Source organism: Scomber japonicus, chromosome 7 (genome assembly GCF_027409825.1).
Source record: "Scomber japonicus isolate fScoJap1 chromosome 7, fScoJap1.pri, whole genome shotgun sequence".
Classification (NCBI taxonomy): domain Eukaryota; kingdom Metazoa; phylum Chordata; class Actinopteri; order Scombriformes; family Scombridae; genus Scomber; species Scomber japonicus.
In genome coordinates, this window is record NC_070584.1 from 12,490,653 (window position 1) to 12,562,741 (window position 72,089).

Sequence of the window (72,089 nt, forward strand, 5' to 3'; positions counted from 1 at the left end):
GTCCTGCAGTGACCCAATGATGGCTTGTTCAGGGTTTCACACAGGAATTGTGTGTATGTGTATGTGCAGCCTGAAAAAAGATATCAAAGGTTCTCTTCACAGCCTCACAGCTGCATAAATATCCATCAGGTAACGTTTCAAACAGAACGCCATTCTTCTCTTTCAACTGTGCAGGGAACAAACAAAAATAGACAAAAGACAACAAGGTCCCTGCTGACCATGCGAACTGCCTCGAGTCTCACAGAGGAGGAGACTTTGAGGCCAAGCTCTGATGTTTTTGCCCTGACTTGAAGAAAATGCATCTTTAGTGCTTTTCGCTTCATTACTCAGCTGTGCAGATGGGGCTTTCATCAGTGCAAAAAGGTTGCTTGCTGTTTGTGTGTAAAATGATGAGGCATTGACTTAAACAAGAGCGGAAAAAATGGAGGGTAATTACTATAAATTAAAACCAGTTTTTTACCTTACAATTTACACCTGCCATGACTGTCATGCCTGTTGTTTTATGCAGCCTGTAGTTCACTTTAAATCTCACTCACACACATTGTAAGGGGAAAAAAGTGCTGACATAAAGCAGCTAAAAGTACCACACATGCTGTCCAGAGAGGCTAACACAGTACATTTCTCCTCATCCCTGAGTGTTTTGTTTATTAGCAAAGCGTCAAGTCACAAAAAACAGAAACCTTTACAATGTAATCTGTCTCTGCCATCTGTGGGACTGTGATTTTGTGGTGTACGGAGAAAACACAAAAGATTTTTAAATGAATCAAGATTTTTTTTTAATTTCTTCCAAAAAAAACCAACCATACTTATCTTTAAGTGGTTTTGAACTAAGATGTACGCAATATATGTAGAACATATACACACATACACACGCACACACAAACACAGATAAGAACCTATAAAGTCTATAAACTTTCATTATGACAAGAGGACATGTATCGCTTACTTGCAGTGTGACATCCTGGAATATTTTCCGTTATACTTGTGTCTGTATGTGTGTGTGTGTGTGTGTTTTAAGTGAAGAGAGGATACAGCTGAGTGTATCTTATCTTAGATCTCACAACACGTGTGAAACCCCAACTTTGCGGAACTCCTCTCGATCCTGGAGCCACAGGGTTTCAGTTTGTGGTGGCAGCTGAGCCTCTGAGCCTCTCTTCTCTCCGTCTGTCTGTCTACCTCTCTCTCTCTCTCTCTCTCTCTCTCTCTCTCTCTCTGTCTCTCTGTTCTTTTCTGGTTCTAAAGACAGACACATCCACAGACAGCGAGCTTGCAGAAAGCAGCAGATAAGTGTGGAGGCTGAGACTGACAGTCAGATGCAGTCAGAAATAGGCAGTGACTTCTCAGAAGACACTCTTGATAGTTGCAGTATGACTGGATGTCATGAGAATTTTATCAGTGTGCTGTTGCACTTCTTGCTCATGTTGTATATCCAGTAAAATGTAAAGCTGTAAACATTCAAAATGAACAACAGAAAGTGCAGTCTGTTAGGTCCACCTGCAGTATGCATTATGTGTGATAACATTCTCACTTGTGGCTTGTTTTGTTTGAGTCTCAGCTAACTGACAGATGGAGGGATAACGTTCTCATCAAAGCAACATACTGGTGTTTCTAAGTTTGGCTCTTTGGTTGTTGTTTTTTTACATTTAGTTTTCAGTTTTCAAATTGTATAAATCAAGAGAAACTAAAAACAGCATACACATTGAAAGGATATAGCTAACCATATTGTGTATTTTTTTAATTGTCAGCAAATCTCATGAAAAGACCAAAACCAACAATGAAGTGTTGCCTTTGATAGCTGAAGCGTGGTGAAGCTTCTTCCTCTGTGTCATAAAGGTCAACTGTTGTCCAAAAACATCTCTAACTGTGAAACATACACTATCCTGTTGCTGTAAATACTGACTATGTGCATTAACCCACACATGAAAACAGTTAACAGTCTTCTTATGCATCGCTGGTTTTGGCCTTTTTCATTGGATTAGTTGTCAATTAAAAAACTAGAATAACATCAGACATATTCTTTTAAAAGAAATAAGGAAGGCATCCAAACTTCAAAAAAAGCTTTTGTGTTTCAAAATGAAACTAGAATGAGGATGCTCTATTTGAATAATAAAAAGGTTTTAGTGGTCTGATTCTCACTACAGTCCTATTCTGTCTTTTAGCTTCACATTTCAAATCATATCCATTTTGAAATTCAACAAAGCTATTCATTTTTTAAATAGTCAAGGTGGCTTTGGATAGAAGTAACCACAAAATTAAACCAGGGTGAATAACACAGATGATGAACCCCTTTCTTCTGATTTCAGGGAAATGCAATTTGTTTGGCTATTGACAAGCTAGTCAATGAATTGAGCTCACATCAGTATTCATGTTTCATTAGGCTCCTCTTATCGAAATACTGTATGATGTCTGTGTGTTCTCCACAGAGAGGAGGCGTGTTTGTTTATGTTCAGAAGGTCACTGAGTAGAAAACTTTCATTACCACAATTATATCTGCAGAAAGAATAGAGGCATGAGAAAGGCCAAAGGACACATTCCTAGTCCTTGGCTATTATCGGAATGAAGGTGTAAACAACAATAGGCATCTGGCATCTACAGCTGACAGCCCGATGAGTTGGTACAGTGGGGCACATCGCTTTTTAATGTGGAATTACTGGAAAATGATGTGTTAAATATCAGAGAATGAAGAAAATCACCAAACACAGAGGTTAGGGTTAGGGTTACAGGGTTACAGGATTAGAGTTAGGGTTACAACAATAGATAAATTAGTTACACATTGAAATGGGTCTGAACCAAAAAGGTTTTATTTGATTTTTGCTTATATAATTAGGAGATGTGTAATATTTCTACCTGTAAATAAGAGTTAGCTCAATTTCATCTACTTAAAGCTGTGAATTGCAGGAGGTGTCTGTCATCATGCTATGTATCATGCATCCTCTCTCAATGTGTATGCTGTGTTATTGGCGCCCTGCCTGAGTCAAAGCATCAACATACAGTGGGTTTGCCTTTTCATGTTCAATCCCCTTTCAGACATTTCTTGATGCGCCGAGTCAAGCTCTTTTCTCAGCCTCGCTGGTTACAAGAAGCACAAACTACAAGTGCTGCTTCAAAACACCTTTTGCTGTAAGTACATGTGTCAGGAAGCAGGCTTCACATGAGGCACCGCTCTCTCTCGCCTTCTCCAATCTGTCACTCCACTTCCATATTCTGTCTCATCTTGAGCCTGGCTGCACTCACAGATGTGGAGAACATTTCTGTTGGCTCTGTCACTGAATCCCGCCCACCCCTGTTCAACCTCCTTCCACCCACACACACACAAACCCTCGGTCCCGGGTCTTTTCAGTAACATTTTGCAGTTTAACCATAAGTCTTCAATGTTGTTAGTTGAAAACTGCAGATGAACTTCAGTATTCTATGCAGCTGTATTATATAGGAAGAATGAAGCAAAAATATAATCAAAAGCCCATGCTAACAGTGTATTATGTTCACCATCTTAGTTAGGCTAATCCTAACCCTGCTCACATCAGCTAGGGAATACTGTGTGAGTGAAATTCCATGGCAATCCATTCAATAGTTGTTAGTTATTTCACACAGGGCTCTTAAAGTCCTCATGAAATGATACTCTTGCTTGCTTGATTTGATGTATTTCTTGTTGAAACAGGATGTTGGGTTGGCACTTGGGGTGCAGTGAGGGATCATTTGCAAGTGTAAACCAATAAGATATCAGTTTGGGAGAGAAACACAATTTCATTTTAAGGGATAAGTGGACAAGAGAGGATGTTCAAAGATTCACAAAGGTTTTACTGGTTGAAAATGTTATGTTTATGCCAATTACTTCAGGATGATTTTATATTAGATATTCTATTTTGCAGGAAATAGAAGTCATTCAGGTTTGTTTCATGGGGCAATGCAGCGATCACAAAAATCATTTGCTTCATTTTTTAGGAATCATTATCGTCATGGCAGTCCATTCAATAGTTATTTTGGATACTTCAGGTATTTTTTGGAGATCTGGACCAAAGTGAACTGATTGACCCAAAGATCAAAAGCTATGCTGTTACTATGGCGGCTATGTGATCAAAGCATCTCAACTTTTGACTGAGCTCTTTGACTTTCCAATTGAAAATGGTAATAAGTCCCTTCACAGAGATCTGGCTTAGGGGCCCCCTGACCCCTTGGACCCCTGAGCTTGTGCTTGTTGGAAATCCACCCACAAGCCAATGTTAGTCTGTATTGGTCCAGTCCAACCATCAATTACATTAGCTTTTGATGTAGGGTAAGACAATATTTTATCAATGCAATTCTGAGCTTCTCTGCCTTTTCATATGCTACTCATATCAAGTTACCTCATGAAATAGATTCTTGCATGAAATATTAGATTGAATAGCAGCTTTCATTCAATGTTATTGAATGTGTTAGTAATGAATACTCACTGAGACAACTTGGTGTACTCATTTTGTTTTTTTATTTATTTATTACCTAAAAAAAAGAAAATGTTCTATCACAAGTCACACTGAAATGTATTGCTTAAGAAAAAAAATATATTCATATATTTTTTTCATTTTTTAAATTTTTTTTCCCCTTTTTTTTCTTTTTCGGAAACATGTTTGTTTCCATTATATTCCACCAAAAACAAGTTTTTTTCGGACACAAGCAACAGCTGCTAATATGTCCCAACAACCGTCTCCCCCACTTTTAAAAAAATGCACAAAGAAATACATAATTCACAGTTACCATTTTGGTTTCATAAATTAATACAGTCACACATGTGCTACACCGGTCTAGAGCTAGAACATTGTAAATTGTATTCTTGAATCCTGTTATTTTCAATAGTTGGCTACAAGAAAGAACAGGCAACTTAAATGACGTGATCAGAATTCCACCAACATACTGTTTTTTTCCTCTCTGTAATGCTTTGTCATCTTTTTTGTTTTGTTTCATCTTTTTGAGTTTCACACAGAAGTGAGGCACACACAGAGTATAGTTCATACATATACAAAAAAATTAAATAAAATTTGGGAGGGGCTGGGGATCAATTGTCCTTTTAATAATGTTGTATCCAAGGAAACAGGAAGTGCATGTAGTCTAGAGTCCTCAGAGGACCGTTCTTATTCTGAATCAGGGCTGTTTCATGCCACGTAAGTACTGTGGTGTAAACTTCCTCAGTTAACATAAGTTACACAGATTTGTAGCTTTTTGCAGCTTGTTGGTGGGAGGACTGAGTCAAGAGGGATGTGAGTTTCAGACAACGGAGACCAACAAGCATGGCAACACAATGAAGTAATGGGACAAAGACAATATTTGAGGAACAACACCAACTTTTGAATAGTATTTGATTCACTCAAACAAAGCTTTACCCCTAAAATCTACGACTCTCATGGCTGCAAATACTACAGTCGTGTGTATCAATCAATGAAAACAACTTGTTCAGCTTAAATCTGACATTGACACTGCAAGGGCAACATTTTAAGGCACAGAAGCCTTGACATAATAGAGACTCCACCAGCTAAAAGCACTAAACAACAGATGCCCAGTGTCCTCAGTGACAAAAATGGTGCCTTGATGACAACAAGTCCGACAACGATACACAGAAAGTTTAAAAAACAAAAAAAACATTCCCGCCCCCATTGTCCCCAAGTGTCTCATTTTTTTAGTGAAAGGTAAGGCCACTTAAAAAAAAGATGAGGTTCACCAAAAAGGTAATCTCTCACTGCAATCTCTGGGAGTGCAATTGTGGTAGGGTGGTCGATAGATCAGACAGACAGACAGATAAAGAGACAGTCTTCTCTCGAGTACGTTTGACGGACAGTTACTATAAATCCACTGGTCTGTTGGTTCCCTGCGAGTATGTCCACACGAGCCTCGGTTGGCATTCAGGCTGGGGGAGGAGATGGAGGAGGAGGAGGGGGGAGGTGGCTAAACAGTTTGTAGGCTGTCTGGGTCCTTGAGAGTCATGGAGGGTAAAATCAGCGATCGGGGAGTAGAGAGTCAGTTGCTCTTTGCTCATCAATGCCATCATCATCATCATCATCATCATCATTATCTTCATTGTCACACAACAGGAATGTTCAGTGCTAAGCAAGATGTGAGTCCACACTTAACTTCATCTGTTTTGGTTTTGCGTCGTAATACTTTAGCAGGACACTGTTGTTCTAACATTGAAAAATAAAAATTACAAAACCTAACCAACAAAAGCAGCATTGTTTATTTTCTTCACAAATGCATGCATGTTGTTAACCTTCATTCCCACAGCACCAGTTTCTTTTTTTTCTTCCATCAATAGAAAAAAGATCAGTGTAATTCACACTTCTGCATGCAAAGAAAAGTCACTTTTTCCCTCCCGCTTGTTTTTTTTTTTTAATGTTTAAAGTCCCCACATGTAGCAGCAAACTGTGAAAGGCCTAACCTGATATGTCAATGGATGTCCTGGTGGAGGCACTAGATAATGATGCTGGATACAGATCTCACTTCTCCCTCTCTTTGCCAATAAAAAAATAGAGTCATTACTATGAGGACTTGTGGTAAAAGGTACACATGAAATGGGCTTATAACTGGGAACCAACTTATAATTTGATAATTGATCTGGTTATGGTATAAAGAGTTGTGAACCATGCATTCACTGCAGCTGTTTTGAGCAACTATGGGGTTAGCTGGGAGAAGACAACTCAGACAGAAACATGGGATATTCTAAATCAATTTGTACTAAAAATCAAACATACACACACCCTCATAAACCTGTGCCAATTGTTACATTTATGTACACAATCTAATACAAACCTTCGACAAGTCCATTCAGGTCTGTAAAACAGGTGGGCTGGATGAAAATTATCTTTTCATTTCATCTGTTGTGGCTAGACGACTATAATTCATGAATGAGCTAATGAATGATTGAATGGATGTACGTGTTTGTTGGTAGTCAATGACTTGACTGAAGCCACAGAGGGCTGCTGTTTTTTGAAAACTGCAGATAGGAAGAGAAATAAAAATAGATTTTTTTTCCATATACATTTTAAAGATTTTAAAATCCTCTAAAGCACTTTCTGTTAATATTAATTCATTTTGTTTACTCATTAATAATTCCTATCGATACCCTATGTCACTGAGGTTGATATCAATACTTCCATATTCATTTTTTATTCTGTTTCAGGCCCCACCTCCTTCTTGCACACTTTGACCAGCTGTTATAAATCAAGAAAATGTGCAAATCAACAACTACTTTGAACTGTTATATGAAAACCTGAATGCTTTGTGAACAATGCTACATATTTTTTGTTTATAAAATATAATAATATGTTTCAAAATGAAAAAAAACAAAAAAAGTTTAACCACCCCGTAACAGGTAAAAACTGGACTCTGGTTGGTGAGTTTTGAGATCAATAAGAATGCCCGTTGGAATAATCCATAGTTCGGCAGTTCTGCCATTTTTGTGATTAGGAAACACTGAGGCCTCTGGTGCTCCTGTCTTGTTAATTAGTCCAGTGTGGATCTCTTCATTGCTGTCCAGAGTGCGTTTTAAAAAAAACAAATCTTAAAAAGACAAAGCTGAAAATACCACCACCACCCACTGAATTCTGCTATGCTCAAGTTCAGGTATGGTCTCTGTAATTATACCGTAAAAGTCTTGTACACAGTTAAGTCCAGTTGTTGCCTGTCCAAATCCAAGCATCAAAGAAAGTTCTGTTGCTATTGTTGCTGTTTTCCACAAGGTCAACTGTGAAGGACAGAATGGGATTAATGTCTGCAGGGAGCCTTTTTTTTTTCTCTCCACGTGATAGATGCTCGTCACAAGGACAACTTTGATTTCCTCTTTGCACAAGACATCTTTTGCACAGTTCTGAGTCCCCTCCTGCCAATCCACTCCCTTAAAACATCTCTAAGTAAATCCCAAGCAATGCTTTGCACATCTTTGAATCTATCCTCTGGGATCAGGTGGTTCAGGCCATGACGAACTCTGACTTCAAGTCGGCTTTGACGTCGGGCTTCCACACTGAATCGTCAAAGTCCAGGTCCAGGGAGCCCTCACTGGACATGCTGCTGTTACTGTTGCTGCGTCCAGCCTTGCGGTTGGGCAGCCACTGATAGGGAGCACGCTGGTCCCGCCTGGCCTTCCTGCGCAGGCGCTTCTGCTGCATCAACAGCTGCAGGCGTTCCACCTTGCAGCGGGTTGCACGGTTCTCGGTCTGCCGCAAACGGTCACCTGAACGGGAGAAAAGACGGATCAGGTGGGTGTTAACAGAATTTACACTAACTAAAGGATTGAAAAAGACATCAATATACGTGTGTGTTTGTCTGTGTGAGTGTGTGTATGTGTATGTTTTTGTGCATGTGTCAGTGTGTGTGTCTAGTAGGCAGAAGATAAACCCCCACAGCCTTGATGATTATGCTAGGACATGCTAGGATCATTCCCTTGGCGTGCACACACACACACACACACACACACACACACACACACAAACACAGGCCATGTGCACGGTGTAACATTGGAATTTGGTGCTTAACCTCCCCCACTGAGCTTCATTAGCCCCCTCAGTGCTATTTCATCCCCTTATCACTGAGTGGGGAGACCTTCTTAGACCCGAATCTCCTTGAGAACCAACAGCAAGGCCAAAAGCATACACAACACAAGACAGAGACGGCACTCTCTGATAGCTGTGTATGATATCTGCGCACATAATTGCAGATGACATGCCTCAGTGACTAGATGTGCTACTAAGTGCATTCCTAGCTGTTGATGTGCCTATAGGAGAATCCAGTCTCGAGGGAGAGGCCTTGCATGGCGCTGTGAATGCTTTCCTACAGTGGCCAAGTCAAGCCTAATTCCATTTATGCGTATATTCAGGGACTTGGAAGGAAGGAAAAGCAACCGCAATCTGTTAGCCAGCTCCATTAGTATCTGTCTGGGAATTAAATAATTAAATAATGGGCTAGAATGTCAATAAACCGAAGTAGCAGTGGCCATCTCTGCCTCTGCTGCACACACCAGAACACACGCACTGGAGCGCATCACGTATTCACACAAAAAAATACATACACAATATGTAGACCCATGCACATGTAGACACACACTGCTGCACAAAAAGCACATGCTCAGGAGTGCACACGCATGCACGCACACACACACACACACACACACACACACACACACCAACAGCAGCAACAGCCGCAGTAGCTTTTAACGTGGATCGATGGCAAATTAAAAAGACCTATTGATTAAACCTTAGCTCTAGTGCAGCCATCCATCTCGGGCCCAGGACAACGCTATTGGCTTTCAATAGAAAATGCAAGCGAATGGAAATTGTAAGCAGAGAGAGAGACAGGGAGAGATTGGGTTTTTTCTTCAATTTTTTTCTCTTTATTATGGCTGTAGCTTCCTACTCTCAGCTCACTGACCCAACAACCCCCCCCACCCCCATCCCCCTCCTCCCCCCCCCCTCTCTCTCTCTTTCCCCCACAGACCCACACAAGTGTAGGCCCCCTCCTTGTCTTGCCCCGTGTCTCCCCAGAGACAGCTAAGGTGGGGCAGTGTGAAGAAGGGGAAGAGGGAGGCGAGGGGAGGGGGGCATTGTGGGTTAAGGAATTCCTCCCCCAGGGGCAAGGGGGATAGAGAAAAAGGACGGAGGAAGAGGGTGGAGGGTAAAGGATCAGCCGTAGGTGGCAGTTTTCCGAATCGATTGTGCCCTCCTCTGCTCTTCCCCCCCATCGGAATGAATTCCGGACTCTGTGTGGGCTTAATTTACCTCTTTCCCTCATTTGCTTATCGGATCGAGCAGTGCAGAGCCTTTTCTCCAGCTATAAATATTCACCACTGTCTGGCAGTGCATACTAAAGAACTACACTGCCGTCACACAGCCTCAATGCTGCTTTTTGAGAACACAGAGGATGTCAATAGTGGCACTGAGTTAACAGAATAGAAATACTTCTTTACATTACACATAGCCATAGATTGAGGTTTTTCTACTACTCTGAAATGTTCTGTCCCAACGCAAATGTATGTGTGCTCATCCAGATGCGGGGCAGCATGTCATTTCTAGAGAACAGGGGGTGTACTAAGAAGGGGGGGGGGTTCTCCTACATTAGAGCCATTGTTCCACTGCCTCAGCTCCATGTGACATCCATATACGCTGCTGCGAGGCTTTGTTCCCCCTCCGGTCCTCCCTCTTCCCCTTACTCCCCTGCTCTGACTAGCCAAAAGCGAAACCGCCCCTCGGCTGTGTCGAAATATGGCCGTACACAATGAAACGGCACAAAGCCAACACATGCCTACATACAAAATCTGTTTGTCTGGTACAGTTTGCCTTTGGGGTGTAAAGCCTTTCTTCTACCAGAGTAGTCCACTCAAGAATGATTCTATTTTCCAAGGAGGTATATTTACTAAGATAACTCAGAAATAAATATAAGAACACACGCACACGCACACACACACACGCACACGCACACGCACACATACACATACACACAGTATAAAGGGCAGTTTGGCAGTGCAGTAGGAGGTCTTGTCCTTTGGCTTGGCAAGTGCTTTGGGAATGTGCTTGGAGCTACACCAAACTTGGTGTGCGTGTGTGTGTATGTGTGTGTGTGTACGTGCGTGTGTATGTGTATGTGTATGTGTGGCCATTCATCAGCGTCACTACCGGAGCCCTGGGCGGCTGGGCCGGACACAGCTGGCCACAGGGATCTCCAGACTATGTTTATGACAGTAGGGCTATTATTAGGGCTGGCTAAGAAGGGCAGACTATACACAACACTCACACACACACACACACACACACACACGCACACACACACACACACACACACACACACACACTCACACACACTCACTCTCACACACACACACAGATACACGCAGGCTGGCCCGAAGCCTGGCTGCAGAGACTAGGGTTTGACGTGAGCACAATAACCTTGGAGGACCCAGAAAGAGGTGGGTAAGAGATATAGGGAATGAATGTGAGAGAGAGAGAAAGAGAGAGAGAGCGAGAGCAAGAGAGAGAAAAAGAAACTATCCTCATATACAGCCCTGTGTGACACAAAAAAAAAGACAGATGAGGAAGCAACAGCGGATCTTTCTTTAGAAATGTGGAGTGGAAGATATCAAACAGAAGACAGGTCAAGGACACAGAAAGGAAGGAAACGCCAGTCTCATTTTCCTCCTCTCTCCTTTTACCACTCCCTGCCTGCCAGTCACACCAAAACTCAACATGGAGCAGCACATTTTTCCATCTCCAAACTCTCCTCTGTGTAGACTTTGACACAGACCCTGTAAATACAACAAGCTCTGCAGAGAGAGCCAGAGAAAAATAGACAGAGAGAAAGAGAGAGAGAGAGACAGAAAGAGAGAGAAAGAAGGGGTGATCTATGAATAATCGATGCGTCAGTCAGTTTTCCTTGCCTTTGAGCCCAGCCCAGCAACACAGCAAGGACTGAGATAGGGAGCACACACACACACACACACACACACACACACACACACACACAGGAGGGTGGGAGGAGTGGGTGGAAGAGGAGGAGAGGCAAAGGATGGATGTAGAGAAAAAAGGGAGGAGGGCTGCAGTGTGGAGGACACAGGAGGAGATTAAAGGAGCTTCTCCTTTTATTGATTGTATAAAGATTGGCCTTCATTTGCAGTTGTCTTAGTCCTGTTGTTTGTTTGTTTGCCTTGATAAGTCTTGTGATCTTGCAGAGAGAACATTGTGTTTGCTCAGCATCCAGGGAACCAGGCAAAGAGGGAGGGGTTGGACGGAGAGAGAAAAACAGAAAGAGAGCGGGAGTGAGAGAAATAGAGGAGAAAAGAAAAGAAAATCACTTTGCAGCAAAGTCAGTCCTGAAATGTTTGGTCTGTTTGGAGCCTTTGTTGTGGCCTGAGTGAAATAAATGACACAATCATTTTCAAATGTTTGATATGTGACAGTAAAGTGGTGTAATGACAAAAATCTCAATTTTGTGTTCATATCAGTTCCACGTAATATTGTGACATTTTCGTAAGTCACCACAAAGTAACCACTGAACACCAAACGTGTTGCAGTAAAGAAACCAAGAGTGCATCTGACCCCTCAAAGTTAACCATTTGGAGACCTGTAGCTCAAGGTTTTTGCTGTCCAGTTTGACACCAGAAAATAAAAAAAACAGTACACCAACCAATGAGACCATCACTGAAGCAACCAATCAAATCAGAGCTAATGTGAGCATTTTGACAGCCAGTAAAAGGGCACTGACAGCCCTGCAGGGACACAAGCTCTTCAATGACTTTTAGACTTAATTTACATTCTCTCTCTCCCTCTTACTCTCCTTGTCGACAATGAAAGGGCACCTGATGTGCTTGGCTGGCTGTAGCTAGATAGCTCGGTGCTGTGCTGCGTCGCCGGGGCGTTCATTGAGTTACCGGTACACGTGTGTCAAAGCAAACCTGTGTGTGTGTGTGTGTGTGTGTGTGTGTGTGTGATGAGAAAAGGAGTAAAGCCTACCAGTGGATAATGTGAGGTGCTCTTGGGCCAAGCGGGTCAGGTTTAAATACAGGACTGAGTCAAGTTAAGGGCATTTCTCTGTGTCTCTCTCATTCTTCCTTGCCCTCAATGTGTCCGTTGGCTTAGCTGTTCTCAGTCAGCACGAAGCTAACGTGACCTGACAAATCCAAAAGGGGACAAGTAGGGGGTGAAAGGATGCAGAAGGGGCCAAAAAAAAGAGGGGAAGGGGTAGTTAGAAGCTAACTTTGGCCCCTGCTCTGCATGCCTCTGATGAACCCAGGAAGCTGGGAGTGGGACTAAAAGGCAGCCCATAGCCCTCCCCCTCCCTCTGCCCCACAATGGCTCAGCCTGGTGCCCTGTGTGCAGCCCCCTGTCCCTGGCCCCCACACAATGGGTTTGGCTGGGCAGGAGGGCAGGAGGGCAGGAGGGGGGTGGGGGGGTGGGGTGCTGGGGAGGTCCACCCTACTCAGTAAAGGAATTTAGCTAACAATCAGCACTGCCAGGCCATCCTAAAGCCCCTCCTGTTCAAATCCAACATGAGTCCTGGGCTGACAAATCCCCGCACTCAGCAATAATTTACACCAAAGCCATGAAACTAGTCGCCCTGACTTTAACCTGTCACTTACAGTTGAGTGTGTGCTTCATGTGCATGTGTTCTAGCTTTTATTTACGCTCGTCTTCCCCCCCCCCCTTTGCACATGAACTTGCAGCAGAAAGGGTAAAGGCTCTCGGGAGAGGACCGAGCTATGTGACATTTTCAAGTAGCCATCTCAACCGGAGTTTGATTGCGCGCACACACATTGACGCGGATGGGAAGTGCTGGTTATTCCTGTAACTGAATGAAGGCAGGTTTCTGTGAAGCAGAGTTAAGCCGCAGTGTTAAGTCCAGTAAGTCTTCCATCAGGTGTCGGCTGATAAGGCCGCCTTAGAGCGCTTAGTCATCGGCTTCCTTGGGACACCGTGCGGAACGGGATACAAGCGGGGCACGCAGTCTCCATGCGTGCAAACAGACCGGCGCATTCATTGTCTCAGTGAGCTGAACTGTGCTTGGTTGAGCAGGTTACCCATTCACATTGCTTTCTGGAAATGAATATTGCAAGCAGGAAGTTGGACGGCGGAGGCAGCAGAGTCAGAAAAGGGCATTAGACAGGCTATTCTTTCAGCCATTCTGTGTTTTTTTTCCGTCTCCACTGGAAGCCCTAGTTAATCAGTGGGCAGTTGGTAGACTGATGGACAGGATATAAACACCCATATGATGAATGGAGGCTTAGTGTTGTGGTTTTAACAGTCCCCCCCCCCCCCATTCTGTGTCCTCCTCCTACTCTCACTTCCATCTACTTCACAAAGCAAATTCTTTTCAGAGTTGCTTTTTGGAATAAATCTATCTATTTAAGGGCCAAATGAACACAGACAATGTATTGATGCACAACACAGACGTGGAAACAGAAGGGGTGGGGAGGGGGTCGATTAGGAGGAAGACAGAGAGATGGGTTTTACAGACAAGGCTGTTTTTGGACAGCAAATGGGGGAAAGAGCAGCAGCAGCAGCAGCGTGGGCTGTTGAGTGCAAACGAAGGGCGAGATGACAAGAGCGGGAGAAGAGGGGAAGGCCGGGGGGTGGGGGGGGGGGGGGAGTGTAGGTGGGGGCAGTGGGAAAAGGTCTTCCCTGAGTTAGGAAAATAAGCCTGTGTTATTCCAACTGTTCACTGAACACTTGTAAGGGCACCCAGGGTGATATAGAGGGATACTGGACATTCCCAGTCAATCTGTGTTCACTTGCTAAAACTGAAGCACTCTATTCTGCTTGTGACAGAAGGTCATAAAGCAGGAGACGAAGCCAGACTATGACAATAAGAAATGTGTGCTCTTGCTATTTCAAAACAAAAGAAAAAACATTAAACATTAATCACTGTATTCCAGGACCCTCCCCGCCAGACTATTCCACCAAAGAGTAAGCTCGATTTCCTCAACAGGAGATAAGGCGGCAGCAGAGGACAATGCTGTTTCTCTCAGCGAAGCTCAGTCTAACCTTACAACGTTGGCTGAATGTTATCTGTGCTGGACATCTGTCTGACACTCCACATCCTGTGTCTCTGCAAGGAAAGGAGGTTTTGAAACACCCAAACCCTGTCCCTAAACAGTATCATCTGAACTCCTGCACCTGCACCAGCCCAACCCCCTGGGCAAGGGTATGTTGAGGTTTGTCCAACCCCAACTGGCCCCAGCCCATACATGCCCCAGCTGCAGCCCTTCTTTAAGGAGGTAGGTTAAACCACCCAAAGCCTAATCTAATCTAAACATAGCCAAGCCCAGGCTTGAAGGCGTAAACCTATCTCCTTGGTGCGCAAAAACAAAGCCAACTCTGCTGCCTGACAAGTGAAGCCTGACTGAACAGGTCTGGAGAAGCTTGTAATGCATGACTAAGGAGGACCCCCCCCCCCCTCCCTTCTGTCTCTTCCCCTTCTCCTCTGCCTCAAGACCCAAGAGAGATATACTGTATAACAGTTTTTGTTCTTTAATCGCACTTTCCCATTCTTGCTTTGTCAGTAGTAACAGAGAGACAAAGATGACAATGAATACTTTAGTAGGTTGCAGTGTAAGTAAGTGAAATGACAGGCTCTTGACTGCAGTCATCACACACACACACACACACACACACACACACACACACACACACACACACACCTCCACCAAAGCTGTGGCAACTCCAAGAACATCTGCTTCACAAGGGCTTCAAGGGATGCACAATGACTTATTATGTGTGTATGTGTGTGTGTGTGTATGTGTGAGTTCTCTGTTTATGTTCATGACATGCTTGCATGAAGCGGAGGAAGTGCAGCATAGAGTCACTCACCAGGGGGTTTGCACATGCGGATCTGGCTCTGACACTGCACCAGCGGATGAAGAGTCGGCGGAGGGCTGCTAGGGCTGCTGGCGGGCACAGAGGTAGTTTTGGCAGAGAGGCCCGTCATGCCAGCAACCGGGGGCGAAGGAGGAGGCGAGGGAGATGGGGAGGTGGGTGTACCACACTGGGTCTGGTAGCGGAGCTGGGTGAGGGAGGGGGGCATGCCCTGGTAGTGGCGTGTAGCGCTCAGGAGGTCATTGAGAATCTGAAGGATGGTACTGATATCTCGTCTGGGACGCCCATTGCTGTCCTGGCAGTTAGGGTGCAAAGTGCCTGGGGAGAGAAAAAAACATATTACAAGAGATGTCTAATAAATTTTAATAAAGCAGCCGAAGTGTTGCCTTTCCTAGATTCATATTGTGAAGCATAAGCTTGCATAAAAGAGGCTTTCAGTTGGAGCTCTCACAGTGAGCGTAGTTATTTCTTAGAGCAGCAATAAATCTTAATGGCAGCTCAGTGTTCCCCCCCCCCTCACCTGAAAAGGTCCCTGAGAAGACTCCGGGAGCGTGGTTAACGAAGCTCTCAATGATGGCACCAGGTTTGCGGGAGCGTGCCGAGGGACTGGTGCCGGTGTTGGGGCTGTTGTTGGTGTTGGTACTGCAGTTAGCCTGGAGAAAAAACAAGCACAATGTGAGCTTTCTAGCCAAGAAAGTGAACAACCTGTGTTAGGATAAAAGCTCACATCTGTATTAACATATACAGTACATCAAATGACATGCATGAGATGTTGTGAGCTGTGAAATATTGAAAACTTCACTTGAAAAAAGTGAAGTGAAATTCCCTTCAGGGCGTTACTACTATTAGCAACAAGTAAGTAACCTGTGCAGAAAAGGGTGATGATTATAAGACAGGAAACCTGAGCTTCATGTCATCCTATAGCCCTATGGAACAGGATATCTGGTTACCTCAAACTGACACCAAACCAAACCTGGCAACCATGCTGCTTCAACTTAGCTTGACTTGGATCACTCAATTGACATCTGAAAGTGAAATTGAAACCCTAGTCTCTTGTGTTTATGTGTGGGTCAGTGTGTACTGGGTTGGTGTGTGTGTGTGCTTTTTTGTGTGTGTGTGTTACACATGTGAAAGCCTGATGAGGAAAAGCCATTTCCTTTTTCTCACTCCTAAACTGGCCTGTCTTTCTGTTTTTCTTGTTGTGAACCATCTCTCCCACATAGTCCACTGACATCTGGTTCTTATTGGCTTTCCATAGGCTGGAGCTTGGGGAGGTAGAGAAAGTATAAACAGCAAATTTGGTTGGTGGAGACGAGTAAGCATGTTTGTGCATGTGTGTGCAGCTGTTCTTTAAGTTGCTCGAAGTTAAATAAATGGCTGTGAAGGTTAATGATAAATGACTGACAACAGTGAGGTTAATGATCAGTCTTCAGATGAAAAACCAACACAGATTCATTCAATTTGCCTCTCTTGCACCCTTCTTTCTTCTCACGCTCTATGTATCGCCTTCCTGTGTGTGTGTGCCTGTGTGTGTGTGTGTGTGTGTGTATGCACTGCACTCCATTGATGGCTAAGTGTATGGTGGTTTGGATGAACACACGCACACACACACATCACATGCAAACCATCTCCAGCCCTGAGTAAACCACGGGTTCGCCTTCATGCTGCTGGGTTATCCCACTAATCTAATCAGTTTAATGGAGGATGATTTAGCTGTGTGCGTGGCACTTGGGTCAAGCGGTCATAACCCATCCCTCCCTGTTGTTCATTCATGAGAGCTAATGACATCAGCTAGTTATGCAAAAATAAAAGATATTTTACCACTTTTACCATCTTTATCCATAGCGCATTACATTATACTTCAGATATTTTGACATGCTTGGCTCCTTGCTAAGCTAGGGCTAAGGGAAAAAACATTTTTAAATATGGATTAATAATATTTTCGAGGCTCACCTCAGGGCAGAGGACCGGGGCTACAGGGCTGGCCTGGCCAATGTCGTGGCTGGGTTGGCCTGAGGAAGGTTGGTGGTAGTGGTGGTGGTGATGATGGTGATGCGGAGGGGGCCGGAACATACCTCCGGGGATGTGGGATGGGCGAGGGGAGTGGGGCTGAGGAGGAGGAGTGGGAGGGCTACAGTGAGTAGAGGAGGGCGACTGGTGGTACATGGGAGGGAGTGGCTGGTGGTGTGTAGAGGGCAGGGGGAAGGAAGGGGATCCCGGTAAAGAGGGGGATGAGGGGGCTGGGTGAGGCTGGGACAAGTGGGGGTTGGGGTGACTGTGTGGATGGTGAGGGTGATGGTGGGAGTGCGGGTGAGGGTGGGGAACGCGGGGCTGCCCTGTCGGCTGTCCCATTGTGGTCTCTGCGTTGCCCCGGGTGATGAGGTGTCTGTGCTGGAGCTGGGGAGTACCAGACTGCTGTGCCGCCAACTGGAGCTGGACGAACATCATGTGGTCACCTACACGCAGTGCAAGGGTGAGGGGGGAGCGGCCGGACAGAAAGTCACTGACCTGCAGGGAGAAAACAGAGAACATGGTTGAGTAATTCAATCTATATGATTCTTTACCAAAACTGTCAACTTTTCCAAATGTATATATCAAAATTATTTAGCCAAAAAGAGAAACACACACACAAAAATCAACTTCCTCCTTTGTAAATGAACAGAGGATAGCAGTTAAAATACACACACACAAAAGTGCTTTGAGCTCCCCCTCTCATAATAAAGACACAGACACACCACATTAGCCCATCATGCAATCAATCACTATCCTGTAACACTGGCCTATTTACATCTGCTGGATGAGGAGACCTATTGGAAAACACACACAAATAGAGCCCACTCTAGCCTGCTTCCCACTGCCCTTCGGCCCGTTCTTAGTCAGCAGTGTCATTCAGCACAGAGACAAAGGCCACCCTTCTGTCTGGCCTGGGGCCTGAAAAATCAGTCCCACGTCCAGGAAATACACCCCACCCGTCTCTCACACACAGAATGGCCGATTGTCCGTGGCGGATCTGGAAGAGCTGCCCATGTTTGGAGCTCTGGCAACGGCAACAGGAGCTAAGTGTGGAGGCCTTCACTGACCCACCCGTAGCCCGGATGGACACACACAAATGCACACAGGATAGCAGAGTTGTCACGACTTGGCCGGAGGATTCACACTAAATAACAAAAGTTCTCTTGTCCTCCCCTCTTGCATGCCTGTGGCTCTGTTTTGCTGTATGTTGCCACTGGCCGCTCGTGTTCGTGCATGTGCGTGCATGTGCGTGTGTGGGTAATTTTTAGTGCGAGTCATTCAAGGGTCAGAAAGCTTCTTTGGGTCTTGAAGACTCAGCAGTAATGACGTCTCAGGTTCTCCACAAATAGAAGCAAACAGAAACAACCAGCACTGGCAAATACAAAGTGACGCCTCTGTCCAAAAAGGTTTCAACAACCCCTACTGCCTGTGTGCTTTCATTCCCCAGAGAGAGAGAGAGAGAGGGAGAGAGAGAGAGGGAGAGAGGGAAGGGGGGGAGGGGGGCAGGAAGACAGAAGGAGCAGCAAAAAGCTACATAAGGGGAAGAGAGAGCACCGAGAGGACAGGAGATGGAAAGTGATAGAGACATGCATACAAAGACAGAAAAAGAGAGCAGAGGCCTCACTCCCCCCAGACTCTGCAGCCTTTGGAGTGTGTTTGTGAGATGTTGGCCTGTAGTTAACCCTGTGAATCACCAGGCTCTGCCCTCCATCACTTCTTTCCCTTTTCTTCTGCTTATTTATTTCTCTATCGACCGTTGCCTCTCTGTTGCCAGGGTGACCTTTGCACATTTGTATTGACATGGTGTGGAAAAGAGGATGGAGGAAGAGGAGAGGCAGGTGAAAGGACGAGGGGGTTGGGATGATCTGATGGCTGCATTTCATAAATGTAAATAATCCACAGCTAAAGCAGCAGACATCGGCATGTGGGGGGGGGGGGGGGGGGGTTGCAAGAAAAAGAGAAACTGAGCCTTTCCACAGTTTAAACTCAGCCACTAATGGCTTGTTGATACAGTCCACACCCGCCATGATTACCCCGTTGTGGTAAGACAATAAACTCAGCAGGCCCAAGGCTGGGTGTGAAATTGGGTGGAGATCAGGCTAAGGTGCTACATGAGGTGGCTCTAGGAAACTCCACTTACAAAAGGTCGCCTGTGAGCGACAAGATTTGTGAGAGAGTGTGTGAATGTGTGTGTGTGTGTGTGTGTGTGTGTGTGTGTGTGTGTGTGTGAGAGAGATAGACCTCAAGGGGAGGCAAAACCTTAAAAGTGGGTGTGGGGAGGATCGAGTGAGAAAAGTGAAAAAAAAGGAGGGGGAGGAGGTGCTCACTGTGTCTGTGAGTGACAGCTGTCAAGAGAATGAGTCGGCAGTTTGCCAACCCACAACACACACAAGCACACACACACATGCAAACGGACACTATACAAAGTCAGAGGCCCTGAGGGAGACCATCAACCTAGTGTTTAGTTTAGGGAGGAAGATTGGGGGGGGGGGGGCACCCCTTGAGAAATGAGTCTCTGTTTGTCTATGGTTGTGTTCAGACCTCCTATCCTATATCAAGATAAATCCAGATTGTGCCAAGACAAATTGTAGTTCGCACCTTGCATCAGAATGTGTCTCGAGTAACCACTTACGATCATATTTTGCTTCCCTGCTCACATTTGATTTTTATCTGTGAAGAAATTACAACAGCTGCTAAACAGAGAAAATAACCTTTTCTACTCAGCCATACAGCTGGAGAGGAAGATTGCAGCAGCTGATCAGCACTTCCCAATGAGTGTTTCTGTTCTCCTGTGCATTTTGAGACCTCAGGATCATCTGAGAAGCTATTTAAAGTCTGAACAAGGCCTTTGCTTCATAACTCTATTTTTATGTGTGTGTGTGTGTGTGTGTGTGTGTGTGTGTGAGCGTGCAAGCAAATGTGAGAGAAAGTGAGAGAAAGGGGTCGACAGTGAGTGACAGCAGGAGAAACAGAGAGGAGGCTTGATTACTATTATAATGACTAGTGTGGATTATTCAAAACCACCAAGATGAAATTCATGTACTCCTACTGAGCTCCTAACACCAACTGGCAGGCTTCAAATTAGCCTGCAAGAGAAGCAAGCTCTCTCCCTCAAACTTCTTTTCTTCTCCCCCCCTCCTCCAGTCGATTTTTGTCACTCCCGATCTCAGAGTCTCAGTCGTTGACTCATGAAGTCAATTTAAAAGTTGCTCGCACAAGCCCCGCTCAGTCTCACATACATGAGAGTTAAAAAATGCCTGCATAGATCTCCTCCTCTGTAACCATGCGCCTGACTCATATGGGGTCTCCGCACATTACACACACCACCCACCACAAGCTATTCTTTAGGCAAGAAATTAAAAGGCCACAAACCCACATAAACATAGACAGGGAAAATGACAGGGGACATCTCAACTACTATAATTTGATCAGCCGCTTTCATATCTTTGCGGGCAACTTTCTTTACCCTCAGACGATAAACAAAAAGGAGCCAGAGTAAACCTTCAGGTGTGGAATTCCACTCCTCCAAATGAAGAGCTGTGGCGTTTTCTGACTGACGCGCTATTTCCCAGACACTCCTGAACACCCTGAAAAAGGAGGGCGAACAGCTTGTGTAGCTGGGAGCTGTGGAGTGGAACACCTGAAATAGGGGCCGTTTCCTGAGGGAAGGGAGGAGGCGGAGGATGATACAGCGCAGCCTGCCTGCCAGAGGCTAGATTGGCGAGAGTGATCGTGTAACAACAAGCCTCCTCCAGACGGGCAGAGACTGTGAGAGAGAAACAAGGGGAGGGAGTTGTGTTAAGTGTGCGTGGATGTGTGTGTGTGTGTGTGTGTGTGCAGGGTGGGTAGGGGAGTGGGGAGTGGGGGGGGCGGGGGGGGGGGTTCTCTAGTGCTGGAGAGATGGCTTGCAAATGATTCCCAAAGGTCTCAGCTAGCAGCTCAGCTCCAGTCCAAACATGCCTGTCTGCTCTCAGGAGCACAGCCAAGACAGCCAATGTGGCTGGCTACCATTGACGTCAGGACAAACACCAGATAGAGCTTTCTGGAACATCACAGGCAAACAAAAGAGAGCTTCTAGGCATGTCTTTAAGTCTGCAACTCTCCTCTCCTTCTTCCGTTTCTTTACGCACTCTACAAATTCCGAGCCTTTACAAAAGCAACTTATGGCTGTCTGTAGTGGTTTGTTATGAGAGACGCAAGACAAGGAGAGTGGAGGGCCCCACTTTTGTTGTGTTAAGGCAGACAGAGAGAAACCAGTCCCTCATTGTTCTCTTTCTGATGCAGCAGCAGCGGTATGCAAAGAGAGGAGGAGGTCATGCCTGAAGAACAAGGTGTGTGTTTGCTGAAAAACGACATACGTAGGTGATTATCCTCCCCCGAGACTGCACGAGTCCTTTCGGCAAACACACAGGTGTCGATGAAGAGCCGCTTTACTCCACTCTTTAGAAAAAGCTGACCCCAGAGCCGATGGCATCGACCATTTTGTTTTAGTTTTCGAGGTCCAGGATGTGGTATTTTGTTTAGCAGCCAGCTTTGGTTGCTATGCAGTGATGGGGGAGAATATGATAAGGGGTAGCCAGGGGAGGAACAGGAGGAGGAGGGGTAGAGGAAAGATGGAGGGAAAGAAAGGGGGGGGGTGGCAGGAAAGAGGAAGGGAGCAAGGATGGTGAGGGGGGATGGGGGATGCGGGCGATGGGGGTAGGGTGTCAGAATGGTGGTGGTGGTGGTGGGTGATGAAATATTCAGTGAGAGTGTGCCTCTGGCTCCTTCCCTCTTTTTTTTCTTTCGACATCTCTGGCTGACAGTTTTATTTATTGGGGTCCCTGTGGTTCAAGGAACTCATTTGCAGTCGTTCTTCCTTTGCACACTAAGCGAACTAAGGGAGGGAGATAAGGAGTGAGGGAGGACGAGAGAGGCTGAGAGACTGAGGGAGGGTGAGAGGGAGAGGGAGGGAAAGATAGAGCGTGCTGGCAGCACTGAGCTGACATTCATGAACAACTGAGCAGCTTTGTGCCGGAGAAAAGAGGATAGAGGATTGGAGGGCGGGACAGGAGGGTGGAGAGAGGGAAGCCTTGAGAGGAGGAAGCAGTCTCCTCCAGCCATATTCTGGTTCCAATGCAGCTGCTCACCTGTCGACTGCTAGGTGAAAGGTAGCGTTCAAAAGCCTGCTTATTAACCCCCCTATCGACCTTGATGTTTTGATCGCACCAGGACACTATTGATAGTCTCTGTGCAGACACACACCAGCTAAAGATGCAATAACAGGCTCTCAAAAGAGAGAAGGAAAAAAATCAATGACTTGCATCATGCCCCAAATCCTAAAAGCAGCCAGGGGGCTCTTCAAAGGCCCCATTAGAAAGATAGGCGTCTGTAATGCTGCCTGATAAGAAACAGAGGGGGTTGAAATGCACAAGAGAGGACCAGCTGGCCATCACTGAATTTGATCGGCTGAGTGAAAAGAGAGATCAGAATGGCAAAGTTCAGGATGATCGGGTTCCTGCTAAAGCCAGTCCTCACACTCCAACTGTGCCAACAACTGGCCAGCTACGTAGAGCTGACTCACATGCACACAGAAGATTCCCAACCTCCACCCCCTGTTGCATTAGATTCAATTCAAGTTAAGCAACAGCAACGGAATCTTCACTCTGTTCTGTGTTGGCTGGGAAACGGGAGAGGAGCATCGGCGACCAGCTAGTCTGATTTGTAGATACTTCATCATTTGTAGCAAGAAAAGAGGGCGGAGGGAATAGATGTCATCTGTTTTAGGTAAAGTAAATGGGTACAGATAAATGGTAGGAGAGGCAGAAAAGGAGAAGGAATGAAATGATGACCAGCTGTGACCTGTTTCCTGTTTCCCTTCAAAAAGAACTCTCATCTTTCTTAAGAATGTTTCTACATGTTGTGAATTACCCTGAATCTTTTGACCCCTGCCCCGCTGTTCCAACAGTATCCTATGCCCCTAATTGACTTCATTAGACTTGGTGGTGGCTATCAGACATGATATTCCTGGCCTCTATCCTCCCACACAGTAGCCCCACTAGTCACGATGCTTGCTACTTGAATCACAAAAGCTCGGTGTCGCCAGGGAATGGAAAACAATGACGGTCACGACTCAAATATAGAGAAATAAGACTCTCCTGGCCGCTGAATGGGGGCACACACAAAGACACAGACATTAAAAATGGATGTTGGCACATATACACACAGGCGCACACACACATGTGTATGTAGACGCATGCACAATAGGACAATGAAATCCCCTGCAAAATCCATCTCTCCCTTGATTGCCCCACAACACACCTTGATTCCCTCCATCCATCCCGGCACCCCCCCCCCCTTCCCTCCCACTGTGCATTTAAGCATCACAAAGGGGATTACACAGGTGCAAAAAATACTGCGTGATCAGCTTATTAATGCAATTTTCAAGGCCAGGATTTATACGAGCAGGGACTGAATGGGCCTTTAGATCAGCATTGTCTTTTATTCCATACACAATTTGATTTACACATTCAGCAACAAATTAATTTCTGTAGCTTTCATTTAGGTAACAAAAAAAAAGCAAATTACCATTCTAAAGAGCAAAGACACTGTCTCTTAAGCTGCATGCATATAAAAAGCCATCATTTCAATAGCATTGGGAAGGACAGAGGGAGCCGCATGCTATAAAAAGGGTAGGATCCTCTTCTATTGACCAACACATTGACTTAAGTCATTTTTCAATTCTTTGCACTCCCAAATCCTCAGTACAATTATAATGATTTCCAGTAGTGTCAATCCTGCTGATTAACTAGCATCTAGATAAAGTGGGTACATGGTGCATGACTGGAAAAAGAAACATATTGATCATCTGCATTGAGCTGTTTTACACACAGCCATATACGGAGACACACACATGCACAGGTACAAACTTTATTGTCTCTAAACACACACACACACACACACACCATGCTCCAAAATCTGCCTTTACTAGTTGTTAGCTCATTTTCTTTTTTGAGAGATTCTCAGAAAAAAAATACCCTCTTCCTGCCATAAGACGCTACTACTTGACATCATAGAGAATGACTTGTGCAAAAACTCCCTCTTTCTTTTCTTTTCCACCTGCATGGCCCACAGTGGCACCCCCTGAGGGAGGCAGAATGGAGCAAAATGAGGTGAGGGTGACCCAGGGGTCACTCCCCACAGATTGTGCGTTCCAACTAGTTTGCATCTGTCCACTTCTAGACACAATGACAAAACTGTGCCAGTAGTAGGAGGAGGTGGAGGAGGAGGAGGAGGAAGAAAAGGAGAGAACTGCACGAGGACAGGAGGTGCTTGTCGACAGGAGCGCGGAAAAAGTAGAGCAGATATGTAACAGCGTATTCCGCGGGGAAATTTGGAATGGCAAAACATAGCCTCCTCCCAAAGCAATCTGTGTTAGTGTTCAAGGCGAAATTCGTCAATCTGTAGCCCACTGAGTCTTGCTCCAGCTGGGCCGCGCATTGATTTTGAAACCAGTATGCACCACTGTAGCTGCAGTCAATTGGCTATAGCTGATGCCTATGGATGTAAGCGGGATGAAAAGAGATCGTGGGGGGAGATCCAAACTTAAAGAGTGACCCTCAGTCATTGTTGTGTGTTAGAGGGTTTGTCAGCTGGGCAGGTTTGGTGCTCATGCTTTAAGACAGGAACAAAGAGGTGGCTGCATGGGGGGAAGGGCAAATGGGGGGATGGTAAGGGTGATGCCTGCCTGCCTGGTTGGCTTTTATTCTAACATCAATGTGCATCAATGAGCAAATAGTCCCTGTGTGCTGAGAGGGACACATAATCCTTCACTTTCTGTCAAATACCAAGATCAATAGATGGAGAGCTGATGTCACTGCGTACATATTCCTAGAAATAATGAATATTGCTTTCATTTCTCTTTCAAGTATAGTAAGTATACATTCATTTTACTAGGATCAGACATTTTTCTCATTCTCTGAGCAGGATCAGAAATCCTCTTAAATATATCCTTTCAATTCTGGTGTGTGTGTGTGTGTGTGTGTGTGTGTGTGTGTGTCTGTGTGTGTGTGTTTGCCCGTGCATGAGTGCATATGCGAGCTGTACACACAACATCTATTTAGCGGACAGAATGGGAAGAGAGTAGTGCAGGCAACTGTATTTTGATGGGCTGTCAGGAGGCAGTGGCTTAATACAGCTTAGATGTCATGCAGTCTAGTGAGATGCCAGAGGAGGAATTAAGGCAGCCAGGGTTGTCCTTGCTAAGGAAGCCAGCCATCACGGTCAAACTGAAGCAGCTAGCCGGACTTGCAAACTACAGCACATTTAAATTATAGGGCCCTGGGAGAGCTGTTAAGCAGAAACAAGAGGGGGAGACGGAGGAAAGGAGGGGGGGAAAAAAATGCTATTTCGATAATTGCCGTGGTTCCATTTCCATAAAACATTTTCTATCTAACTTACTGCACAGAAGTCTGCAACAGCCTTTGAAAGCTGTCATGTTCTGCCCGGTTGGTTGGCTAGCTAGCTGAAACTTGTGGACTTCCCCCAGGATCTTGATAAAGAAGCAGACATAAGGTGATGCACTCAGCCCAGTCTTCCATGAATTCAGGCACTTCCTAGCAAAACACCCGATCTGGTAATTAGACCTCATATGACCAAAATACAGGTGGGTGCAGGCGTGAGGGGTTGTAAGAGGTCCGGGGTTAATACCCGCTACTTCTCAGAATACTGTAGCTAACAACCACCCACATTTCCCTCAGGCTATTTTTGGGTGTATGGGCATATCAGTTATCGTGTCAGACACTTTTAAGAGCTAAGTGCATTGATTGATTTTTGATAGCCCCTGAGTTGAGGGGGTGGGGGGTGCAGGGGAAGGAAATGAGGGAAAGCTTTTGTGTTCCTATTTTCTAATCTTACTCAGATCCGTAATCTCTCCGCAATCTATATCATCCCATTTCGCTTCATGAATTATAAAGTGGAATCAATTTCTGTGGATAAAAACACACTAAAGCAGCTTTATCCTCTAATTTCAACCTTTTACCCTGCTATCATTCTTTCTTTGCCCTTTATTCTTTTTATCCCAACTGTAGGATTATGATTAATATTTCAATAAATATGAATGCAACAGTAATATGGTTAGAAATTCCTTAGAAAAAAACACAAGCACATGACTCATAATGAATCTAAGAGTAAAGGGGTGGTTAGAGAGAAAGAAATACACTCTTCTGGGTCAACGGTTGAATTATCATCTGGCTCTGGTGAAGATGACAGTCACTCATGGCTGCCCAGCAAAGGCGTACCACATGATGGGCAAGGCTTGCTTCCAGCCCACTATTACTGTGAAATACACACTGCCATCCAGTAACAGACATGCACGCACGCGCACAGCCAGTCATGTACACCTACACACATGCAGTCATCTGCTGTCAGTGCTACGAGACGCATGCTGAGTTCACACACTCAACAAGTCCAGGATTTCCACCATAAAATTATCAGCAGGGACTGAAGCCATACCCAACCACACTCCACTATCTCTGCACAGCCCACATCCTCTGATAAAATTTTGACTAAACTACACTATCATTCTCATGACAAAATTCACTAGAATGTAACCGATGTCATGCTGACACACTTAACTCTGTAAATTAGCATCCAATTTCACCATCTTGTACTGTTTTGACATCAGTCATCAGCGCATCACTGATGCAGTTACGTACATGTCAGTGTTACACAACGCAACAAAAGGAAGTTGATCTGAGTCAGTCAGCTGCAGAGTGTTTCATACGTCACACTGTTGTCTGTGTGCATTCAGCCTTATCGCCTGTCTTCTCGCTAGCGCTCTCTCTGTGGCCAGCGCGGAGAACTCTTTGCCTTTTTCGCTTTACTGTTGCATTGATCATTTTGGTGAGTCATGCCACACTGACTCAAATGTATACTGTATTTCAGCGGCCTTACAAAACCATTTCACTGTAAGTACAGCATGTAGGCCCCACTTTGGCTATGTATGCATGCTTTGCTTCCAGGAACCCTATGCTAATACTGAGTGAGAAGGCTGTCATCTGATGATCCAGCACTCTGCTTATGAGTGAGTGAGACAACACTCAATCTCCATGCAGCGACGGCACACTTCCTGGAAACTTGTGTGTGTGTGTGTGTGTGTGTGTGTGTCCGTTAGAGCATGAAATACTGAAGGAGTGGAGAGAGAGATTACAGATAAAGGTATAAACAAAGAGGTGGCAGTGAGTGTCATGCGCTGGTCCTCTCAGCAGCTCACAAATAAGCCTTTCTGGTGGGGCATTCACCCTGGCTTCCTGCAGTTTTGTGCACGCACATACACACATATACGCGCTATCACAGATGTTACTAGGATACAGGAGGGTGTTGCTGCTTATTATATCCTACCAGCTCACACTGGATGTCTAGCTTGGCTTGGCTTGTTTAAGAGGCTGAGATTAGACAAGCAAAGAGGCTTGTGCTTGTGCAGCCTGCTCATCTCATCTCATCTCTTTCTGTGTCTCTGCATACATGTGTGCTGCTCTGTACTTATCCAAAGCTACAACCTCCCATATTCCCCATGCAAACACACACAAAAAGGTCCAAAGCTCAGCTTATCAGAATACTGACTTTGCTACATTTATATTATTTAAGTGTCAATAGAAAAACAAACTCTTACCTGAGTTTCTGTTAAGCTCTCCAAGGCTTGCATGACGGACTGCTCGGGTCTTGATGCTTGAGACTGCACAGGAAAAAAAAACATTTTTTTTTTAATCAGTGGTATAATAGGCTAAAATATTACTGCCAATAATTACATAAAGTCAATCTCAGTCAGGTGAGTCTTACCATTAATCCTGCTTCAACTGTTGGTACAAGTGTTAACTTGCTCCCATCAGATATGCCCAGATCCTGGAGTTTGCCTGAACTTAATCGCCTGCAGGGTTAGAGAGAACAAGATAATGAGACTGTGCTGACAATATCGCTCTTCAGACACACAAACGCCCTTCAGCAAGGGGGGCAGACAGACTTCAAAACTAGTTTGGAAAAGAGCCGTGGGTGAAAAGCTCCATGAAAGAGAAGTATTGATTGGGCTGTCATATTTCAATTTCAAGTATAGTGGAGCTTGACAACTGCTCGCAGTAGATATTTGGCACCACTGCCACTTGAGTAAGTGGAGGTAGTATTTTCTTTTGGCATTTTGAGTTGTACAACTGAGGAGCAGAAACACCACACTGAAACCCAAACCATATTTTTTTCTATTAATTAAAAGGCAATTTAAACAGTATAAAAATTAGCCAACATTATGACAACTGTCTTTGCAATTATGGAGAAAGTTTTTTTCCTTGCAGATCAGAATGCATTATAACTACTCACATCCAAATGTTTGAACCTTTGCCTGCTACAGGCACGTGAAGGATGTTTAGGACAACCTGCTGTACAGGCATGACCCAAATCTCACCCCATGCAGCTGAACAAAGGCCCTCAGCACTGACTTGCTGTGGGTCTACAGTTTGAGGAGCAGGAGGGGATTAAAAAGGGGGGTTCAGGTTTTAAAGGATGATGTGATTTATTGGGTGATTACAATGGATGGGAGGGGATGGGCCCTGAAAAACAATGCTGACTGTTTGCATGTATTAAAGACCGCCTCTCTTTTTTGCCTAACACCACCTGCACTATTGTTAGCTCATTTAACTTGGGTTTTACTCATTTGGTATCTCTCAATACTGTAGGTTCGTGGTTTTGGTTAGTTTTAAATAATAAAAGGTGTTAACTACTCTCATCATCCATGCAGTGTTGCCCTACTGTGCTATTACAGAGGTACGCTCTGCATGTGAAAGAAACTGGCCAGCTGATACCTCACACCAAGAAATCCACTGAAACCATATTCTGCATCCAAAGCCATAAAAGCTATTAAGATGTAACTACAGGAAATCACCACACTTACATTACTCATCTAACTATAGGATACAACTACTTTTACATTATACAGTAACAGGTCAAAGATGAACCATATATATGCCTGTGCTGTAGCAGAGTAAATAAATTACAGGCTACCAAGTCCGTGTGACTTTACTCATCAATGATTAACGTGTTTGATTCGCACAGCATTAGCAATTCAGTCAGGCTTCGGTATTTATAATGAAGGAGGGATGAATCAATGCAAGTCTGCAGATCGCCTCGTCAATACTGTGACCGGTGACCGGTGCGTCCCCTATGCGTAATTCCAATACCGTGCGCCCTGATGGTCAGTGGATTCCTTGAATGTATTGATGAGGAAAGCAGCCAAGGCTGTCTCTGATGCTCCAGAGAGCTCAAGCACGCATAAATCCAAACATATAGATTAAAACGTAAGAAGGTGAATGCACCTCAACTCTGCTTATCCACATTTTCAAACCGTGGAGTATACATTACGGCTTATAATGTCAGTGTGTAGTACAGAGATTTAAACACACGCTCTTTTTTTTTAACAAAAGAGGAAATGAATGTTCGTGTTGTTATTTGTCTGTTTAAAAAAAGCTACAACACTTCCAGTAAACACATTTCAACAAGATGTATTTTCAGGTGTACTCACGTTTCTTTGTGTAGCAGTGCGAGTCTCTCTTTTGGTACTTTAAGTCTTTGCGACAGTCTCCTCTTCAGTCCTTCCACGGTCTCCTCCAGGGGCAGGGAGAGCTCGAAGCGTGTGCCGGTGGTGGAGTGGATGTACAGGTTCATGGAGGGCTCAGTCGGGACGGCCTCGCAGGACGAAGCCCCGCGACTGGTGCAGCTCCGGGCGCTGGGATGCTGGTCCATCCGATAACCTGTGGTCAGAGGAGGGAGAGACAAGACGAGCAGAGCCGGGGATGAAGAGGGTGAAGAGGAGGATGGTTGAAGCAGATCCGTCGCTTCGGCTACTGTCCCTTGTTCTGCTTGCAAATCAAAAGCAGCATTCAGAGATCTTTCTCTCTCTCTCTCTCTCTCTCTCTCTCTCTCTCTCTCTTTCTCTCTCTAGCTCTCGGTGCCTCCTTTCTCTCGGTGCCTCCTTTCTCTCGCTCTCCGAGAGTCAGAATAAAGCCCAATCCGTCTTCTCTCCGGTCGATATCATGAGAATATTCCCCGAGGAAAGTCAACTACATTAGGCTCGGTATTCTCTTTGTTTGATCTTTGTCTTTGTTGCCTTTTCCAAGCAAGCAAAAGTCTTCCTAAATGCTACATCGATAGTTAAATGCCCGGCAGACACGCAAGTATGTTGTCAGCAAAAATGCCATGGGCGCTCATTTACGCAGGCGAGTACCTTTAAAACAAAAAAACGGCGAAGTGTAATTAAAAAACAAAACAAAAAACAAAATCAATTCCTCTTGCTGTTTAGTAAGCTTTTGCAAGTTTCAGAGGGGATAACACACGGTCCGTAAGCTGCAAAGCCTCACTCGGCTACAGTGAGAGGCTCTCCGCTGCGCACTCATACCCACGGCAGCTCCACTGAAATATCGACAATGAACATTGTCACAAAGTATCCCACTTCCACCATCGATAAAATACGCCCACAGCCACGGACCAGCTCGACCAATCACAGAAGAACTCCTTCAGGACGCTGCCGAAATCAGCCAATAGAAAGGCAAGATCCACACCCACGTGGAGGGCAAGCGAGTTAAGGCCATTCATAATAAATTACAGCATAGAACAAAATATGTGCCCATAACACATTAGCCTGCTGCAGCGGTACTTAAACTGTGGCCCGTGGTCCTTTAGAGGTCACTGAAGGGTTTGATGAAAGACCACATTAAATGACTAATTGTTTACTTTTCATTATCACTAACTTAATCAATATTAATGACTTTATTTTATGAAGCAAGTCAAATTTCTGTGAACAACAACTGTGTATCTGAGGATCTCACTGTGCAACAGACTCAAAATAACATTCATCATCACCACTCAGTCACACTTCAAACAAGTTATGTCGTGTTTGAAGTGTGACTGTGACTTTCACTTGTATATTACTGACTACATCAAACAAACACTGAGAAGGTATCCGATTTTGGATCAGGTTTCACCATCTTTTCTGTTTTGCTCAGCAGTGAAGATACATCTATTATAAAGATTTATAAAGACCAGTGGTTAAAACTCTACGCTGGTAAATCGGAGTTATCAGATGGGCTATAACGGCATTAATAGTGCTGACGCCATCCTCTTTCCCCTGACCTCAGCAACATGCAGAAACCATTAAAGTGTTCCCGAGTAGTATGCAAATTACGCAATGGACGGGGTATTCTCCTCAGGAAGAAGGATCCCGGATAATTCGCAGTTTATGCAAATGTGTGCCAGTAACAGATACAGAGAAGCTATGCAGAGGGAAATACTAAATATGACTTTATATGATTTTTCTACAAGCAAAAGGGGCGATAATGACTTGTGCTGCACAACAAGTTAATGTTATTTCAGTCTGAGGTGAAAATAAACGCCTGTCTAACGAGAAACACGAGAAACTGACACGGAGAAAGGGGAAGATTAAGACATTTAAAACGCCACAAACACATTATAGCCCTCGCAGAGTCATTTTACCTCTACAGATTCTCCCAGCTCAAGTAGGTGCCTTAACTTAAAAAAAGAAGATACTTGGTCGCCACCCAGTGGCCAAGGAGGGAATTTCATAATCAAAACCTGCAAGTGATTCATAGTTTACTTCTGTCTAACAATGGTATCAATTCGAATTATAGGGAATAGTTTTTTTCAAATGCAACCACCTGGCAAAAAAACTATGTGTTTGCTCTAAGCTCAGTGATAAAATGTACTTGTTGTCACTATTACAATGTCATTTAATAAGTTTGTTATTGTGTGTATCAACAGACAATATCAGCAACGACTTGCCGTCAACTGCTAATTATAATTTACAGTAACAGCTTGACATTCTCCTGATGTCGATACGGGCTTTAGTAAGTTAATCATGTCCACAGAATTTACATGAAAGGCAATTCATCCAATCATTTGACAACATGCTTTTATCGACCCAATTGTCTCCAATCAATTTTTGCCCACCAACACAATAGAGCCCTATGTCCAACTTTTTAAAAAAAGGCATCTTAAACTCGCAGGCACGGCGTTTAAATGCTATTTCAACGTCACAGCTGCTACTTGGTGGTGATATAAAAATGTGTACTTACCAATTATTGTGGCGAAAACTGTAAAGCTTCGCGCAGAAGTCTGTCGTGTTTCAGTGTGTTCCCCCAGCTTTGGCATGTAAAGTACAACCAAAGAGTGATAATAAAAAAACAAGCTCTCAGATAAATCCAAATACTTGAATATCCACAGGATTCTGACAGGCAAACTCTCTACCGGGCTCGTGCGTGTCCTACGCGCTACGTTTCACGCACCGGACCTCGGGACTTCTGGCCAATAAGGAAATGTCCTAAGATGCCTCCGCGTGTTGTCAACACACCGGCGTCCTTCTTGGTAATAGAAACGTAATCGGGAAGGTGAGACACCTCTGAACTGACTCTTCTCAAATATGGGTGGAGAATGGCGTTCTTGTTATGTCAGCATGTCATTTAAGGTGGCCTCGCTTCGCTGTAACCGCCTCTAAGTCCGACGTGTTCTCGTCGGTGGGAAAGAATGTGCCTACGCAAAAGCAGCAACAGATAAAGATATCCAACTTGGTCAATGGCGTGGCTGACCGGACGACAGGAAAAGGCTTTTAATGGAGGCAGATACTCAAATAGAAAAACAAAAACACCAGCAGCTTGCAGTCTGCCACCTTAACAAAATGTCAATGAAATGAATGCTTTGGTGATATTAGGGGTGTTGCCAGTCTTTGACGACAGAGAAATGTCACCGGGCAACAGAGCAGGTAAACACGCTGCCTGGAAACGACGATGCGCACCTATAAACAAAAACAGTAACCTCTGCGTTGCAGTAAACTAATATCTAATGCTAGGAAATACTAAGGCCATTAACGGAAAATAGCCAGAGAATAAGTGCTTTATGGTAAAGCCAGTTTTGCAACTTCCATTTTCACACAGGACTGCCTTGGAAAGTTACAGTTTATGTATATATGGTGTAAAAAATATATACTTTTCTTTAAAACAAATGTCAAGTTTTGACCCAAATTCAATCTTTTCACAAGTTACCCCAATACTTTTTTTTTTTTTTTTTTAATTGCTAATTAAAACAAAAACAGGAAACAGTGATATGAAGTTATTAGGGACAAAGTGATTGACATTGTCATGAAAAATGCACCTGTGAGATATAACAAAAAGTAATCCTCTGGGGTATGAGCATAGTCTGTAGAATTAAGGCATATACGAAGACATATGCAGTACACTACAAAGTAAAGGTTATGCATTCAACTTAAAGTATTGAAAATAAAAGTACTCATTATGCAGAATCATTAAATATATTATTGTTTTATTATTTCTTATTAATTAATATGTACGCAGTAATTACATATTGTATCTGATCAAGGTGGAACTAACTGTAACTCTTTGATGTACTTCCAAGTTGTTTAATCTATAAGAATGCTTCACATTTCTGTTTGTTTAAATACATGTATCATGTAATCCACAAAGAATTTTGTAAGTCTATTTGTCAAATAAATGTATTGGCATAACAAGATAGTATTTCCCTCTGGAGGTTAGTTCAGAACAAGTTTAAAGTAGCTCTGAATTCCTGTTTAAATACAAAACTTAAGTAAATATGCCTCTCATAACTGAACGTAGACATACTGTCTGTTAGGGCTGCCTATTGTTATATGTCTGCACAGTGATTAAGTCCATGTAGCTCAGATAAGTGATAATAATCACAATAAGGTTCACCTCAAGGACAAAAGAGATGTTGTGCAATGTGTCAAAGAAAAAAAAAGAACAGACTCTGCCTCAGACAACACCAGCACCAGGCAAGAACTGTCCTTCCCTCCAGCCTTAGGACCTGCACAGAATGTCTGTCTGATTACAGAGACACACTCCTCCCCACTGTGCAGGGGACGCTGTGCCCCACCAGCATATTATCACACTGTCTGAGAACTGAATCACCCTCAGGACTGTGTGTGAGAGAAAGAGAGAGAGGGAGAGAGAGGGAGAGAGAGAGAAAAAGCAGTGTGTTCAAAAGAAACATTGGCGTTATCTCCCACAGACTCCACCGGCAGACAAAGGTGCCTGTCTTTGCCAAGCCCCAACAGCTCCCTCTTTCTCTCTATCTGTCTCCATCTCTTTCTTTCTCTCTGAGAGATGCTGACTCAGTGGAACAAAGTGAAACGAGTTGGTTAAACTCCTTCCTTTACATGAAACATAACCCTTTGTTTGAGTCAAACACCTCGCATTTGAATTTGCTTGCTCAGTAGCTTGTTTTGACGCCTATAATGCTGGAAGGAGCACATTACGGGATCTGTGTGTACAAGATTTTAATGCAGAGAGGAAGCTAATGTGCGTTGATGTTTGTCACCTCGTCCAGCTTGAGAGTCAGGTTCTTCTTTGAGCCATGAGATGGCTTGGCTTTGCTTGTCAGCAAGTGTGGCTGTCAACACAGCTCAGGTTGTACAGTCCCATAACCAGTTTTATTGGGATTTTCACAGCGGAACATAGAGTTCATTTCAGCACTAGCGTTTTCCCAGAAAGAAGACTGCATTTACCATGAGCATCAAATCTTGGCCAGTGTTGTTTTGGATGCAAGAGAAAGGCATCCATTTAACATTTTATTTCTCAGAGTCATTCCTTTGTTCTTGCTACACTGCCGCTCACTCTTTAAATTAATTCTCTAGCTCACTTCTGCTGTCTCTCTCGCACTCAGGCTCTCAACTTGGCTACGCTCTTTCTCCCCTTTTCTCTCAATCTAAAAAATGAGTCAGGAAGTCGACATCAAGTCTAACTTTACTGTTAACATCATCAAACAAAGAGAAATGTACTCCCACCATGTCCGAGTAATGTCTTTGTAATCCCTCATTCCACAATACTACATGTAATGTAAACAAAGGCTCTTCTGGTCTGCGTGCCGTAAATCGTTAGGCCTGATTTAGTGGGAAATCCAACCCGATGGCAGGCATTTAGAATAACTATATAGAAATAGCCAAACTTCTTGCTCATGGTCCTGTTTGCTCATGTAGGTCATTATTATTAGCAGTTAAACATTCCTTCTAGTAACTATTTTTTTTTTAAATAAGTAGAAAACATAGACAGCTCAAGTCATCCAAAACACTCTGACTGGTTTTCCCAAATTAGCCCTTGTAGTTGAGCTGACAGTCTGATATGTTTTATGACAATGGTGAGACCCTCGCTATGTGTGATCATGATCATGACATTGTCTTGTAAATTTGCAGTTTCTCATTCTTTAGTAGGTTATTGCTTTTGGTATTTCGGGCAGAGACCTCCTTTCAGTGTGTCATTTGTTTTAATCCACAGTAGCTGGTACAGTGTGTCCACTCAGTCTATCTGTGTTAATGTGAAAAAACACAGTGTAATTAAGTAAAAGAATTGTGTTAATGCATAAATTTATCATCATGCAGCCTAAAAGCCCAATGTTTTTCACTACACACTGCATGGCCCAGTTGGATGCACATGGGTAAGCCTGTGATGGAGGATGCAAGAGCAACCCCTCCATATGTAGACATCTACATGATAATGCATCACACATACTTCTGGGAAGAGTTTATTGACAAGGGAGGAAGGCAGTGTGGGCGGGTCGTAAACATTTCACATTGGATATCAGATCTAGTGGGACAGAGCAGCCTGTGTGTGATTGTGTGTGTGTACCCGTCTAGTGTGTGTGTGTGTGTGTGTGTGTGTGTGCATGTACACGGACACGCATGTGCGAACAACCATGCGTGAGCCGTTGTGTGAGAGAATGAGTGTGTGGGACATGTGTGGGCGTGTGTGCATGTGTGTGGGTGAGCAACATTCCTATCCATCAAAGTCACCAGTGGGCCGCCCTCTGCCTCGGGAGAAAAATGAACCATGTCCGACGTACACAGCCTGCTGCTCTTGTTCTCCTGCCACCATTTCCTCCTGATTCACCCCGAGTGGCTGAGTGGGACGGACACACCTCGACAAACATTGCCAAGCCGCATTCACAACGTTACAGCAGGAGTCTGACACATATAGATGCCTGCATACCTTTCATACTGATACAGATACGGATTGATACTGGTAAAACTGATCATATAAGGAGTGTTCTCTTGCTCTCTGACAAAATTTGTTGTGAGAGTGACTTTAAGATAAATAGAAACTCATAGAACTCATACAAAACACACAGATGCACAAACAAACACCACAGACAAACAGAAAGTGTGTAAGGTACAACATTCCACCTGTTTGACGCAAGCTACAACATCATTTCAGGCTGTCTATCTTGATAACCAAAGAGACTATTTGACCAGAAATGCTACATATTTCAAGTATGAACATGAAGAAAAAGAAAAATAAGTTCATCTATGTTTTGGCTGTTTGGCTGTTTGAAAGGTTTGTGTTGGACCTTGGATTCAAGCAGCTTTTATCTTATTGAAATTCTGGAGTAATCTCAAAGAATAATGCAAGTCTCTGAAATGTTTTATCTGTTCTTGTAGTGTTGGTATTGATTTTGACTGACACACTCTTACCCCAGATTACTTTATTCTTGGTTTGGACTAAATAAGGTTCAGACCATTATACTATTATACGTCTCTCATTTGATTTATGTTGTCCTTGAGATGGTATTGACAACCGCTTAAATGCCTGTTATTTCAAGTGGGTAAAGTTTCTGAATTATAGGAATTTACAGCCATTAGAGTGGTCTGTAGAGGGATATTGGGATGAAACATTCAGATAGAAGTAGATTCAGATAAAAAAAGGAACATTATAATGGTACTGAGACATAAGGGTTCATTTGGTTAAAAGAGGCAATAGATGAGAGTGTACTGTGTTTCAGTTGGGGAGGACATGGGAGTCAATACACAACAAAATACAGTAAGAAATAAAAATATAAAAATAAATATGTGATATATGTAGAAAAACTTGTAGGCACCAGATGCTGTGTTCATTTACAGGTTTGGAATATCTTGATTTACTCTCTCTAAGGCCTACCAAGGAGCCCACTCTGCTCTGACTGGCATGCTCTAAGAAGCTGCCCCTCAGCAGTCATCTTCCAGCTCCGGAGGCTACATCAACAAACCATGTGACAAACTGTAGTAGTAGGATTTCACTACTTTTTCTCTGTCTTTACTAAAAATTGGCACTGCATCCTTACATGTTTGCATCCCTGTTTGAAATCCGATCTGTAATGTGATAGTGAACAATACATGGAAAAACCTTAGCAAATAAGTCTATGGAACAGATTTCCATTTATGGTCATGCGTAATGAACTGATGTCAGCTTGTCATCAAAGTAACAAAAAAATGTTGCAAGTGAAGTGTACAGCGCAGGTTGATTCCTGCCTTTTGACTTCCAGGAAGCATTTCTACATACGTTACCCTGAAATTAGGAAACTTCGACCACGTTTAGTGTAGATATCCAACATCATAACAGTGAATAAATAAAAGAAAACCTCAAAAAGAAATATTATAGAATGTAATTGACATTTATATTATGAACCCAAACATATAACTATGAAACAGTAAGATGCAGCTCATTATTTCAATTTATTACGTATTGTTTTAATTAATTAAACAGTTTGTATTTCAACATTTCACAATACTGATTTGCCAAATGGCAGATTTATTTCATAATGCCATCATCATAAATTATTTTTCAGTCAGCAAACAGGACAAAGCCAGTCACAGTGAAGTCATTGTTTTCAGTTCAAATGAGCAACCAACCAATCACACAACTTCCAGTAATACTCATTACAAATATGAAGCTATCACTCATGTAATGATACATCACATACTCAATGTGTTATTCATACAAACATAAAAAAATGTGACGATACAGACAGGATCTTCCCATGTGCTGCCCAATATCTAAATGTAAAACGAAATAATTTTGTAACCTTGATTCTGGTGTTACCTCTGTTACCTGAATGTAAATACAGATTTCTTTAATCCTGGAGGTTTTGGGATAGATCAAGATTCAGGGGTTTTGCTACAAACATAATCTATGGCAGATACAGCGTAGGGGTGAAAAACAGGCATTGGGGAGCAGAGGGTGTGAGTGGGAAGGCTTCAGTGTGGGCAGGGCCTCTGATCCCACACCTGCAGAAGGAGCCCTGTTTGAAGTGTTGCTAGCTCGCCCTGCCAGCTCACAGCACAGATGATTGATGACACATTTCAAGCTCTACGGCTTCACACACTAAAGCAGACAATGTGCCAAAGAGAGTGTCAGAGCCTCAGTCTGAGATAGAGAGAAAATGTGCAACGGCATGAGCCAAAAAAAGAAAGTGTCACTTCAGACTGTAATTTAGTCACAGTTTACAGTAACTTCTGAACATCCAAGCCAGGGACATTTCAACCAGATCCCCGTTTCCATTATTGTGAGTCACGACATTCCCTCGAGTTATTTTCCTTAAAACTTTTTCATTGAAACTTTTCATGAAGTAGATATTACATGTTAAATACTCCACATGTAGGAGTAAATGACTGATTCATGAATCACAACTTAAACTTGGGTACATATTGTGAAGCTTATGTTTTTCAGTTACGGCTGAGGAAGTGATGACTAAACGCAAAAAACCTCTGTAAATTGAACAGCGCCCAAAGGCACGCTGCACACAATCCAAACATTTCACAATCAAGCTCTCTGTACTCAGTCTTCACAGATAGCACATTCATCATATGGCTGACTGTGTGTGTGTGTGCTCAGGGATGATTACTGCTTTTGTTTTCTTTCTATACAACATTTTGCCAGTTATAGTTGATCAGACGTTCTTTGTGTAATAAAAATGTCATTCGTCATTTCTTGGCATGTTACTGTTTTGATAGTACAGTGTGGTAATCAAGGCGACTCCATTCATTTTATCACCTGTGATGGTCTCCACATTATGTAATAGGTGTGTTGTCTGTAAAGCATGTCTGAACTTTATTCACTTATCTGTTTCTTTGGTTAAAGGAACTCAAAAGTTTAGGAAATACACTCATTTCATTTCTTGTGGAGAGTTAGATGGAATTATATCTGTCTGTTAAAGAGTGGAAACAGGAAGAAACAGTTAGTCTGGCTCTGTCTAAAAGTAACAAAATATATATATAAAGCCCACAAATTAACATGTTCTCTTGTTTGTTTAAGCGATACAAGTTCCAGAGTGTAAAAACAACACGTTGTCATTTTAAGCTACAGGAGGTTGAAGACTACAGGAATTTTGGGCCTCCTGACAATCAGAGGAGTAATCTGGTCTGGGATTTTGGTTGTTACCGATACTTGGCTCAGATTGTCTGGTAATGTGAGGGGTTTACAGATCCAATCATAAACCTCCAGACTCATTGGGGCCACCCCGATAATTTTCAGATGTAAGTTTAAAAATGTGGTGATTACGTCAATATTTTTCTTAGCGGGACCACAATAGCCAATGGTAAATGTTTTAGTCCTTGAGGCTAACGTTAACTAGCATACTACTGTTGACAGTTATTAAAACTGAAGAACAGACAACAGACAGTGTTGCCACCGTTTCCCCCACCATTTTTTCATCCATACTCGTTTAGCCTTTTGTTGGCTATTGGCTTCCCCTTGAGATCATGCAAGGAACAACAGTCCATCTGTGAGACCAGAGAGAAGAACATCTGTCAAGTTTCTTCTTATGTGCATGATGCAACCTGATTTCGAAATCGGTTAGGATTTTAAAACTCTAGCTGTAGAGGAGTCTTCTTGTCTTCCAGTAGATAGTAGATAGTTTTACCTTCCAAAGAGAGCTGGGCTAGCTGTTTTTCCCAGTTTAGACTATTTATGCTAAATGAAGCTAAGCTGACTGTGTCCTTTGTGTTACTTCTCATTTAGCATCCAAACATAGGAGCAGTATCTATCTTCTCGTCTAATTTTCATCGAGGAAGTGATTAAGTGTAATTTCCTAAAATATCAAACTGTCCCTCTAAGTAATGTTTATTATGAAGTCCGTTGGATTATAGTAGCATAGTAATGTGTCATCAGCACATCATTGTTATTTGTGCCTCCACATGGGTCCTGTGAGAATACAATGTACTGTTATGGCTCAGCCTATCACATTTGTAACAGGATACTTCACACTACAGTCCAGATTCTGTGCTTGTCCTGCGAAAACCATTTGTCTTGTTCACAGTCTCTCTTCTGCTGTGATGCTGCACGACTCATCAGACACTAGCAGTTCTGCACAGTACTCCAAACCCCAGTTTCAGGCCTGTCAACCACTTACTGCACAGCCTAATCCAAATGGTGTAAATTCAACACCCCCACAAAATGGACTTGATAATTGCTGCCTTTTACAGAGCCGGTCTGCTCACACTAAAAGGCCCACAATAGGACTCAGCCTGGAACTGGGCTGAATGTGCTAAATAAGCTAATGAAATCCACCCACAGGACACAAGCCGGGCACGATAAGAACCTTTATAGCTGTGAAACTCAGCCAAGCTGGGAGGGTGTTAGATCTATCTCTTTTGTTTATTTGTCTGTTTGACAGCCTACGGCATTGCGCCAGAGGGACTGGTGGTCCGACAAAGGTTAGGTGTCAGCGTGGAGTGTATAAAATAGAACAGAGCCTAACAAGTGAGAGAGAGAAAGATTTGGAGAAAACTAAGTGAGAGAGGGCAAGAAGTGTGGGTGGCTGGGTAGGTGGTTTTGGCACTGCAGAACGGACTTCTTGCGTATTACTTCTGGTAAAACAAAGATATGACTTTTGCAATGGTTCTACCCATTCACTGAGTAGTATCAGTTGTAAAATTTTGCTCTTTAGGGTCAGCATGTGCAGAGGGGACACCAAATCAGTTTAAGAGCAACATGTCATGATATGCACTAGTACTCCCAGCACTTCTGTACTGAAAGAAAACAGATAGGAGATAACAGCAGTGAATTTGTGTGTGTGTGTGTGTGTGTGTGTGTGTGTGTGTGTGTGTGTGTGTGTGTGCGTGTGTACAGTACACAGTGATGAATACCAGATGCAGGCATTTCCTTTGTTGGTGCAAGCAAGTTCAGAGCTTGCCAAATCGCCCTGCTCTCCTCCCACACGGTTGAATACTTCCACACACACCCACACACACTCCAGAATCCCTGCCCACTAATCCTCCTCCATCCTAGGCTTAGGGGTAGCCGAAGCTGCAGGCTAATTCAATCTTGGCTGGTGCTCCTCTGTTTTATATCTCTCCTGTTGTCCTTCTGTTCTCCACCCTTGGTCTGTGCACTCACACTCTGGCTTAATTAGTTTTTTTCTATTTCTCCTTCTGCGTTTACCCCCTACTCCTTTTTCTCTGGAGAAGTGAGCATTGTCTCGATTCTTCTTTCTATTTTTCACTTCTTTACTTTCTCCAGTTGTTTTTTTTGCAGCAGCAGTGTATCCACATGCAGCAGCCTTTGCTCTGCAGTTGACATGCAGTAATCTAATCACTGATATCACTGATATATCTCATCTGTGACGTCAGTCCAGAGGAGTGCGCAGCGGCCTTCTCTCTATCACATTCTTAAAATAGCCTTCTGTCCCCACTGGCGACGTCATCCATTCCCGTCTCCCTCCGGCTCTGCCGCCCCCTTCCCTCTGCTATCTCACTCTTTCTCTCCTTCCCCACTTCCCCACTCTCCCTCTTCACTCTTTTTTTCCACCCCCTCCGCCTTCTCCTCTAACTTTCCAGGCTTTGGCTGCCCCTTTCTCTCCCCCTTTTTCCTTCTCATTGCCATCTCTCTGTTTGTGCTTCTCGATAACAGCAGTAATTCCATAAAAGAGAGTTCACTGTACTTTATGCTCCCTACCGCACTGCTATCTCTAACTGTAGGCTTTAAATTTAAAACATGTTCCGTAACAGGCTCAATCAGGGAAACCGCCATTCAGGATTTCTTCAGAAAAACGATTATAATAGCATGCAAATGAAAACAGCCTTTCCCAGCCCACCACTTTGCCTGCACTTAACAAAACATTCAGTCATTAGTGTTGAAATTATTGCCACCGTCATTTCAGAGAAGAGGAGCATTTGGATAGTGAAACAGGATGCCACCAATGACGTGTGGTTAAATATTTACAGTGTATGGGCAGAATACCATGGAGCAAAAGTGAGTCACACAGGGAAGACCGCAGTGACCCTCTGTATCTATATAACCACTGATCAAAGGCAAGGTTTCAGTTTAACTCTCTCCTGAAGCAAGGCAGCATTTGTTCTATCGTGACAGCTCCAACGCCTACAGCTCGAGTATCCTGTTGCTCTTTAACACAAATCAGAAATGGCCATTGTCATACATAGGTACAAAACCAGGAAGTGATCCTCAAGTCAGCAACAACCCATGCCTGTGGAAAGTCAAATTCGTGTTTCAGCAATTATAAAAGATGACTTTTAACCACATGACTCATGATCATAGTTTTTGAAGCTGCTGTTTTTGTGTTTTCTTCCAATTCTTTAAGACATTAAAACACAGAAAAGTCACTCATAATTATAATTGTAGTTGTCAAAAATATTAATTCTTACACATATTTCTAACACAGATGCTACTTATAGTATTTGCACTTTGCCACTTACTAGACAGCCACATGTACAGTCCACCACATTAGTCCAGACTCTCTCTCTATCTCTAGCATCAATATTTCTACTTATTCAGTGAACTATCTCAACCACATGCACTGGCACAATACATTGTACAGGCATCCTCAGGATGAAATTCAATAACTTGGATGATTCCTAAACATTTCATCTAGTGTCAACAACACCAGGTCAAGGTTTAATTTTGTACTACATTCTGTAATTTGTGTTTGGTGCTAATTCTATTTACCTGCTTAACATAATAATGTTAGCATCCTGACATTAGCATTTACCTTAAAGCACAGCCTCGCAGAAACATTAGGCAAGGCAAGGAGAGGCAGCTTCATTTATATAGCACATTTCATATCCAGGGGCAACTCAATGTGCTTTACATAAAACAAACATTTAACAGTAAGAATTGGAAACAAAAAACATAAAAACATGCAATTTGAAAAATAAAAATAAAACGCTATAATAGTAAAAACATTGAAACATTAAAACATATAATAACAGGAGAAGAGAAGTGTTGGATGCTGGATTTAAAAATGTTCACATTTGGAGCTGATTACAATGCTGCTGATAGCTTGTTCCAGTTGTGTGCAGCATAACAGCTAAAAGCTGCTTCACCATGTCTGGTTTGAACTCTAGGCTCCACTATCTGACCTGAGTCAGTAGCATGGTTTTAGCTGGTTAAAACACATCTATAGCAGTCTTTACCATTAGAAGAAACCATATATTGGTGTCATGAATTAAGTATCCAAATACAAAGCCTACTTATTTACATAATAACACTATGTTGCACTTGCACTATATTGGTCAGACAGGGTTAGTTAGTTATAACATGTCAGAAACCAGGGGCATTTAAAAATAGCTGCTCAGTACCTGGCATAGACACAACCACAGAAGACAGAGTCCAGTTGTCATCTCCACCCTGTCCATCAGCATCATGCTGGTCTTAACCTTCATCAACATGCCTGAGGTGCTGAAGTGTAAACCAGATGATAACTAACCTCACCTCGCTCCACCAGACTTTGGCCTTTTCTATGTTTAGTCATGTCTGTTCTTTCTGTTTGATGTAACTTGATACAGTCCGTCAGCCAACTATGAGTTCACGGTTAATTAGTCAGTTGTTTCTATTTATACAGTACCAGCTGACATATCTGGTGTTGACTGCTTGTTAAGGGTGTGTTTATCATGCATTCACCAGTGTATATCACATGAAGGTTTGAGATTGTGGATGAAAAATATATATAATCAGTCACATTCTTGGTGGGTTGGTTGTGTAATTTCAAACTGCACATGGGGGCACAGGCAAAAATTCACTAGTGTGTCAAAAGTAAAATGTTTTCTTAGACAATACAATCAGTAGATCAAACTAATTTAGCAAATCACCAGGAAGATAAGCTAACTCAAGGGTTTCTGATCTTTGTGGGTGTGAAAGGTCTGTCATGTATTACAGTTTATTGATTATTTCAGTATGTTGGTTAGCACTGGAAAATAATTATCAAGCCTGTCTCAGTCCAGATATGAAGATGGTTATTATTACCATCTTTGAAAAGGCATTGCTAATGAGGGCCATTCTGATTTTATGCTTATTGACATCATGATAAGATCATTCACATTTCACAAGTGACTCTTTGCTATTGAGTGTACACACTTGGTGGCTTGCTTCAGTCCATCTACTCAACAATTGCCTTTTAATAGTATTGCTCACTATTACATCAAAGACAATCAAAATTATTCTTGACTTCAGAATGGTTAGCAGACTGTAGAATAATAATTTATTCATATAATTTTGCATCAACTCACTGTATGGCTTGTTTGCAGGCATGCTTCTTATTTATATTTCTGGGCCTGCAAGGGCATTTTTAGCCATGGTAGCAATGTAGCTGTAGCGATGGCAATGTTGGACACTTGGTCTACCACATCGAACCACTTCACTCCAGACTGAAATATCTCAACATCATCTGGATGGATTGTCATGAAGTTTGGGGCAGGTGTTCATAGTTCCCAAGGGATGTATTGAATAGACTTTGGTGATCCCTTATTTTTTCATTTAGCAGCACCATGAAGTTCACATTTGCGATTTGGAATGGGTTGTCATGAAATTAAGTAAAGATGTTCTATCCCTTCTGAATTATAACAGCTTTGGAGACCCCTTCACTTTCCATCTAGTAGTAGGCTGTTCTGGTTTATGACCAAATACCTGAAAAACGAATGCCAAACCCATCCAGCACCCATTAGCGAATGTTAGCATGTGAACATGTTAAACTAAGATGCTGAACACAGTAAACATTATACCTTCTAATGTCAGTGCTAACATGCAGATAGTACTGACATTATGAGCATATTAGTATACCGATGTAACACAATTACTATTAGAGAAACTGTATCAAAATTGTTATTAACCTGGACATTACAAATTTACCCATGCCTGATATCAAGTTGAAATCTCTTATTTAATGGTATGTTTGCTGAAACTTTGAAGGTTGTATGAATACATTAGGACCATAAATAGTTAGTCTTCTATATGTATAGGTGCCTCTATACAGATCCATATAATGCATCCAACTGACCTTTTCAGAGGCATTTGAGAGGTACATTGGCCTTCTATTTGGAGTCATGGAACAACCCCACCTCCCAAGCCTCCACATGTGGAATCAGTCAGTAGCTACATTCAGAGGATGTCTGGCCTGGGCTGAACTCGTGCTATAGACATGGATAAGACAGCCGTTAAAAGCAGGGTTACGAGAGCTGTCCGTGAAATGGGGTAAAGTTGAATTTTGGACTTCTGCAGTGTAAACAACCTTCTGTGTAATGCTATCTGTGGACATTTCTTTGGAGTCAGTGTCATTTATGTGCTATTCAAGATGCTGGTTAAAAGTTTTCTCTTCAAGGAGTAAATCAAGGGTTTCAAATATAGAGGATGTTCTATTACTATACCGATTGTAAGATTGACTTGACTTGAATTAGATTGGAAAATCCAAGGTAGAGGAGAGAGGGATCAGGGGGAAGACACGGCAGGAAAGTGGAGCAGAAAGAGGAATTTAGCAGGGGGTCATTGGAGATCTACATTGGCATTTTCTAATTATACAGAGATAGAAAAGTCAGAAATAGGAAGCATGCAGAACTGTATCTGTCATTCAAATATTTAAAAAAAAAAAGAAAAAGAAAAGAGCTCTTTGTTTTACCCAGTCCCACTCATGGGTGCTGTGGAGGGTCACTACCATGGGGCCCCAGCACTGGAATCCTGAGCTATGTCAGAGCTGGCCTGTGCGTGTTAAGGGAAGTTATTTTTGCCTGCTTTGGGTGTCCTAGGTGGAAACTAGCTTGTTGGCATATTTTCCTACAGTGCTTCAGTGAGGGGCTTGTGACTATGAAGCCATGATGAGTTGTCAGTCACTCTGGGGAGAAGGAGAGTGTGTCACCCAGCACAGAAAGATTAGCTGGGCCGGTCAAGGTTAAAGGGGAATACATTTTCATCAGTCATCTTGGAAAGCATGCAACATTTAATTAATCTTTTAAATAATCTGCTTGAAATGTAAATATAATGTAATAAACATGTAATGTACAGCATGATATGACAACAAGGATTGGGAGGGGATGTTTTGCTATCTAAATTTCTTCTTTGGCCAGTTAATATATTATAAGACAATGAAAAGAAGTACATGATTTGGTCACATAATTAGGCAATAAGCAAAATGTAATGGATTACTAAGAACAAGCATTTCTGAGGAATTTGTTTTAATGGTGTATTGATATGAGTCATGGTAAAGTTCTCAATGCTCAAGCCATAAAATATACCCAACTATATTGACTATGTGCTATAAGAACATTTATGAAGATACCACTACACAAATTCAAACCTAAATAAATAATGTTTATTCCGTGTGTCCTTTTCAACCTAATTTGTATATGACTCAACACAGTACTTTACATAATTTCACATGCTGGTAAGTGCAGGTACTGTCCACACCAGAATTAATAATTAATAAAGGACCCAATAATTGTGTCATTACACAGACTTTCAAGAAAGGTTACATCATCTTTGCAATTTCAAGAAATTCTGTGTCAGTTGGAAAGTTTCAAAACAGCACAGGTGGAAGAACGGATACTATGACATTAATGTTTCAACACAGCTCAAGCGGAAGGAAAGGCAACCCGGAGGTGCTCCTCTGGTTTTATTTACACTCTGCTTCAATTCCCCTTTTGGCATGTTGTGGTTGGGTATGTGCGTACTTACACACACAAGCTTATAACAAGGACCTCACCTGTGCCGACCATGCAATTAAAAGGGCAACAAATAACTGGCTGCACTTCCATGATGATGGTGTATGCTCTCATGTATGAATGCGTCCTCACGTGCCTGGGCAGATCCAGTAGATGTTTTGGAAACAGAGGGCAGAGCAGCTTAACCCAGCTAAAGACATGCTACAGGAAAATGTGTGCGAAAGAGTCCCAGGAGGCAGATAAACACCCTATGCCTGAAGGACAAATCACATGGGTATGACTGATCTGAACAGAGGAGGAGAGGGGAAAGAGTTTGCGATCTCTGGGACAGGAAAATTACGATCATCCAAGAGATGACTACACCGCAAAAGGACAGTGGAGCAGTGAGACGTCATCTGCACTGAGGGATCAGCGTTTGGTCCCTTGTTTGGGAAGAGTCAAGTGTCTGTGCCAGGATTAGCGGCATTCAGCTGGTACTACTGTTAGCTTTGGTTTACAGCTGTCAGCTCAGGTGGCCCGCCCCCCTGCAAGGACTGTGGGCTGTATCATGACGCTAACATGAACTATTACACAGGTGGCAAGTGTACCACCTGTCTACCATGATCAATCACTGAGTGACGATAAGGTTGCCAGATCATGAAGAGTAACAGATTCAAAACAGGCAACTCAGCATAATGTACTATTTTCTGTTTGGTTGGTGATTAACACAGTGAGCTCCAACAGAGAATCGCACGGGAAATGTAAATCCAGACTGAAGTGAGCCTCTTCATCAGCCTCAGGACTAAACATAGATCTGTGTGTACTTTCAGCAGGGGCGTGAAAGGGCAAGTTGCTCTCATCATAGTTCCATGAGCGGCACCAGTATGCATGTTTGTGTGGCCTGACCTTGTCTTACCTTATACCATGACACTCCTTATAAATCTCTTCTCTCTGTTGGCAAATAAAATATGCATGCACACAAACACACACACACACACACACACACACACACACACACACACACACACACACACACACAAACACACACGCCCACTCTTGTTGTACAGACAGGTTGGGTCCCACCCTGCTGATGCACTCTCCTGAACCCACTAGCATCCTTATTGTCAGTAGCTCCAGGGAAAGCCAATAAAATTTATATTTTAAACATCTGTCCCGGGCAAAGTCAGTCTTGTGTCATTCTCATATTGTCTCTCACAGACTTCACTCATTTTCTTTATTCAGTCTTTTTCTAGTGAAGATTTAGTTCTGCTTGCATTGCCTTTTGTTGATCTATATTAAACCCATTCACTTTCATTTATGCATGTTGTTGCAAAATGTGCATGAAACCACCAAATCCTTTTAATTAGAGCCTTGAATTTACAATAAATGTAAAAGTGGATGTTTTTCTTTGGTAATTGAGTTGAAGATCATCAAAGAACTGCAAAACTGGAAGTAGACCAGGGATATAGAATAAATCCAAGCAAGATTTAGGTAAATCTGCATTGTGTTTTCTGCCACTTATGCAAATGTGCCCCACCTGGGCTGCTTTTAGAAAGTGGAAGATCAGCTTTGAACACAACAAAGACCTTTTTGTTTCTCTTTAATGTTGTGCTGGTATGGCCTAAGTTTACCAGACAGTATCTCACAAATTGGAGCAGCTTCATGTTTCATGGCTGCATAAATATGTATTTATTTTGAGTTTTTTTTAAATATTTTTATTTGGGGCGTAGATGCAGTGTAGGTGGTATATATGCAGTGACCACGGCATCAGTATGTGTATGCATGGTAATTATGCTTATAAGTGAGTATGGTGGTACTTTTTTATACCTGCATGTCTTTGAATAGGCTGCTTATTCCTGTGCGAATATGCATAGACACACACATAAGGATGGAAAAAGCACTCTTCCCCTCTCCCACAAAAACACTCGGTGCAATGATTACCTGCCTTGCCACTCAGGGGCCATTTGCTGTTTCCACAAAGCTGATTATCTCACCCCTACAGCAGGCTGCGTTTGCGGCTTTGCAATTTTCTCCCAAATGCCCACACTGCTATTTGTAGAAATGTTACCTAGCTGGCACAAGCTGAAATATGTTTGTGTTTGTGTGGATGTTTGTGTCTGGGTGAGTGTTTGCAGCCGTGCCCGGCTGTGTGTGCATGTGGTGTGTGTTTGGTGGGTGGGTGGGTGCTTGTGTGGAATGGAAGGCTGTAAGAATGGAGGGATGGATGACACAAACAGGGCAGAGTGGTGGGAGGCTGGTGTCAGGGCCCTACTCCCACTACCAGGCTGGATGCAGTATCTGACAGCTGACTGAGAGTCTGCAAGCCCCCTCTTTACACAGTCCCACCAAAAGGTCAGAACTTCAATCAGCACCGCTCTCTGGATGCCTCCCATCCTCTCTTACTGCTGCAGAGCCTCAATTCGCCCCCTTGATGCACACTTAGCCGTGCTTGACCATATCTCACAGGTGGAAATGTAGTTTCCACAAGGAAGAAAGAAGCCCTAAAATGCTGCCGTCACAGTGTCTATGTATCTACGCCATGTGACATCCACAATATATTAAAGTTTCAAGACAGATGATTATGCATGCTGGATGATATGTGTAATTTTGGTGCACTTTGGTGTGTGGAAAATTGCCATCCCAAAACTCATAGCTTGCGCATCGCTCAAAGCGTTTAAATTTTCCGGACCTTTAATTTCCTCTCAGGTCTCTAATTTGCCTTCACACATCAGGTGCTCTCAATATCCTGTAACCTACCACCTGTCACTGGAAAATGTTTTCACTGCAGATGATCAAAAATTGCAAGTAAATATTTTTTTAACTTGACAAGACTGGGCAAGTCTACTGCACAGAAAAGGTAAAACTATAAATCTTTTGGCTTAAGCCTTACAAGAACTATCCCTGTTTGTTTTTACCTGTTCTGCTGAATTAGTGAATAAAACCATTACATTATTCCCTGCAAATGAGTCATTCAATGTGTGATCTCATATCTTTTGTTTACAGGTAACTTGATGTGTTTTTGCCTAGTCACCACACCTTTTTCAAAATTTGATTACTCATTCATCTGTCACGCCTTCGTTTTATACATAACTCCCTTATTATTCACCTGTTACACTGTTATATTTTTCATAATTATGCCTGATAAATTAACAGGTCTCCTATGCTGTCAGCTGCATGAATTATCATTAACATGAGGAGTGAGATGTCAATGGGGGTACATGTGAAGTGCATCCCGTGATTTCAAAAGGCTAATAAGAGCATTGATATAAAAGAGATGAAGAGGATTTTTGTTGGAGTATTCAGTAAGAGACTCTCATCTACTGTTTCAAGTCTGATGAGGTTAAAGTCACTCCATATCTCCATCCATACAGCCGATGACTCAGCCTACATCAAGACGATTTGAAAGCTGGACATTCATATGGGGAAATATCACGTTGTCTGTGTCATGTCTGAGCGTCTGCCAGAACATAAAGAAAATATTGTGCCTCAGGAAACATTGGCTTTATGATTAATTTATTGCCCATTACTTGACTGTGAGCTCTTAACATTACAGTGACAGATGCCCGGGCACATCCCCTCCTAATATATGAATGTATAAGCTCATATATTTACATTACCATCCATCTTCTTGCCGCTTATCCGGGGTCGGGTCGCGGGGGCAGCAGCCTAAGCAGGGAAGCCCAGACTTCCCTCTCCCCAGCCACTTCGTCCAGCTCTTCCAGGGGGACCCCGAGGCGCTCCAGGCCAGCCGAGAGACATAGTCTCTCCAGCGTGTCCTGGAGAGACTTTTTTTGGCAAAAAATATAGGATGTCATCTTCACACACAAAAAAAGAAAAAACAGTTTATGTGGACAACTAACACTTTCATTTTGCAGATACTACTGCCGGAATGATTTACATTACTTGACTTCTATTTCATTTTGTATTATTTTTACTTTGTGCTTCCTGGCTTTTTTGAATTAATTACACATTTAGCATATGAAATTTCACAAAGCTGTGCTAACAGTGACAAAGCTAACATGCTGACATACGGGTGGTAAAGTTTTGCCATGTTAACAGTTTTCGTTTAGCATGAATGATAGCATGCTAACATTTGCTATTAGTGCCAAACACAAAGTACAACTGAGGTTAATGGTATTTAATCACTGAACCCATGCCATGGCTAAAAAATAATGTAAATATCTTTGACTTATGGTCAGACAACAGTAACAAATGTAAGACCTGGGTTCTGAAGAACGGTCAAATTATAATTTTCCTCCAGTGGCACCAAACCTCCAAACCCTAATCTAAGTACTCTAATAATTCGGTTGCACATACTCACAAAAATCTGTGCTGATAGAGCTTTGCTAACGTAATAATTTAAAGTTGTAATTTTACACTTCAATTTAGGAGGCTTTCAAGCTGAAATTGCCGTCAGTGGTCCATGCTTCTTTTACATACAAGAAAGCTACATTCTAACAGAATACACTGCGCTACTGTAATTTTAGAATTGACATCATCGTAAATATGATGATTCATGGGCTGGTGGGTTTTATCCCTGCTATGGAAGACTCATATACAGTCCAATGAGGCTCTCACAAAACTGGGAGCTGCTTTGTGTTAAGACTACCACTCAGAAGATGACACCATGGATTATCATCGCCTGTATGTTATTCTCTCTGGGGTGCAGACAGTGCAATCTTTTAATTACAGTACATGGCCATCAATGGGAGATAGACACTGACTTATCACAGGGATCATCAGCTTTGAAACACCGCAGTGGCTCAAGTAAAGGCTCTCACTGGATACTCATCATCCTTATCAATGTAGAGCACTTAAACACTCAGGTCAGACAGGTCATTTATGAGATATTTACTTTATTAGGCTGTGTGGCTGAGGTAGCTAGTTTAGAGATTAAAATCCATGCTTGGTTTCATAATGGAAACTGCAAACAGAGAAAGATTTTGACTCAGAATTATTCATTGCTACTAAAAACACATACACCAGTTACACACAAACTACACATGAGCATGCTTCAAACTAAAGAGACTGGTTCCACTATTAAAGTATCTTCTTTTCCTGAAAAAAATGGAATGTCCTGCACTCTCCATTTCAGCTACATGACTGCACACAAACTGCGAGAACAGAGTGTGCACATGGAAAGCACATGGTCATTTTCTGCTTTTCCTTTCGATGAGAGCGGTGTCAGAGCAAAGAGAAAAGAGAATGGAATATAGCTCGGTTTCAACATCCTCCTATCATAAATCTGGATTAAAGAAGTGGTGGTTTTGACACGACCGTTTCATCTTGCCTGTCTGAAGTGTTACTCACTCACATGTGTCCAGGCCCTCAGGCTGACTGATGAGTGAGTATGAGTGTATATTGTTCATGTATATATGTGTGTGTGTGTGTGTGTGTGTGTGTCTGTGTTTGGTTGGAAGGTTTTGATGAAAGAGACAGACAGATTGGAAAGGAGAACAGAGAACAGGATGTGTGAGAGGTGATGAGAACTAGTTTTTATTAAAATATACTGACCTCAATCACAGTCTGCAAGTCTACACAGCACATGCTTAATCAGTGGGGAAAAAAGGTTTCAACATCTGACAGCTCTAAAACATGGTGTTTATTGTCTCCAATCATTATAGAAGTATATTTTCTTTCTTTTCTAGAAAAAAAGCTATTAATGTTCCTGTTCTGGAGTTTAAGTCAGACTTTGCACATAATAAGGCTTTAAAAACAAATAAGTAGCAGTTTCACCATGGACATTAGCTAGTCATGACTGCTTGTGTGTGTAAACACTGGTACTTTCAGAGTGTACTCACACTTGTTTAAGGCCCTCGAGAGTTTTGACATTCAAAATAAACCGGTTGCGGTTTCTGCTCTGAAAGCCTCAAGTCTGCACGTGAATGAGGTCAGCGCCTCCTGGAGTGAGTCTGAGCTGAAACCTGTGGTTATGAAACAAGAGAAAGACCTAGTTTTCCACAGGATGGGCAGAGAAGGACTTTTCCTGGCCTTGTCACAGCAGCCTGAGGTCATCACTCATAACAAACAAGCGCAGCCAACATGTTAAAATCAAGGCAGTGACTGAGGGTTCCACTTAACTCAAAGCCACAAGCGGGCCTGCATCAGTAACAGTGAGTAAGCGACCACCAGATTGTACACAGTACAATATTAGAAAGAAGATCCTCTTGGGGATATCTTGAAAATAGTCATATTCAGCAGTGGTTATGACAGTTCATTCCCTGAAACTGTGGTTTGATGAGAAGTTGAATATAAAAATCTGATTATCTGAAATGCTCCATTACAAATGGCTGATATCTGCTGCCCCCAAGTGGCAGAAACCCTCACAATCTAGATAAGTGGACAGCTTTCTTTGTACTTGTGCTGTCTTTTCCACTAAGTCTAATTAACTTGAAAAGTATTTCCTGGAGAAACTGAGTGAGTGTTGCAAGCTGTCACTATGTTTACTTTTGCACAACACAGGTTTGTATTATATAGAGCAACATAATTATCAAATCTATGCAAGTCATTAGAACTCCAGTGGCTTTGTGCATTATAGGAATGAAATATACAATTATGATTGAATACAGGAGGAAAAAAACAACACAAATGCCATCAGCAGGTAATTCCAAATAAATTTATTTTGTAATTTCATCCACTGTACAAAGCAAGTATGGAATCTTCTGGACACTGACGTGACTGAGCTGGAAACACAGAGATGGACGAATTATTTCCATCAAAGAAAACAGAAAAGATTACCTAGAAGTGGAAAAAAACAAAGTGACTCAGTTTGATATCCACACATTACATAATATAAGTGACCAATGATTTCCTCTTAACATTTCCACTTGTAATGGTAACATGTACCCTGCATTATTATCCTGATTTAGAATAAACTAATAAACTTAATGATAAGTGATCTGTCATACCACAGGTCTACTCCAGAGCCTTGACGATGGCCTCATTGGCCTCTATGCTGATCTGAACTTCTGCCTTCGCTGCCTCATCGGATGCACCAGCCATTTCAGACTGGGCCTTCTCCAGGTTGGCCCTGGCAGCCTAAAGATTGACAGAAAAATAGGATGTGAAACAGCAAACAATAAATCACTCACAATACAAGGCTCTTGGACAAATTTACAGATCATACAACATAATATTAGTTAAAATACAACATCAAAATGCATATCTGATTTGTTATTCTGAAAAATCATAAGACCACCCATTTTTCCCAAAAGGTACTTGAATTGACATCACAGCCTTTCCTGTGATGTTAATTCAGGTACCTTTCAGGAAAAATGGGAAGAAGAGCGACAAAACTCTAATCATCTTGAAAACATTTTGAGGCTAACTGGGATGTAGACGTCAGAAAAGCAAGAATGAGCAAGAAGTGGGGAGAAAGACGAGCAGAGAAAATCCCCACTGCCTCTTTGCTATGAAAGCTCCATTTGTCACAGTAGCGATTAGAAACGAGAAATGCCAAACATAGCTGGAAGTTAAAGGTCTCCCAGTAGGGATTTGACACATCTGCTATAACTCAACAGTGACTGACCTTTCCCTCCTTATTAACAGCATGGGCCCGTGTGCATTGTTAGTGCAGAGTGGAAGACGACAAGGAAAAAAATAACTCATTTACTGCTATGAAGTCAACTTGACAGTGACACTGGCACTGCCCAAGGTCAAAGACAGACACCGCAGAGAGCACATAATAACAGCCTAGCATTAACAAGACTGACATTTAAACAAGGACTCAGCCTTCAAGTCCGACTGCAACACTGATCAGATGGATAATCATCAACTGGGAGGTGCTCATCAGCGCAGTGGATCAAAACCAAAGGGGACCAAAAAAAAAAAAAAAAAAAATTAGCGTGGGTTCAAAGAATTGTCTCTGCTGTCAAAGACCATATCCCTGCTGGGAAACAAACCAGGGTGAACAATCAGTAATTATGCATGCCTCTACAAACTAGATATGGAAACCCATCACACAAATCTCATTAAAAACACAAAAGATCCATAAAGAATTGGCTAAGCCACACTAGACTGACATTTTGAAGACATATATGCGTTGAGAGTGAAACTACAAGACAAAAAAAGAACTGTGTGAGTTTCGTGTGGGGATTTCAAGATGACTGCTCTTCTAAAATTCTCCTCTGTACGTTTTCCCAAAATGTGAGATTTGATGGGAGGATACTTACTTGCTTTAACATTTTAATCTGATTAAGAATGACATTGAGCTTGATACACTCAGACCATCGCAACAACATCAAATGCATCTATTTTTCTGCTCACCTGCACAGCGTTCAAAGCTAAGAGCAGAACAAAAGAGCCGTTTGGGATGGACTCACTTAAAGACCTGTCAGGTACAAAGATAATTGCAGCACGGTCTCGAGAAGCACAATTTTAGACTGAGACCAATTCAGAGTCTGTTTATAGACCAAGAACAAAGCAGGCAAAAACAACCAGGCTCTGACTGTACATAATTATTTAAGCGCTATATTTAAATAATCTACTGAGGATGTGAGGACCAACTGTGGGGTAAAACCAGTTTTTAAAAAGGACACATTGTACTGATATATGTGATCAAGACTGAACACAGTACTGAAAAAACTGTTACAACTTGATTATGCAATGAGTTTTCAATTAACACAGATGTGAATAAATTCAGGCTCTATATACGTATAAGATTTTCAAGACTGACCTCTTAATTAAGACTTAGGTAACTTGTGTAGTGACATTATGAATCCCAGTCCTCAAGTTCAAAGGCTGTGTTCATATTCAGTTAAATACCACAAATATTGATTCCCAGCAGTTATACCTCATTAAAAATATGTGATAAGACCATCAAAAACCATTACACAGTTTATAATGAGGCGATCAATGGCACCATTAGCTCACCAGTCATTAAAGCAAACATTTGCTTGGTGGATATAATTACAAGATCACATGTACAATACAATAAAAATAGAACAATCAATTAACTCTGTATTTAATACTAACTTTGTACCTCAGTCTTATGGAGTTTTTCATTGTGTTGCTGTACATGGTGCAGCATATTACTATAATTGAAAGGTCAACAAATTAATCTATTTTACAAACTATGGCAATCAGTGAAACTTGGCTCTGACAGTGGCCACTGACTGAGCAGTCTCCACCAGTCACACAGGGATGTACATCACTGTGTTGAGGCTCCAAAAGTCCACAAAGTCACTAATGAAAAACAACCAGTAAGAGCATTTATAAAGAACCGAGCTGACAGGAGTATGGATAAGAAAGAGATCCAGATATATATACATATATATATATATATATTAATTTAGGAATCAGTTTGAAGTCCCCTGATCCAGATTTATTTATTCATTTCATTTAATTTCATCTCAAATTTTACAGAGTCAGTCGGTCATTTTACATTTGATATGTTTTTGAATGAAATGCAAAAAACAAACACTATAGGTATGAACTGTTAAATATCTGATAGTTGACAAATGTCTACCACTTCACAGTATATATGGCGATACTGCACAACCTAAGTGAGGATGTGTAGTTGAGTGAAATGAGGTGGAGATTATACTCACAGCAATGTCCAGCTGGTCCAAGGGGACGGCCTCCTCAGCTAGCAGCTGCACTGAAGAATCAGCGTTGACTGTGACTGACCCGCTGCTCACTACACACACACACACACACACACACACACACACACACACACACACACACACACACACAGTGTAACTACACATGCCAATACACAGTCATCTTACAAATGTTTTAAATCCAATGCCATGTGCATTACAGAAAACGAAAGTCCTTCCAGGCTACTTTTAGTTCCACGTTGTTTTTTCTCATCAAGGGGTCACTCTCTTTCATCTGTTAACATGTGAAACCCAATACTGGGACATTCAGTGTACATTTTAAGTTACATATCATTGTATTAGCTGGGGAAAAAAGATGACCTGCACACTATTTTTTTTTTTAAATCCTGTGTCCCTGTGTTAATTGTTATATTGTCAAAAATATGTATCAAGATCTTTTTTTTTTTACATCAAAATCTGTCTTTTCTCTACTTGTAAAAAAGTTTCAAATGTTTGATGGCAATCTGCAGTCAGGGGCGTTTACTACAGTTCATCCGATCAAATATGACTGAGAGATAGAGAAGAGATATGTGTTTGGATATTAATATGAAAAACTTTGATTTGATTTAACAATTACAGCTTCCATGAGTCTGGTTAACAAACAGACTGTCAAACCCAGGTGGATGGCAGAGCTCTTTACAAGCAAAATTAATGATGAATACCAAATATAGCTTGACATACAAACATGGCCAACTATTGGTGCCCTTCCAAAAAGAACTTTTTTTTCTCTGTATGAAGTTGAAACTGACAGAACTACATGGTATCAAACTAACTCAAACTTTGCTTTTGATTTAAAACTGAACTTCTTTAATACAACAAAACAAATATATATGGTCAAAAATATTGGTACCCATAACTTCATATTTTGTAGCACAGCCTTAGGAGGCAATAACTGCAGTACAGCTCTTCCTGTAACTCTCTCTAAGGTTTCTCCACTTGTCCACTGGTAGTTCCATGTATCACAGTAGGCATGGAGTTCACTTATTTGAAGGTAAATGCAGAGCTGGTGTGATTTACCAAAAAGGTCAATTTTGTTTCATTTCTCCAAAGCACATTCAGCCAGAGGGACTGTTACTGGTCAACATGCATTTTGGCCAAGTGCAGTCATTTTCATTCAGACTGTCACAAATGGTCCCACTTAAAACTATTGCACCTTGAACTTGAAGATCAGCTTGGATCTCTCTTGAAGTTTTTCCTTGGTTCTTTCTGGACTAATCAAGCAATCCTTCTGTTCAATCTGAGGCCAATTTTCCTCTTGTGACTACATCCGGAGACGTTGGCTACAGTTTGTTGAGCCTTTAACTTCTTAATAATATTGGAAACAGTGGTCATAGGAACATCAAGCCCTTTGGAGACAGTCTTGTAACTTTAACGTTGATCGCGCCTGGCTATTACCTTTATTCTAATGTCTTCAGACCACTCTCCAGTTTTCCTTCTGTTTTCCATGTTCAATGTGATGCATACAGTGGCATAAAACAGCAGAGTGAGTAATTCTCTCCTTTCAAACTGGCTGCATGTGTGATTATACGATTGAAAACACCTGTGACACTAATTAGAACTCAATAGTCTGCTTAAAGGATCACTACACATGTTAGTCTGTCTTCTTCTAAAAAGGGTATAAATCATTTTGTCTAGGCTATTTTAAATGTCTTTATGTCAACCATAGACATGCATTGATTTTTATTTTTTTTAATTTTATTTCAACATTGTTTAGGGTGAATGGTAAATTATTTAAATAAAATGCAAAGGTACCAATAAGTTGGGTCACATCTGTATGGATAGGACACCTCAGTATCATTGTGTGTGGGGGATAAGCTGAGGAGGGGGTGTACAATATACACCAGCTTCTCTAGACCACGAGTGACACCTTTAAAAGACTATTAAATTTACCATTTACACATATGTTCAACTGTGGATTTTTTAATTTTGATAATACAGTGATATCAGAGCATACTCTAGGGAATCCATCAATCAAAAATCTTACCAAAGTATTTAGTGGATGAACCGTCGTCACCGATGACTGTGACCACACCAGGCCTGAGAACCTGCAGGGTGGGAACGTGGGCAGGGAGGATACCAAACGCACCGGTAAGCGTGGGCACATCAACCTGCTTCACACTGGCCTCTTTGAAGAACACCTGCAGATATGAGACAGGAGATCACAGATACATTCACTGACTTATGGACTAGCCCTGCAACAGTTTAACATTCACTAATGGTGACTGACCAAATGTAGAGCTGGAAGAATAATAGTTTAATTGATAAAGAGAAAACTGACACTGTCAACCATTCTAATGATTAATTGTTGGTCAGTTGTCATGCAAAATACTAAACATTCACTGTTCCTGGCACCTCAAAGATAAGTATTTTTAAACTGATGATTGATAGTAATGTGATAGTGAGCTGGGTGTCTTCTACATCTTATGTTTCTCATTATTTACACAATTAAGCATGTAAATAAATCAACATAATCAATTGCAGTCAGACCAAAGATGCAGCTGCCAAACTGTAGAAACAGGAAGACTGCAGAGATTTTCCCCAATAGCCATCATAACTTCAGACAACAAGATCATCAACTTTACATTCACTTTGCCATGCACAATAACATCACATCACATTAACAAAACCTTTAGTGAGTTGATCATATGCACATCAGACCAGCATGTAAAACCTGATGTAAGGAAGATATGGAGCACTGTATTAAACTAAACTCTTTAAACTGGAGGAGCAGTGGACTGGATTTAGTAAAACATGTTTGTGGGACGAGGTGTATCCACTGATGAACCTCAAGGTTAGAGGTGTGTATTTAAAATGTCATGCCGAGCACCGACAATGTGTCTCATTCCAGGCTAATGTCACATGCACATGTGAACATACTGATGCACATGAGTTAGTTCATTGGCCTATACATGATGTTATTCCGTCGTTACTGTTTAGCGAAGCATACTTACTGACTGCAGGTCAAAGACAGTGAATGACAGCTAGCTTGGCTAAACTTAGCAGCGCTGCAAGCTCTGCATACAGGCTCCGTAAAATGCACAACTTATAATAAATGATAGCAAACTCATGCACTAATAAAAGAACATTAAACAAAACTTCTGAGTGAGCCGGGTGTTGAGCTTTAACGATGCATTTAAATATGACAGTCGGTTAGCCGTTTAGCTAACGCTAGCTGGGCCCAAGTAGCCTCGCAAACAGCTCCTGGTGGCTACCTGTGTCGGGGAGGCGAAAGTGAAGGACATCTGTGGGGCTCCGGAGACAGCCTCGGCGTAGGAGCGAGCCTGCCTGAGCACAGGGAGGGAGCGACGGAGAAATCTTGCTGCCATCATGTCTGAAAACCGGATTTTTTTACACGGACAACTGAATGACTGAGATCCCCAAACCCTTGCGTGAAGGCAGTCAGTGTGCGGCTCGCTAGGACAAGGACGTTGGTAACCTTCCCATAAGGCTTTACTGTGGCGCAAAGGATGCTGGGTACTGTAGTTTTAAGTGAAAGAAAACGTGCAGTCAAGGTTGAGATTGTACTGTAGTCAGGGTTGGGAAGGTTACTTTGGAAATAGCATAGGTTACAAATTACTAGGTACCATATTTACATTATAATAAGTTATGTAACTATTTCAATGACTTAATGACTAATGTCTTAAAAGTAATGTAACTGATTATATTTGATTATTTTTCTAATTTTCTAACCAATGTTTTACTGTTGGATAAGTGTAGCCTACGTGTAAACCCATCTAAATTCAGGTGCTTTTCATGGATACTGATTTAAAAGGGAGATAATTTCGATCTCTCATTTGAAAATGTATTCATTAGTTCATGTAGATTTTTGAATATAAATAAAGATATTTTATGAAAAAAGTCAAAAGTCTGGCATGGGCTTAATTGTGACACAATTTAAGCTCGAGTGTGCCCCAAATAAAGTCCACGTCATGATTTATTTACAAAATATTTTTTAAAAATACTGTTTTTAAATAATTAAAAACAGCACCACGTGACGCGTAGTAACATTTTGAATATTTAAAAATGGGGGAAAACCCCCTCCTGATCAATATTTTAAAAGTTTGACTTCAGCCCTTTGTTATCATCAATATTTTCACAAATAGCCTAACTGTAACGGATTACAGTTACATTTATTTTATAATTACTTAATGCAGTTACACTGAACTAGTTGGGATGGATTACTTGTGAATGTAGCCTATCATCCTGGTAACATTTTTTATGCAAACTGTTAGCTTCCAACACACAATGAAACGGTCTTGTTCAGCTACTGAGTCGGAAATACTCTCCAATGTTTACTCTTTGTTGTGTTTACATATGAATTTAAAGGATTAAAGATTTAAGGGGCAACATATATTATTACATATATATTTATTTCCTCACATCTACTGTCTTCTCATGTAGGAGGCCACTGGGCATACACTGCCACTAGATGGCGACATAACCACGTGCCAGTCTGCATACTACACAGACCCCTTCTCGTCTGGGACATTTTTGTTGCTCTTTTGTGTGCCATTACTGGTCTGGCACACACAGACATTCACTAACTTACTAACTTCTGAGCCTGCGCTGTTTCACCACTTTTACAAACCTTACAGTCGGCTGCACATAACCAAGACAAAATTAGTTAGGCTAAATATGTAATATGTATATAATGATTCAAAAACTTTATATAAGAGAGGCAATAGCCCAAATGTATGAGCAGAATGAACTATATGACTTTATTATGTATGAGTGCAGGGCTGTGAAGACTGACTGGAGCATCATAGGAGTATCAGGATCGTTTTTAAAAAAGCCCTCAATCACTCCGCTTTACCTCACTCCTCGCGTCACGTGGTGCGACTCTGACTGGGTGGTGGGCGTGTCTTAAGCAGTGGGGTTTCATTCATAAATACTTTTAGCTTTAAAAAATCCACATTAAAGAGCTCACAGAAGAGTTTCACGGTATTGGCTTTGCCCCTCCACCCCTGCATGGACCAGGATGGTTGAGTAGGTGAGTGCTGCCTCTGCTGCGTGCGTGCTTGTGCGTGTGTTTGTGCAGCCAGTCCAAATCGTGAGCTACCTTCTTCTTCTTCTCTGTAGGTGTCAGCGGACTGATGAAAATCATAAGCGACTGTGAAATATCAACACGGCATATTTATTCATTTCTCTGCTTCCATCGGAGTTCAGCCGGTTTTCCTGTTTTTTAAAGTGTACTCCCGGCTTCATTTCATCGCCACATATGATAGGATTTTGGCATTCTTGCGAGTGATTTTATCAGCTAAGGAAACAGCTGCCACTTCCAGAGCCGATGCTCATTATTGTCTGTTCCAGGAAAAATATTGCAGTAGCGAGCCATAATAAATAAGGATGCTTTTAGACTACTTTGCGCAGCCATTTCCTTTTATACACATATTATTACAAGATTCAAAATGAACCATTAGTTTAGTTTAGTTCCAGGGAAGGTCTCTATGGTGCGACATATAAAGGCTTCTTGGAACAAAACGCGTCCAGCCACTATAATGCCGCTGCTGTTAGATGGGATATGCCATTGCTGGGACACCCATGTCTTACCATCTGCTCAGTCACTCATAGATAGTCACTATAGACATTATCATTAAAGTGCTAAATTGTTTTATAAATATGGTATTTTAACCTAATGTTTCCTCATATCCTTCTGTTGCCTAACAGAGCAGAGTAAAGACAGTCAAGTGTAATTAGACTACCTGTCATCAAGTGTTTTATTGGATCCAGTGAATGTGTTAGGAGCAGCTCTAGCTTTCTCCCTGTTGAAAGAATCAAAGAACATGATGTGATGTTTGGTATATCTCATGTCAATTTGAAATGTTTTGTGATGATCACCACTATTGAAACACTCAGATCTCTGGTGTGTTGAATGCAGGTACATATGAAAGTAAAACTAATCAACACTAACTGGATAATTAACCAATCATTCTGCTCTTTGTTTGTTTGTTTTTTTCTTTTCTTTTTTTTTTTCTTTTTTATCAGCCATGCAGCATTTCCGTCCTGTTGCTCCAAGGCCAGTGGGCCAGCCCTGAGGGGAACACTGCTGCTCAGGCTGAGTCGGCTGGGTGGGCTGAGGTGGCTGAGGATGCACCAAGGGAGCTGAAGAGGAGACTCTCGAGCCACAGCCTGACACACACACATCCAGAGCTGCTACGCACTGCCCTCCATCAGGGTAAGACTCTTCGCTGGTAGAAAGCAGGATCTGGGAACAGTAGCTACTGCAAGGGAGGCATTCTGATCACAGCCTGATGTGTTTCCCGTAACAGTTTTCTTGCTTGGACGGTAGATAGAGGGAATTAGAGAGGCAGGCAGGCAGGCAGGCAGGCAGGCAGGCAGCAAAGAGCTCGGCAGTAGCTTACAGGTTGTGGTGCTGAAGTTGAGTGCTGCAGTGACTGGCAGGCAAGCAAGGAGTGCTGAGTGCTGCTGGCATGCTGCTTCTCTCCTGCTGGGTGAGTAGATCTATCCAGTGTGTGTGTGTGTGTGTGTGTGTGTGTGTGTGTGTGTGTGTGTGTGTGTGTGGGCGTTTGGTGCAGCATAGCAGTATTAATGGCTATGATCTGTAAGAGAGAGCGCATAGCAGCAGCAGTGGTAGTGAAACTCAACTGCTGGAGCCAGTGTTTAGTAAGAGCTGCTGTTTTTCTCTACTGTGTGTGTGTGTGTGTGTGTGTGAGAGAGAGAGGGGGTTGGGGGGTGTAGATGGAGAGTCTTCGGCCCATATAGAATTATGGGTGATGATTTACAGCAGAGATGCTACGATTTGCATCTTCTGTGGGATCTAACGCATGCGTACGAGCCCATGCCGTAAACACTTGGTCTGTGCCTGGTCTTGCAGTCTGTTAGAGATGCTACAAGGTTTTTTTTTTGCTGAGATTGGTATTTTTTACCATATTTTACAGCTTCACATAAAAGTTCATTTGCTCTCTTATTAGACATCAGTCAGCGAAACTGGATTGCACCACCAGTCTTTTTCTGATGTATTCAAGAGAAGTTTTCTTCAGTGTTTACATATACAGCATATCATTGTGTGGATTTGTTGACGCAGATACAAACGCAGCAGTTGATGGCTGAGTTTTGTCAGCTCCATGTAATAGTCATTTTCTCTCCTTGTTTGTGTGTGTGTGCATGTGTTATCTCTCAGGGGGACTCAATAGTTGGCCTGGACCATGAGCAATGAGTCTACCGTCTGGAACATCCTACCAAAAAACTCCACAGTAAGTCTGCCTTTCACCACTGACTTATTCTCAGACTTCCTGTGTGTGTGTGTGTGTGTGTGTGTGTGTGTTTGTGTGTGCGTGCATGCACGTCGTGCCCTGCTCACCAACAGAACCACGCTCTTCCCTCATATTCTCCTCTGGCCGATTGACTGGCTAATAGAGAACATCCTGACCTGGACCCGAAATAATTAAATCTGTGATCTAATCTCAGCTTTAATTTCCCCTCGCGGAGAAATTACAATGTGACGTCAGAGTCTGGCACTCATTAACACTTGCTGATCGTTCTCCCCCCACACTGTCCATCGAGACTTTGTTATCTTTACATAACCTTGGTTGTCATGTCACCCTGATAGTCTGTGAAAGCAGGAGATCTGTAGCTGTTTCTTTTATTCAGCCATCATGTCATTTAAACAAGCCCCAGTTTTGTAGAATAAAACTTCATAGGAATAATAATTCCACATCATTTAATAAAGTACATGTTTTAAATTTGATGTGGTGAACAGCAAGCACAATCAGTTTATTAATGAATTAATCTGCAGAAAATTAGGTGGGAAATATTTTGTTAATGGATTCATTACAAAAATGCCAAACATTCTCTGGTTCCAGCTACTCGACTGTGAATATTTTCAGCTTTTCTTTGTCGTATGTGATAATAATCAGAACATCTTTGGATTAAAGCTTTTTAGTCGGACTTCAATTTGGGCTTTAGGAAAGTGTAACAGGCATTTTTTCACTGCTTTTGAGAATTTATTGATCAAATGACAGAAAAACATGATCAGATTTGATCTTGAATGTTACGGCTGGAGTACGGCTGATTAAAAAAACCCCCAGAAAAACAGTTTTAATCCACATTTTCTTGATTTATAATATTTTTTTATTACAATAAGTCAACTTTATGTGGATTTAATATAATTTTTCCACTGATGAGGCAGAAATTTCAAGATGTCTTGTCATCCTATAGTGAAATATGTCTATCCAGGTAAAACTAACTAAATAATATTGTCCAAGTCAAAGGACAGAAGGTACCAAAGACTCTCTCTCTCAGTGCCCCTTGTGTGGTTAATTCACTCTTCAGTCCTCCTTGAGAGAGAGCTTTCCCATAGCTGTAGACAGGTTAATAGTCCTGGCATTTATTGATTAATTGCACTGTTGCATTTATAGATTCACTTTATGCAGGCCAACCAACTAGTGGGGCTAGATCAATCTTTTGAGCTGTGTGGTGTTGATGTGAAGGAAAAGCAGATACACAGTAAGGTAGTAAATCCAGGCCTACATGTCTCAGACATGTCATTTCACGTTTTTAGAAGAAAGAAAGTAAAGAAGAAAGAGTTTTGAGTGTTTTCCCCTCAGTTATCCCTCAGCTCAGAGAGAAGCAGCATTAACCAACAGAGTAGTTCCACTGCTTTGATGTCGATGTGGAAAGCTTTTTGCTTTTACTTGTGTTCTTTCTCTCTCTCAACCATCACACTTGAGATCCAAACTTAGCACGTCTATCTATCTACCCGTCTATCTGTATATCTATCTGTTTTTCTATAGTTGCCCCTTTTCCTTTGTATTTCAGGAGATCCCATTCGACAGCGAGGAGGAGCAAGATGGGTATGTGCTCCTCCTGGTGATCCTCTCCATCTTCCTGGTAGGAACACTGATCTTCATCTCTGTCCTCCTCATCACCTGCCGTCGCTGCTGTCGAAGAGGGCAATGCTGCACCAGGTGTGAATGAAAAATTATGAATACATTTATCTTTGTACCAGTTCACCTGACACCTTTATTCAATGTGACTTATAAAGACTGCAGCAGTACATAAGCTCCAAGCCACTATAAGGATTCAACAATAAGAACTGATGCAACATATTAATAAAAGCAGCAATAATACGATACCTGCAATAACTATGAGGCTGTAATGTTCAGTTTTTGTTTGACACTGAGACACAAAGGTGTTCAGTCAACTCTATGGTAATTTTGAGTCGACAGATTGTCGTGTTGTTTTTTTCCCATAATAACATATTATTGTGTGGTGTCCTGTTATTGAACCCCCCAGGTACAGTCTAACACCAAACTCTACATCCCTGAAAATTCACAAAAACTTGAATGAAAACCACCCTCATGCAATTTCAACTAAAACTAAAGATTTTTTGCTTCACAAAGGTAGCAGACACACGTGCACAGGTGTTCCTCCGGGGTTCGCATGCAACTGCTATTGGGAGACGAAGCAGTACTTAAATTGAGCAAGTATACTTCTAAAATAGACGAGGCTCATTGCAATTGCAAATTAAGCTAACTACCTCCTATAGAATTGTCCAGTTTTCTCCGCCTTGTGAACCCCAGAACCATCTTCAGCATGATTCCATTAACAGACAATGCAGCGATCCATTAAGCAGATTAAAGCATCTTTACAATGGAGGAGAGCCATATCGCAGCTGGTAGGAAAAAAATTATGTAAGCCTATAGATACTCATGTAAGCGTGTTAAAGCAGGACAACACAGTGCTTTCACTTATTATACAAGTCTGCTGTTTGATTGTCAAGACCCCCTGTGGGGCTGTTATGAAAACACCTTGGTGGAAGCACATTCAATATTCATGCTCATTTATTTCTGATTCATCTGTGTTCATTCAGCAGTAACACGGCTACCCTCAAGACGCTTTGTCCCTCTTCACAGCAGCATGCATTCATCACGTAAACTTAAATATACAAGAGCATACCAGCTAGAGGTAGATAAACACAGAGCACAGAGGCTGAGCCGTGAAAAGGCGAGGTTTGCTGAGGGAGAGCAGAGGAGAATCGGCCAGACTGGTACAAATGATGAGTGTAATGAGATTTCATAGCAGCCATCGGCTGTGATTAATCTCGTGTCTCAACTCAGCCCTGTGTGTACAAGAAGAATACACACTCTCACACACACGTACACATGAATGCAAACTCACACATAGGGATGTGGGAGCCACAAAGGAAATGAAAGACAAGAAGAAGCACAGATCTGGGTGGATGGAACAGTCCCTCAAGTCGCTTCACACCCACACACACACACAAGCACATAACAACTCATAACTCTGCACAAAAATATCAGATGGAGAGAATTGACTAGAAAGGACCTCATAAAGTAAATTCTGGGCATGGGTTTTAAGAAGCTCATATGGAGGAACAACAGCTATTGAAGTTATCTGATTTTTTTTTAAAAAGAGAACCATCCCAACAACAATGTAACATGTATTTCTTCTGTGACCTTAAAGATGAGTGAAAATGCACAACCCAATAAAGCACTGTGCTTCATCAGTTCAAGAGGTCCCCTGGCCCTGAAGGTTATCAAGTTACTGGCAATGATTTAGGCCCTCATTGATTATACAGCCAGGCAGGCAGCCATTTAGACAAACAGCATACTAAACATTCAGTCCCATAGCCTTGCCCTTTATTGTCTTATAGCTGTATTTTTAAACTGTTGACCTGAACAGAAAAGGTCCAGGTGCATTATAATACTCTGAACAGAAAGGTCAAATAGTAACAGTGATCCATAAAGCCTTGTACTGTGCATCAGCAGGGATTGATAGATGAAAGACAGACTTCAGGGGTAATCTTGTCACATAATTGATCTGAATGTTTTTGTGTGCCCCAGGGCCAGCGATGACCCCGAGAAAACTAACACCACCTATGTGGAGGAGTCACAGCCCACCCATGGTAAGAGAAAAAACGGACAAGGGAAGGATGCAGGGAGCGAGGGATGGGGGAACAGATAAAGAGGCGAGTAACTGAGGGTGGTAGTGATGGAGCCAGCAAGGCTGGGATTGGATTGATGGTGATGGAGGGATGCTAGAAGCAGAGATATTTTTATCGTGTCAGCACAAATGTGTAATCTAGTCCATTAAAATGTTGTGATCTCGACCCAATTAGTTTAAGTAGCCATGCCATTCCTGGAACACATTTTGACATTTTGGGACCACTGAATGCACTCTGTCTCCAATGAAAATGATTTATTGAAAGGCAGTTTTGGCACCAAACTGCATTTGCAAGTTTTTTTTTTCCAGTCAGCAGTTTGCCATATTACCATACTCATTCTCCACAAAGGCGAACATCAGTTGCTTTAATTCAGTTATATAGTTGACTTTTTCTTAAAATAAAGTGATCCAAGGATACATTAGATTAAACATCAGCTATTACTTAGACCAACTTGCACATACAAAATGTGAAAAAGTAATTGTTCTGTCTTTTTCTTTGCCACCGCCCCCTCCCCTCCATCCATCTATCTAACTATTTATTTGTCTGTCTCTTCTGACTCTTCTCCCTTCGTAACCCTGGTTAGAAATCACCATCAGGGTGGATGAATCAGACTGCCTGTCAATGGCCAGCTCTCACGACCAAGAGACAGAGCGCTTCCTCTCCACGGGCACTACGGGCCGCCGTGTCTCCTTCAATGAGGCTGCGCTCTTCGATCATGGCAAGAAGACCCAGGAGAAGGGCCGCAGGTCAGAAAGCATGAACACACAATCGTACACGAAAGCCCACATTCACAATTGCTTTTTTATGCGGTGTTCAGCTCTCATTAGTTTCTTTGGGCCTTGGCTTTGCCGCTTTCTGAGATCAAAGGATGTATACATTTCACTGCATCCACCTCACTGCTGTGTAAGTTAAGGTTAAGTGAATTAATTCAGAATGCATTATGCATGCTGTGGGCACAAAGAACTCTCACCCTTCTGCATTATTTCAGTGCCCTACTTTTCTCTTTAAAGCCCTGAGCCTGATATGCAAATTCTTTAGAAGGAATTATTCTGTAGGGCTTAATGTAGCTGTGATGGGTTTGAAGTCAGATATTTCCCCTTGCCTGTTGTCTCTCACTGAGGATAAGCTTTATGAATTATGACTTATCAAGACTGTATGAAACTTGCATCTCATCTTGCACAGATTTGACTGAATCCCTGTTACAGCTAAGCAACTACACACAGTGAGATGTTTGTGCAGCAGGTTGCCATGAGGTATTTAAATTTCTATTTCTGTGTTTTCCACCCTCAGGTACACTCTGACCGAGGGCGACTTCCACCACCTAAAGAACGCCCGGCTCACACACCTCCACATCCCTCCTCCGGCCCTAAAGATAGTCACTATCCATGAGTGCGACTCAGCTGAGAACACCATCACCATGACAACGCGCCCTGTCGCTAAGTCAGCACTCTCCATCTTCCAGGTGACAGCCTTGACCTACTATTAGTCCTGATGCATCATTAATCTTGACCGAGGCCAATTAGAACATCAATCAGTCGGGTCCGAGCAAGAAAATGTATCACCCTAATGTAGCCAAACACAGGGATCAGCGATCTCTGTGCTGGCTCATTTCAAGAGGTCGCGCACATTGATTTCCCTTTTAGGTAAAACTGTTCAATCGCTGGTGCTGGGCTGATTGTCTGGGAGGGAAACTGGGCTTGATATTCATCCATGTTTATTTTCCTTAACATGACAACAAATAGAGCTACTTATTTGCTGACAGTAGACTGTGGCTATGTGATAACTGGGTTAATGAACAAGGCTTTGCAGAAAACACTTAGTGTGTGTATGTGTGTTTCCCTTTAGCCAATGCTGTGCCCACTACCACAAACGGCACTGACCAGCCTGAGCGTCAATCCCAGCTGTGCCCTCCCTGGAGATGCTCTCAACTCAACTGTGGTGGACACCAGCTTCAGTGAGAACACTATAGCGCTCAGCACTAAAGAGCCCAGCTCCAGCTCTGTAAGTAACCTCCAACTACTGTATATGCAATTTCACATCAGGTGATAACTCATTGCTCCCAATTATGATGAAGAAATTCATATATTTGGCATGTCACACTGATTTCCTTGCTGAAAAACATGGAGGGAAATACATCACAAGTCCAGAGTGTGCATGGGTCAGACAGGGTGGGCCAACATTAAGTTCATGGAGGTAATCATTTGTAAAGTGATGAATTTTCTTCACTTAACCAGTGAACCAACCAGTTATTCAACAAATCAGTCAACTTGTGAGTCATCCATAAGGACATTAAAGGGTCATAGAGCCCGAGGGATAAACAAAAAGAATGATGGTTGATGGGTAAACAAGGAAGCCTGTGTGGAACGTCCTTGTCAGTGGAGATTAAACACAGACCACTAGTCATGGCAGGTTTTCTTTCCGACCACATTTCTCTCTCTTTGCTCAGATTGAGATGATGGTAGCGGGGCCTCGGGGCAGAGGCAGCAGCATCAGTGTCGGAGGAGGGGCCACAGTGGGGACCGGAGCCTCTCCTGCTAGCAGCAGTGCAGGAAGCCAAGGGCCTGTGCTGCAGTTCTTCACTAAACTGCGACGCCATGCTAGTCTGGAGGGGGCCAGTCCCTACTTCAAGATCAAGAAATGGAAGCTGGACAGCAGCCAGAGAGCCTCAAGTCTGGACACCAGAGGTAATGGATACTTGATAGTGTGAGGTGTGTTTCTGGTAAATTATTTTTAGAGTCTATGTGTGCCAGTGCAGCAGGGAAGTGATTTGTTCTTTGTGGTTCTTTGTAATAATCGTAAGTGGGAAAATAAAGTTAAACTGTTGTTTCCATGTATTTCTATCTATAGTATTTTTAGCAACCGTCTCTCATGGTAAACAGACAATAGTTAAGCAGGGGGCTCCAGCAACCAACTGTGAAATGCCTCTTGACTGATACACACACACGAAACAGATGGCCCAGTGACGCAAAGTTTGATCGTTCCAAGTCAATTTGATTCCCTGAGTGAATCCTCCCTGCCGATCCCCTTCATCCTGCACATACACACTTCTCCCTTCGCTAGCCCAAGCTCACTTCTTCTCTCATACCAAGAGACCGAAAAAGATCCCCAAATCCCCCTCTGAAACCTCAACAGTTGATGGAAGCTTTTCCCAGAATTAAGTGTCACTTCACTCCTGCCTGCTGTTACCCAACTGGTATAACTAACTGGTATAACTCTCTCCCCCACGTCCACCATGGGCCAGGTTCCCCAAAGAGGAGACAGTTCCAGCGCCAGCGAGCTGCCAGCGAGAGCATGGACCAGGATGACAATGACGCACACCACATAGACCTCATCCAGTATATTGCCCGCACCCAGGACATCACCTACTGTCCCAGCCAGCCCCCAACACGCCTCCTCTCACCTCCGTCCACACCACCCCCCTCCCTCGGCAGGTATCTTTAATTCCCTTGCCATTCATCCTGTCCACTGCTTTGCTGCCTTGCACTCATTTCTTTCCTGTAGCTAGAAAACTAGAGTGATATATATGATGATATATGTGTGTGTGTATATATATATATATATATGTATATATGTGTGTATGTATATATATATATATATATATATATACATATATATGCATGTATATATGTATTTAGAAGGGTAAAGCTCTAAGTGCCAATTCTCGATCACTTTGACTTAACATGAAAGTGTACTTTAATAACCTGTCTGAAACACTATTGCTAAAAAACATGCCAGATGAACAGTGATACAGTTCAATCTGCTACAAATAAAAACTGACTTTGTGAGGAAAATTACACTGTAAGTCACTGAAAAGTATTATTTTCTTGCATTTACTTGCACTTACTATAGTTTAACCACAGTCTGATCCTTATTTAACAAGATCACTGTAAACAAGATGTTTTTCAAAACCAATTTCATGGCTGCAGGGGATTCCCAAAGTGCACTTTTTTTTTGGAGAGTGGAGTGGAGAATTGGGACACAGGGTTTATATTTGGCATAGGAAACCATTCCATCGCTGACATGATCTGACAATGTCATGAAGTTCGCCAAAGTGCAACAGTCACTATGATTTTGTTGCTTTAAGATAGCGACTGTAGCAACATAGTTTGCGGAATATTATGTTATGCAACAAAAATAACCAATCTGCCTAAGTTCTTTCTTATATAAGCATTTATTTTCCTTCACTGAATATTAAACTAAATCAGCATTTCCTGTGTATGTTTGCAAATGTTTGTTGTTGAAAATAAAATCAATTTCCTGAAAGCTGCCATGACCCGAGATATATAATGATCCTCATGGTCATTTCCAAGTCATGGTCTGCTCCATACATTATGCATTCTTTAAATTTGCTGTTGAAAGAAGAACACTTTTCTGATAATTTTCTGAGCACACATGGCATCACTATTCAGCTGAGTTCAGTGTAAGGACATGCCACAGCAGCCATTGCAAGTCATGACAATCATTCTGTGCACTGTGAACACAGCCGTGTCTCAGATGAA

General features: G+C 42.4%; 3 protein-coding genes across 3 annotated transcripts in view; 1 reads left to right on the top strand and 2 right to left on the bottom strand.

Annotated features, from left to right (window-relative positions):
- Positions 1-4,446: 4,446 nt before the first annotated feature.
- On the bottom strand, positions 4,447-32,625 carry midn (midnolin). Its single transcript, XM_053322519.1, has 8 exons — positions 32,441-32,625; positions 29,875-30,103; positions 28,149-28,236; positions 27,982-28,044; positions 17,271-17,825; positions 15,838-15,970; positions 15,312-15,635; positions 4,447-8,194 (listed from the first exon to the last, which is right to left on the bottom strand). The coding sequence occupies exons 1-8, from the start codon at positions 32,514-32,516 to the stop codon at positions 7,932-7,934; spliced, it is 1,731 nt and encodes a 576-aa protein (XP_053178494.1). The 5' UTR covers positions 32,517-32,625; the 3' UTR covers positions 4,447-7,931.
- Positions 32,626-53,663: 21,038 nt separating this feature from the next.
- Positions 53,664-60,111, bottom strand: atp5f1d (ATP synthase F1 subunit delta). The gene is made up of 5 exons (XM_053322590.1): positions 59,876-60,111; positions 58,648-58,801; positions 56,610-56,698; positions 53,970-54,099; positions 53,664-53,799 (listed from the first exon to the last, which is right to left on the bottom strand). Exons 1-4 carry the CDS (start codon positions 59,990-59,992, stop codon positions 53,977-53,979), a joined length of 483 nt encoding a protein of 160 aa, XP_053178565.1. The 5' UTR covers positions 59,993-60,111; the 3' UTR covers positions 53,664-53,799; positions 53,970-53,976.
- Positions 60,112-63,814: 3,703 nt separating this feature from the next.
- cbarpb (CACN subunit beta associated regulatory protein b) overlaps positions 63,815-72,089 on the top strand; it is a 9,884-nt gene continuing 1,609 nt past the window's right edge. Inside the window, exons 1-8 of the mRNA XM_053322538.1 lie at positions 63,815-63,877; positions 65,442-65,590; positions 67,490-67,551; positions 68,174-68,336; positions 68,881-69,052; positions 69,436-69,591; positions 70,037-70,274; positions 70,832-71,021. Of these exons, the coding sequence (XP_053178513.1) occupies positions 63,830-63,877; positions 65,442-65,590; positions 67,490-67,551; positions 68,174-68,336; positions 68,881-69,052; positions 69,436-69,591; positions 70,037-70,274; positions 70,832-71,021 (1,178 nt within the window). The 5' untranslated portion in view covers positions 63,815-63,829. The remainder of the gene's footprint in view (positions 63,878-65,441; positions 65,591-67,489; positions 67,552-68,173; positions 68,337-68,880; positions 69,053-69,435; positions 69,592-70,036; positions 70,275-70,831; positions 71,022-72,089) is intronic.

Coding starts and splice junctions, on each gene's coding strand:
- midn (XM_053322519.1), bottom strand. CDS start 32,516: ATGCCAAAGCTGGGGGAACACACTGAAACACGACAGACTTCTGCGCGA. Junction 30,104..32,440: donor AGTTTTCGCCACAATAATTG/GTAAGTACACAT, acceptor CTCTGACCACAG/GTTATCGGATGGACCAGCAT. Junction 28,045..28,148: donor CAGTTGAAGCAGGATTAATG/GTAAGACTCACC, acceptor TTTCCTGTGCAG/TCTCAAGCATCAAGACCCGA.
- atp5f1d (XM_053322590.1), bottom strand. CDS start 59,992: ATGATGGCAGCAAGATTTCTCCGTCGCTCCCTCCCTGTGCTCAGGCAG. Junction 56,699..58,647: donor TTCATCCACTAAATACTTTG/GTAAGATTTTTG, acceptor GTGTGTGTGTAG/TGAGCAGCGGGTCAGTCACA. Junction 54,100..56,609: donor TGGACCAGCTGGACATTGCT/GTGAGTATAATC, acceptor GTCAATCTTTAG/GCTGCCAGGGCCAACCTGGA.